Source organism: Artemia franciscana, chromosome 3 (genome assembly GCF_032884065.1).
Source record: "Artemia franciscana chromosome 3, ASM3288406v1, whole genome shotgun sequence".
Lineage (NCBI taxonomy): Eukaryota > Metazoa > Arthropoda > Branchiopoda > Anostraca > Artemiidae > Artemia > Artemia franciscana.
The window spans coordinates 2,405,314-2,477,402 of record NC_088865.1 but is presented as its reverse complement, the minus strand read 5'-3'; the positions used below and the strand labels follow the sequence as shown (position 1 = coordinate 2,477,402).

At 35.1% G+C, this 72,089-nt stretch overlaps 1 protein-coding gene across 1 annotated transcript; it reads left to right on the top strand.

Annotated features, from left to right (window-relative positions):
- The first annotated feature begins 17,259 nt into the window (after positions 1-17,259).
- LOC136024744 (uncharacterized) lies at positions 17,260-71,358 on the top strand. Its single transcript, XM_065700182.1, has 8 exons — positions 17,260-17,473; positions 29,928-30,111; positions 35,893-36,036; positions 39,990-40,154; positions 47,339-47,461; positions 57,408-57,650; positions 61,303-61,621; positions 70,872-71,358. Exons 1-8 carry the CDS (start codon positions 17,264-17,266, stop codon positions 71,116-71,118), a joined length of 1,635 nt encoding a protein of 544 aa, XP_065556254.1. The 5' UTR covers positions 17,260-17,263; the 3' UTR covers positions 71,119-71,358.
- Positions 71,359-72,089: the final 731 nt, after the last annotated feature.

Here is a 72,089-nt window from a genome sequence, read left to right as displayed (position 1 = left end):
GCCTTCGTCTTGAAGCCAGCGACAGTTTTCGGTATACTGACAGTTGATGAAGTTTTATCTTCGTTTTTTAACCAGTAATTGACTCGGATCAGTGAGACTAGGGTGACATTTTCGAGACTATTTCTCATGTCTGTTTTGATCAATTTCAGGAGGCTGAACAAACGTTCAGCTGGAACGTTGCTAAAAGGTAACGAGAATATCAGCGAAATTCACTTCCGCAGTTCCGGGTACTTGATTTCGCCACTGCGAGTCTTCAGACCAAGTATTTTCTTCCAGTATTGTTCAACTGACAGGTCTTCAACTTGGTATCTCCCAAATGAAGCTCAGTGACATCAGTCATTGCCTGTGACCTCCATTCTACGCCCGTTTTCTGGAGGGAACACTTTTCTGTTAGAACAGGAAATCTCACAAATAGTTGCCTTAGAGATCTTGGGTTCAAATTTCTTGCATTCCTTGGTTCAACTAAAGCCAAAATGTCATAAATTTCGTCTTCAAACTTGAACTGGTCTTTGATCTGCTTGATCAGGACTATATAGTAGTTTTGACACGACTGGTAAAAGAGATCAATGTTATCACTTGGCTCTTGAGCATTTATGAGTTCTTGCATGGAATCGGTTGCAGCTATTCCCACATATGTCTGGTTTAAAGGCAGGTACTCACTTGAAAGGTAAGGATCCAGTTCAGTAAACAAGCCAACACTGCGAATATAGTCCAGTTTCATGAAGTTAGACGCAACATCATTCACAAGTTTGCTGACACTAAGCTTCAGGGAGTGAAGAAGTGGGAGTTCGGATTGAAAAACTGTATTGAATTCGTTGGAGAGGCCAAGAGAGTAGTCCATGAATTCAAGGTATGGCTTTGTCAACTTGCTTTGTAATGTCGACAAGATAAGGTCATTTGTTGCAGTTGGGTCTTCAAACGTGGTTTCTACGAAATACTGAATAAGAGCAACCCGTTGCTCAATAAGCCTCTTCACACAGGCCTGAAGGGATAACCAACGGGTCTGTCCCAGAGCAAGAAATCGGTGTGCTTCGCATCGGAAGAACTCCTGAAATCCGGCGAACTTCTATCGCCTGGAAGCGCTTCTGGAAAAGTGGGCATAGATATTTCGCGCCAAGTCTTCGAGTGTCTTGGGAAGTGACAAGTATGCATATGACGAGCATAAGTGAATAAGATGGCATGAGCATTTCACATTCAAGATGTGTGGCACCATGGCTATCATAAGGGTTGAAGCAGATCTGTTGGCTCCAAACATGACGTTAGTTGTATCTGCACAAAATCCAACAATATTTTGCCAGGGAATCGAGTTTTCTTCAATGACTTGCTTCATGCGGTTAGTCAGGCCCTCAGCCGATCCATCACTACACTTAACCATATCCAATACTTCAACATGAAGTTTTAGATCTTTCTCGCTAAAAAATACAACCATGATAGCTAGCTGTTTATCATTAGTACGATCAGCGGTTTCGTCAATTATCTACTACTACTACTACTACTAATAACTCACTGCAGCACCAAGCCGCCTGAGGCCAACACAGCTACGCACGCTCCTCCTCCAACCTAATCTATTTAAAGCCTCCTCTTTTACACCCTCCCAGGAAGTTCCCATTTCCTTTAAATCCTTATTTATGACATCCTCCCAACCCAGACAAGGTCGACCTGCTTTCCGTGTAGCCCCAGACGGTTGGCCAAAAAGGACAATCTTCGGTAATCTGTCATCCTTCATCCGTAGAACGTGGCCTAGCCATCTCAACCTTTCTTTCATTATAGCCCTAGAAAGCGGGATTGAACCACACTTTTCGTACAACCTACTGTTTGAAATACGGTCAGTCAGCCGGGTACCCAGAACAATCCGTAGGCAATTTCTCTGGAAAACATCTAGTAAATTTTCATCTGCTTTTCGGAGTGTCCATGCTTCAGAGCCATATTTGACCACTGTCATCACTGTAGCTTCCAATATTCTAATCTTGGTTTGTAGGCTTATCTTTCTATTCTTCCAAACTTTTTTTAACTGTGAAAAAACACCCTGAGCTTTAGCTATTCTACTTTTAACATCTTCACTGCTCCCACCATCTTTACTAATAATACTACCAAGGTAACTGAAGCTCCCAACCTGATCAATCTTTTTGTTACCTAAGGTCACCTGTTCATCTTCACTTATTCCTAACCTTAGTGACTTAGTCTTCTTAACATTAATTTTCAAGCCTATTTTAGCACCCTGAACTCGTAAAACTCTAAAAATTCATTCATTTTGCTCACACTTCATCTAATATGCTTAAATCATCAGCATAATCTAAGTCCAGGAGCGTTCTTCCTCCCCATTTGATTCCATGGTCTCCAATTGCCTTTCCTGTGCTCCTTAAGACGAAGTCCATCAAAATGATCCATATAAAGGGGGATAGAACACAACCCTGCTTAACTCCTGATTTAATACAAAACCAGTTGCTAACCTCATTTCCTACCTTAACCGCAGCAGTATTATTCTCGTACATAGCGCAAATCACTTTAATGTATTTTTCTGGTATACCATATAACGATAAGACCTTTGTTAACGCTGTTCTATCAACAGAATCGAAAGCTTGCTCATAATCGATAAAACTAAGGACCAAAGGTGTTTGACAACGAAGGGACTTCTCAATTATTAACCTAAGAGTGAAAACATGGTCGACACATCCTCTACCTTTTCTAAAACCGCATTGTTCTTCCCTTAAAACTTTGTCTACAGCATGTCTCAGTCTAAAAAGTATCATATTACTCAGTAATTTGCTACCTACAGAGACCAGACTAATGCCTCGATAATTCCGACATTCACTCTTGTCACCTTTCTTATACAGTGGTTTAATTAAGGTTTTCCTAAAATCATTGGGTACTTCCCCTTTTCAAAAATCATGTTCATAATCTTCAGTAGCTTATTCCTAACCTCAGAGCCACCATATTTAAGGAACTCATTAATCATACTATCAGCACCTGGGGCCTTATTATTTTTTAATCCTTCTAGTACTGTCGCTAATTCTTCCTCACTAAACAAATCTTCCTTCACATCCAAGGTATCACAAACTTTTTCATTTTCATCTATATCTTTTCCTGCAACTGTATCTCGGTTTAGCACATTCTCAAAATGTTCCACCCATCTTTCTTTAACTTTTCCTTATCACTAATTGTGACCCCATTTCTATCTTTAACTGGGACTAGTCCGGATCGGCTACTCCCTTTCAATTTATTAACATGCCAGTATAATATTTTACTATTATGCCGTCTAGCCGCATCTTCCAGATCCTCAGCAATTTTATCCATCGCCTCCATTTCACATCTCCTTAGTTCATATTTAAATGCTTTCTCCACTTTCTTTACATTCCTTTTGTTTTCATACGAACTATCGCTCAGATAATTCTTATACAAACCCCTTCTACTCTCTATTAAACCTAAAGCTTTTTCACTAATATTCCTAGTTGCTGTCTTAGCACTCTTCCCTAGGACACCATCAGCAACTTCACAAATTGTCACAGAGAAAAAAGTGGTTTTGAGCAACTCGACTAACTGGTTCTGTAGCACCAACGAAAAATTCTGTCGCAATATATTTGTAGCTTTCTGATTACCCAATGTGACCCCTACCAGGGCCTGGTCTTTGGGAAATAATTTTCTGAGGAGAGGAATCAAGCTGTCTGCAAGACTTAATGGCAGATTATGTTCTGCCAAAAATATGCAGATGCGCTGTTCAATTTCTTTGGAACGACTGCCTACAGTCAGAAGTTTTTCAATGCTGCCAGACTTCGTCTCGATTCACTGCTTGCTTTTATATGCTGCTTGGTCAGGGCATGCTTCGTCAACTCTGATTTCCCACAATACACATACTTCAAACAGAACTTACAGTATGGTACATAAGTCTTTTTCTTTGACTTGTTTGACACTCTTTTCTCTATCCAATTTTTACACATTGGTAACAGAAGCCACTTGTCAACAAACTTTTGCTCGTATGTTTTCTTTTGGGAATTCCGCCCTGAACCCCACTTTTTTTGGAGGAGTCACCGGGAGGTGAACTTCAGGAACATCATCATCTTCGTCACCCAGTCGTCTTTCGGAACTAGATACAATTTGAAGATTATCTTCCTCTGAATCAGTACACTGGCTTTCAGGCGACATTTGCATGTCAATGATCTCTAGAAAAAGTGTTTTATTAGTGATCAAAACTAGTCTATTTCTATAATTGCTTGTACAAGGGTACACAATAACTAGATCATGCTAAACTAAGCTCATGGGTATTAGGGTGCAATATCCTCAATTAACTTAAATTACCTCATGTATAATTTAAGTTTGCAGTATGGAGTATGGATGGACCGAAAATTTTCAATGGTTGCATTGCACTAGTTTGCAAAAATCAAAACGAAGTTTGCCTAGCTTGATAAATGATAAATAATTATTGATTATGTTGTTTGTTGGTTGGTTTAGAAAATGGTTAACCTTTACTACTGCACGCCAGCAAAAACGTAGGTTTTTCCATTAATGCAGTAGATGTAAATAGTAAAGAGTTAAATTGTCTTTATTAATAAAGTAAGTATCAAAGTAAAGTATCTTCAGATTTGGAACACCACTTTAAATTGAAAAAGAAATTTGTGACCCACTTCTTCACTAGAAGAGCTTTTTTTTATGTCTTCTAACATAGGAGGGACCAACCCAAGCAAAAACAACACAAAAGAAGTTTCTCTGTAAACCTAGCTTAACAAAATACTTTAATTTGCTACTTTCACATTGCTGCAGCCCAAGGCAAAACAGTAGATTTTACATGATTCCAAATGGCAAGTGGACATGAACAAAAGACTAGACTAAATATTATTGTGTGAATCATCAGATTAAAAATAAGGGTACTCACAGCTAGTTTTAACAGAATGCAGGGTCCTTTATAGAGAGTATGGATTGCAACTTTTCTGCAAAAAAGCCACAGTTTGCACCAACACCAGCATCTGTCCCTAAATTTTGACACAGAAGCCACAGTCTGCACATGTTGTATAGGAGGGTGACCTTAGGTCAGTGTTTTTCAGGACCGTACTTGGTAGAAATAAGTCTTTCAACTTCCGTAAATGTCTTGTATACTTTCTTCTATGATTAGATTGTAGCTGGAGCCTTATTTTTTCAGCTAAGGAATGGAGATTGCCATTTTGTGTCAGGATGAAACATCGACGCCTGCCAATTATCAAGTCAAAAACTGTTCTTTCATGGTTTAAATTATATTTTCTTACTTCATAATTAAATTTAAGCCCTTCTGACCTGTTTAAAATTGATGTAGTCACAAAATCAATTAAAATATTCATTTTTTAAGTAGCAGAATTGCTTTTTCTTTTTTACTCCTAAAGAGGTCAGATATGGTTTAACTGGACTGTACAATCATAGAAGGGAATGTATAAAACTGAAAGAAAATTTAAGAATTGAAAAATTATAGTTTCTGACCTTTCACCCATCGACCTAAGGTCACCTCCATGGGGAGCTGGTGCTGCCCAGGCTCCCGGCTAAGGCAGCTGGTGCTTTTTTTGGATAGTCCCCTGTGGATTTGCAGATAGATGACCACGGGAAAAAGAGGTCACCAGCAGATTGAAAGAATCCCTAATGCTAAGTGTATAGGTCGCATGCTCCTATTCTACAATTGCTGCCTAACCAATACTCTTTATGTTGGGCAGTTTACACCCAATCAAAGGCATTGCTTAAAAATAAACTAAATACTAGGCTACCGAAACTAAATTACTAAATACCTAATGAATGAAAATCCAAGGGATTAAAGTCGTCCCTATTCCACGCTTTAGCTTTTTTTTGGAATTTCGCGCTGATCTTTGCAATATAAGCCAGTGTTGCGACATAAGTATTTTCAAGAAGACTGAGCATAATCTGCAATCTATAAGAATTTGTCAACCTTCGTTTGAAAAATTCGAATTTTCCCTGAAGATCCCTAAAAACCCTTACTTTACCACAGATTTCCCTGAATCCCTAGATTCAAAATAAGTGTCCCTAAAAGAAGTGATTTTCCCCTAAAATAGGGTAATCTCCCTAGAAGTGGAAGCCCTGGTGAAGATACAGTTTATTTATTTCAAAGCTAATAATTTTTGAAAGGTTTTACTGATTGTAAAGTTGTTGAAGAAACATTACGATCAAGCTAACCTGAAAGAGTAGAGTACACCAACTTTTAACATTTCTCTCAATCATAAGAATTAGAAAAAACTGTTAAATCCTGCTTTGAAATAAAGGTATTAAAATATAGTGACCTATAGTATAGTGTTGTATTTTAATACTAAACATACTATACAACGATGTTGTTTTTCGGAAATTAGATTTATAAGAGAAGCAACAATCCAACTCTTCGAAGTTATTAAATAAAAAATTAGAAAGTTTTTTGTAACTGACAGTAAGAAGCGACATTAAAACGAACAGAAATTACTCCATATATGAAAGGGGCTGTTCCCCCCTCAACACCCCGCTCTTTAAGCTAAAGCTTGACTCTTCCTCTGAACTCTACTTTTCAAAACAGTAAAGTTACCAGATATCTCATATAATCGTTAAAAGTTACCAGATATACCACATAATCGAGAGAGTGTTCCTTTTATCGTAGATTAAAAGTTTTAGTGCCCTTTTTATTTGACCAAAACTGCTGGAGAGTAGCTATCCCCCGTTTCCACAAAGTTGCCCGACTAAAATTTTGGCATAGTCATTAAGATTTTTTATATAAATTTCAATTTGATGAATATATTAAATGAAGAATAGTTTAAAACACGATGCAAAATAGTGGAATGCTTAATTTCAGTTTTTGGATCAATAAGCGTTTTAATGTACATAAAAGTTATTCAGACTTTGATGTTCAAAGCTTCAAACTCCATACTGTAAGTTTAAAAAGGCAGAAACGAGTAAGTTGTGCAGCATTAGAGAGAAGCGATGAATAAGCGTTCCTTGTCTTTTTTTCAAGATTGTAGGTGACAAGCTTAATAGTTTTTCTTAGTTGATTTTCTGATGGGTATTCCCAGGTAAATGAATCTTTCAGATTCAGGGTTATACTTTTTTTGCGAATTGATGAATTTATGAGAACTTTCTTTAAGGTGTAAATCAACTCTTACAGTTTTATCCGCATTAGCACAAAAGCCAGCCTGCTAATCTGCTGATATTCTTGTGTTAACATTGAGAATGTGCTCTCACAGAGAATGTGCAATTCAGACTCAGCATACAATCAGCTTACATAAATAATGACACGTCAAGACCGTCATAAACAGTTCTCATCCAGAAAATTACTAGAATTTAATGGTTTTTTGTCACCGAGTGGCAACCCTGTCTTTACATGTGCTTAATGGATCTTTTATTTGGTCGACGCATCCTTCTCCCTTTCCTGTTCTTCTCTTTAAACATTCTATGCATCATCTCTAAGTCTTAAAAGTAGCATTATACTAAGTAATTTGCTTCCTACAGAAACCAAGTCATTGCAATATAATTCGTAATCAGTTGGGTACAATTAAAAAAAATGGTAAAAGCACATATATCTTGAAATGCTCCCAGCAAGGTTCTGCGGTCCAGAATAAGTAGCGAGGCTTCACTGGCTTTTAAATCGCCTATTGCCTCTGGTCTTTTCTTCCTTAATGGTTTGACATCACGAGGAAGTTTAACGGCGATTTCCGCCAGACGCTGGTGCTATTAATTTTCTTCAAGATGCAGGTGTTTGTTATAAAGATAAAAGTTGTGTAACTTTTTACATTACTTGAATATGACATAATCTTGCGTGACTTGGATCTTTTGATTTGCTTGAATATTATTTGTGCATCAGAAGAATAAACATCTACATCTTATTTTTTTCAAAAATCGATGATAAAATATTCAAAGGAAGTGTGTTTACATAATAGCATTGTAGTAGCATTGAATGCTGAGAAAGAGAAAATTTCGGAATTTTGAATAGTGCTAATGGCAACACTAGTGGATATGTGTTCATGCTTTGTCATGACGTTAAGGAGTTAAATTTCTTAGGGATACTGAGAAAATTCAAGAGTTATAGAGGTTGATTTGCGAGAGTAACATGACCAGAGTAGTTAGTGTTAAAAGATAACGCAAGCATAAAATTGCTGATTACGAAGGCCAAGTTCTTGCTTATACTGATGCTGCTAGTAACACGATAGCACTTGATCAATCTTATCAGCATCCGCCTAGCGTTAACATTCAACGAAAGGTAAAAGAAGACAGGTGTATGCCTGCAACTTTATCCTACAACATATCTTGTCTAGGTACCAATACTGCAGTCTATGTAAAACTAATGTGGTAATAGACAGAGAGACCACTGGTAAAAGAAAAATGGCACTAGCAGACATTATCGGCTAGGAAATTAAAGATGAATTGATACAAAAATATTCAGATGTTCTTAGCACCAATGATAGCTTACACATTTATTGAACCATGACTCATTCTATTGAAAAGAGGCAAGTTTGTAACACTTGTTGTTGGATATTTTACTAGCGAGAAAAAATCTTCATTATTTTGTTAGCCTATAATCGATACTAAGAGTGTCAGGATTAAAAATGGCGAGATTTGAGATTCAAAACAGCGTACGGATTCTGGTGGCTTTGGAAAAATGTTTGATTCTAGATGATGATTTTCAAGAATTATCTCTTCAAAAGAAAATATTTTCTCAGAGAATGCGTGACGATATAATAAAAAAGATTCTCTATCTTTTGACTATTGTATGAAGCTTTAACATCGTGGCCCCAGATTCATTTACTCAATTTATTGACATAACAATTGAAACGAAACAAAATGATATTGCACATTTACTTTTGAACGCTACTTAGAAATTCCTTAAAGACGGTCATTTTGCACGGCAAACAACAAATAGGATGGAATTAAAAAATCCTGTCTAAACAAATTTATTTGATTTGATATGTTACGTCACTCGATTACTCCTCCTCCTAGAAGACATCCCGTTTATCGATCACTTTGGCGGTGACACAGTCAATATTACAAATGCTTTACATTTTCCCATTGTGTTTGTAGACATTGGGCAGCTGGTCATACACTGCTAATTCTCCTATTGTTGATGACTATAATAGAAGTGTATTATGTATTATGTGTATTATTGAAGATGATTATGGCTCTCACACAATTAGTTTCCTATGTTCCAATTGCCACTGTGATAATGTGATCAATGGAAAATACTTACCCCATTATAATTATAAAAAACCCTAAATATTATTTTAGTTGATTTTTAAGAGACTGGTATCGTCCTGATTTTCAATTTTTTTGGGAGGTAGAACCTGGTCTGAACATTTTATCAAACGCTGGATCTAATATAAGTTTAAAGATCTCCTTTTCAACCTTCTTTTTTGCCTCAGAGCGTTTACTGACTAAGTGGTCAATAAACTTCTTCATGTATGGCTCCTAATCAAATTGTTCTGCTCTATGAATCTTTGTGACCTTGAGACCGTTCGCGAGCCTTTATCGCAGAAGAACGTAGCGCAAACATAATTTTGTGTCTGATGAAGGTCGGCAATGAGCTTTTGTTTTGAAGGTTTCTAATGTATACTCCTTCCTCTACCAAAGAAACGGTCTGTGGACTCGGTGAGTCCCTAGACACCTGTCTGTTTATACAGAGGAAAATAAAATCCCTTACCGAGTCATGAACTTCCACTAGTATTTCATCATCAAACAGTTCGTGGCAACGAACTGTAGTAAGGAGCGACTCGGCTCAATAGTAAACGAAACTCTAAAAAACGGATACATCAAAAGAATCCTAAAAGATACATCAAAAGAATCGAATTTTCATGCTGATTTTAAATATATAAGTATCATCAAATTTAGTCTTTGTCATCAAAAGTTACGAGCCTGAGAAAATTTCCTCATTTTTGAAAATAGGGAGAAACACCCTTTAAAAGTCATAGAATCTTAACGAAAATCACACCATCGCATTCGCAAACCCTATAGCAAATATTTCAAGCAGCTATCTATAAAAATGTAGAATTCCGTTTTTTTGCCACAAGACAAATCATGGGTGCGTGTTTATTTGTTTGTTTTTTTTCTTTTCACCAGGGGTCGTCGTATCGACCAAGTGGTCCTACAATGTCGAAAAAGGGCTCATTCTAACGGAAATGAAAAGTTCTAGTGCCCTTTTTAAGTGACCAAAAAAATTGGAAGGCACCTAGGCCCCCTCCCACGCTCATTTTTTTCCCAAATTCAACGGATCAAAATTTTGAGATAGCCATTTTGTTCCGCATAGTCGAAAACTATAATAACTATGTCTTTGGAAATGACTCTACCCCCACAATCCCCAAGGGGGGGCTGCAAGTTACAAACTTTGACCAGTGTTTACATACAGTAATAGTTATCAGGAAATGTAGAGACGTTTTCAGGGGGACTTTTTTCGGTTTGGGGGTGGGGTTGAGGGAAAGGGGCTATGTGGGAGGATCTTTCCTTGGAGGAATATATCATGGGGGAAGAAAAATTCAATGAAAAGGGCGCAGGATTTTTTAGCATTACTATAAAAAAACAATGAAAAAAAACATGAAAACGTTTTTTCAATTGAAAGAAAGGAGTTGCACTGAAACTTAAAACGAACAGAGATTATTACGCATATGAGGGTTCTTAAAATGCTTTAGTATAAAGAGCGAGGTATTTAGGAGGAGGTAAATACATCGCTCTTTATGATAAAGTATTTTTAGTAATTTTAATTATTTATTCTACGGCCTTTCTGATTCAGGGGTCATTCTTACAGAATTGGGACAAAACTTACGATTTAGTGCAAAGAGCGAAGCATTTACGAGGGTGCTAACCCCTTCGTATACATAATAAAAATATAAGAATATAAAAGTTTGTTACGTAAGTTAATTCTTAAGTTACGTATATTTTTTACTAATAAAAACGTTCGTTAAAAATTAAAAGTTCTAGTTGCCTTTTTAAGTAACCAAAAAATTGGAGGGCAACTAAGCCTCCTTCCCCACCCCTTATTTCTCAAAATCGTCTGATCAAAACTAAGAGAAAGCCATTTAGCCAAAAAAAGAATCTATATGCCAATTTCATTTTAATAAATTATGTGCGGAGACCCAAAATCAAACATACATTAATTCAAAAACGTTCAGAAATTAAATTTAAAAAACTAGTTTTTTTAACTAAAGTAAGGAGCGACATTAAAACTTAAAACGAATAGAAATTACTCTGTATATGAAATGGGTTGTCCCCTCCGCAATCCCTCACTCTTTACACTATAATTTGACTCTTTACCACAATTCGACTTTTTAAAACAATTAAAAACTTTAGCGTAAAGAGCTAGGGATTGCGGAGGGGACAACCATTTTCATATACAGAGTAATTTCTGTTCGTTTTAAGTTTTAATGTCGCTCCTTATTTTCAGTTAAAAAAACTAGTTTTTTTTTTAATTTAATCAATTTTTAAAGACCATCCTTGCAGTCCATTCTCCCCAACAGTGATGATGCCGGAAAAACTTGGATCACAAGGAGTGTCCAGCCATTTGTAATTCCCAACCCGCAAACAGTAGTGAAACATTGCTGACAGTTATAGGGAGTTCATAATAAGGAACACTACGTTTGACCTATCACCGGTGTGTTGTCCAGGTTAAGATCTCAGTGAAAATCATACCCTCCCCACATTGACCTCTCTATAAAATAGTGCTGATCCTTCTCGTTAATCAGACCTAATTTTTCTTTACTAATTTTAAAATTTAATGAATCACCAGATGAGTAGTTGAAAAATAATACCCTAAATCAAGGCCCAAAGCCCTCGTAAATTTTATATGTATTTTTAAAGACAATATCCAACAACGTCGATACATCACTTGCAAGATGCACTTTATATTATTTCTCCCTATTTTTGCACACCCACCCCTTGGTACAAACTTTTTATCGAATTCCTAGTTGGCAGAGGTGCATTGACAATCGTGAAGGGGACCATAAGACCCTTAGATGGGCGACAATATTTCCTTACGTAGGCTCGAGGTGGAGCTTTAGTACTCATACGTTTATATGCCGTTATTTTTCAATAAATAATGCATTTCATCATCTGGAAAGTGCTTCAGTTAACAAAATTAGGTGGGGAGTCATAGAGAATAGTTCATTGTTATATTTAAAATATTCCTTGTTCACCTGTTTTTTATTTACTGTTGGGAAAAATATTGCCCGAGCCCTTCATTTAAAGCATAAATAAGTTAAATTTTCCCGAGCACTCAACGTAAAGAAACAATTTGTTCAGTTAGATAATTCACCGTAAAATTCAGGTAAGAAAAGTAACTCTTTTTTGGCAGTTAACCAGCATGTAATAGCTGATGTTGACCACTTAAAATGGAAGTAGTCATATTTGAATATACAAATTAGACCACCCTCTAAAAAAATCTAAGATTTATTGCAAATATAGTTCTTAAATTTGATCAGAAGAGCATCTTTATTTATGGTTCGTTCGTAATATAAGACCGTTTCGATTTACAAGGAATGATCCTCTACTTAACTGAATAACGCCGGCTGTCTGCTAGAAACTTACCCTTTTTGCGTACGGGGGTTTCATGAAACGTCACGAAGATATCTGACAGTTTTTAATTGTATGCTGGTTAGAATACAGGAAGCGCTTTGAAAACGCATGTGGGTAAAATGTTATCAAAATTTGCCCGGTTAGTCTTCTTCCTAACGGACGCTTATTCCTAAAATTGTTAAATATTAGATATAATGAAACTGATTAAATTATCGTCTCCTTCCTAACGGACGCGTATTCCTAAAATTGTTAAGTATTAGATAGATCCTTGGATTTCCTTAGTTTGAACTGATTAAATTATCAGAGATATGACTACAAATAACAGCGACATTTTAAATTAGTTTTGTCTAAAATAGCCTTATTCGCGTTTCATTTTGTGATTCTTCACGAAACCCCAGTGAACTTTCTAATTACAGTTTCATGATTCTCTTATTTCCATTCTCTTACTTAACAACTCTAAATTTGAAGTACCGACCAACTCATCTCTTTATAATATCTAATACATATTTAGATTGCCAAAATCATAGTCTTTCACACTTAGAGGGTCAATTCATTCACACTTTTAACGGGACTTACGTCCAACTCTACCTATTTAAACGAACCATCGTGCATCTTGACTCCTTCGCAACTCAACTCACGTGCAAATCATCCCCATTTGACTGGATGTCGTTCAACTGGGTCCTCTGCAACTCACTCCCATTTAACTAAATCCTCATTCAAATGGACCCCAGTTTAAATCAACCCATTTTTGACTTAATCATTGTGTAAAATATATAATTCGAAAACTATAATTGATTCAAGTCCTGGAAGACCAAAGATGACATCAAAATTGGAAAATTTTATCATTTAGCACAGTACTTTTACCCCGGCAAAAGGTCAGAATGTGATAATAAATTAGATACTTAATATGTTTAATATTTGGTGAATTGAACGGCTTTTTCCTATATTTCAAGTTTAGGGAGACTAAAAATTAATTTAGAATCGAAAATATTTATCACATAGTACCCCATTTCTACTCTAGGTGTAGTCAGTAGGGATGACAATTTAAATAAAAATTATTATATCAATATAATACATAATTGAAGAAATATATAATTTAAAGGTGGTTTCCTATTGATCAAATTTGTCGAGACTTAAAGTGACATTAAAATTGAAAAAAAAAACCATTTTGTAAACCCATTTACAACCTTAGTGAGGTCAGAGAGGGTGAAAGCACCTTTGTTTACTATTGGCTTACTTTTGGTTTTAACGGTGCTGTACTGCAATTTTGGGCCCATGAATTCAAATACGAAGTAATATGGGGCTGGTCTATCAGTAATAACTTCATAGGCCTGGGACGAAGAGGTAACCTTACATCTATCAATAATTTCTACTGGACGTTTCTTTTTTGTTCCAGGACTAAAGATGTCAAATCTAAACCGAAGATTTTCTTCAAGTTCTCTCTAAAGTCTGTCTTGACATTCTCACTCTTTTTTTTTAACTTCTCATTCTCAGTCCTTAGCCCTGGGAGGGGTTGCAATAAGAACATCAGAAAATTGCCATATTTAACTTCCCTCTTGGATTTGACAAATTAGGTTGTTATTGTAAAAAAAAAAAGCACTTCCACCACAAAAGAAATTCAATTATAATTTTATTCTCGATTACCAAGACTGTGAAATAATTGCAGCTTTGCTTTGATTACAAACATATTGAAAAAAAAACTTGGCTTAACCACATTGAATATTGGGATCGTAATTGTCCAAAGAAATGTCGAGGTAATTTGCTCCATGGCCCTGGCTAAAAACAATAGTGCAGAAAAGTTCAGTGTTTTTGCAAGTGCATCGAGTGGTATAGCAGTCACCCTTACAGCTACTGTGAATTAGTCTAACTAGGCTTTTTGGAATAGGTAGGGAATCGGTCATAATGGGTATATAACCGTTTGATGAAAGATTCTTGCTTCAGCATTGAGACTTCCAGGTTTCAAAGAAACTAGTTTCAAGCCCCAGATTTTGAGAGATTCAGTTTATATTGTTTATCAAATCTCTCTAAATGTTTAAGCAATATTTAAGCGTTCATCTGTAGCTGTTTTCTTAGGGGCATGGTCAAAAAATTGGTAATTATGGCAACTTGGGGTATGAATTGAATAATACATTAGATGAAATTGCTTTTTGTAACGTTTTGTGATGGCATTTGGAATTTCAATATAAAGTAGTTTTTAGTTTTTTATGTTTTTTGCCATCCCCTCGGATCATTTTTTCACTTCTTGGGGTGGCTATTAAGCTTTAGCTTTTGTTTGTTTGTTTTAATAAATTCCTGTCTCTCTCCATGAGGTGTCGACAATAATAGCTGTCCCTTAACTAGGCTTCCCGTGAACAGAGAATCACCTAGCCTCGTGTATAGACAATATTTTCTGTGGTAACTGTTTACACAACCTGAAGTCATCCAAGATGAGTCGATGCTCCAGAAAACATATTGTTTTATAGTGACAGCAAAGAAGTATCACATAACCCAGTTTAACTGGGTTCGGCACAAAAACACTTTGAGACAATATGGATAAACTATTCATTTTCTTCCAGGCTCAGGGGCTGTTTTCTTCATTGCATTCTTCACTGCAGGGTATTTTATGCTGTATGAGATATAAATTTTATGAGCCTCTGGATACATTGTACACAAAACTGTGGTGGACCAGCGTTTTGCATAGAAACATGGTGGTGGAGCATAAAAACATGAAGACTTGCACATTTTGGACACTTAGTTGTGATGTAAAAATCTTGAACAAATTGATCAAAAGCTTATCACTTTTAGGGAGATTTTTTTAGTTTAGGCACATTTTGATAAGGGTTAACTCTAAGACGTGTAAAGTCCACGAAAATAATACGCTTAACTGATTGGTCTCTAGCAATGAACTCTCTGAATTGTAGCTCTGAATTATAAGTTCTAAAATGATTACCATTGGTAATTTTTAGGTTGGCAGCAAAAATTTCTTCTTTTGTTTTTGCCTGGGGATAAATCGAACATCAACTAAGAGCTTCGGTGGACTTACCTTTATTCCAACCGTGTTGTCCATCAATGAGTTTGCAAAAACTTTGACAGATTCATCAAAGTCTATGCTAGCAACTAAACTGTCCTTTTGCTCTGTATTCCACCCGTTTTTAAAAATCTTTGAATAAACTGATTTATTACACATACAGCTTAAGACTTTCGGATAAACAACACGAAACTTTCAAATTTTGCTGGTTTGGCTACCGAGCATTAAACGAGGGAAGGTGAAACGGAACTCTTATATTGTTCGGTTAACGTATCAATGTTTTCAGTACACTGTTTAACCCGGATCAAAAGTGACACAAGTGCATCTTGGATGTTTCCAGAATATTCTCGATTCCCCAAATCATAAATCTGTTCACAAAATTGGTGCAACTTCCATCTTTCTTCCTTATATAATGAAGATCACATGTCAAAATTTTATTTTGTACAGCTGTCCGTCGCTCTTTTACAGCGTTATCATCTCTGAGAATAGTTATTCCATACACTTGTAGCAAAATATCTTCTGCGTAAAAGTTCACTAACCCTGTTTCTTAGCAGATTAATAAGCTAAGATCTTCCATCTTTTGACAAAAAACGAATTTAAGAAAAATCTGAAGACTCCGATTTTACTTTTTGGAATTTTTTGAAAACATTTTCTTCATTCTGATTTGATAAGATAGTCATCAAAGCATTTTCTTCATTGTTCTGTACTACTGCATTCCGTAAAACACCATTAAAAAGCAAACCGTTTCAAACAAAATTCAAAACATGTATATATTCACCAATTTTGTCTGTCTCTATCAATCTGACCACTAAACAACCTTCGCTTATCTACATACGAAAGTAAAACAGTTCAAAACAAGGATGAAACCTCTTAATTGACAGTGAACAGATATGAAATTATTTAACTGGATATTTCTAACACATAAACAGTGTTCATCATCAGCAGTAAAACTCAAATTTTACTAATTAGATAAGTAGATTAGAAGTTATCTACTTATCTACAGAACAAAACAGAACACAAATTTACTACTTATACTGATACTGATATGGGCTTTCAAAGAAATAGTAAAAGACCAAATTATTATTTCAATGAGCTATCAAAATTTGTTTGTATAATTTAAGTAGCAGAAGTTTTTTAAACATTTTAATTCCCAGCCTGTTTGTTTTCGTAGTCAATACGTCCCACACAGTGGAAAAGAGACATTGAACAGATGCAGAAGACGGCAGAGCGCTTGTAATATTTGATAGACACTGTAGCAATGTTTGGAGAGTCCGTTAGAAAATTTAAATTCCTCCTAATATTAGTTTGTTCTCGTCTTCCATGAAAACAACAATTTATTAGTTTTTTTTTGTAATGATTATCAGCTTCAGCATACTTATAACAGAAAGACTAAGAAGTTAAGAAAAAAATACATGAATGCAAGCCAAAAGAAATAAAAAACTCGGTTTTCTTCTCAAATTCTACGTGATGATTCTTATGATTTGTAACTTGCACGTCTAAAAAGCTGTTCGGCGAAAAGTTCAATTTCTTTTAGGGTAACTACTTGTTCTCCTTGCAGTTTCCCACTATATGGAGACCGAAAATACATTCATTAAGCCATTAACTCGAACAAAAGTGACTTCCAAGAATTTAATGAAGGCAATTAGCAATACTATGTTCTGAGTTAAATACAGACTGTGCGGTTTCTTTTTCTAGGTTGTAATTTCGACTGGGCTTATGGAATAATTTGGTCTTTACTGTTTCAGCAACATTGTGCTGTTAACAACGTCGCATTTAATGATTTTAAATTCAGCGCATGCGATTTTGGGTTGGCCTGAAAAATGTAAAATGGTTACTAAGTCTTTGGATTCTAATTTGACGAGGGTCGCCAACATTTTGGACTACCTAAAAAATGAAGAAAAATTCACTGATGTTACTATTGTAGCAGCAGGGTCCAGTGTACCCTGTCATAGAGTTTACTTGTCAGCCATTAGTCCGTTTTTCCAAGTAAGTTCATGATTGCCAAAATTAGGCTTATTGACACAAGCCTATTTAAAAGACAGTTCTAAAATTGGACATACTGTTACTTTTACATTGTTTTGCCATTTGGTATCCATTATAAAATTATTTTCAAGATAAGTTTTCAGAAAGCTTTAAGGCACCTTTAGATTTTTAATTTTCACAACTTGTATGAGGCACAGCCTTAAGAAATCCCTTCTTTCCCCTAAAGGGTATCACACACCCTCTAGATCTGTAGATATGGACACCCTCTCTAAATTCAATGTTGAAGCTGTGCCAATGCTTCTATGGGCTCTTGCTGTCCAACTCAATGCTCCAGTACCTTACCAAAAGAAGATTTTCAGTACACAATTGCTTTGAACCCAATCTGGGTGTTTGTTTAGTTTCATTACAAGCTGTCTAAACTGGACACTATACTGCCAAGCAGCATAGTTTCTATACTAAAGCATGTAGAAATGCTAATTGTAGAAGCATGTCCATTTTGTGTTTCACCCTCCTCCTCCATGGAACAAACTAAAAATGCAGGTAAATTTTTAGTTTTGTTCCAAGTGCTCCAAAGTGTGTATTACTGCATATAGCAAGATTCTGATAATTGCATATTGTTCCTTTTTTGTTATTAGAGAAGTGCACCCATTTTTTAGCTTTCTTAAATTCCCCTCCAACAAGACAAAAAATGCATAAAGTAGGCTTGCTTAAGGGAAACATTACACATAGAGTAAAGCATATAAGCCCTGCAGGCATCAGGGTGAGGTCTGTATTCTCTATTTATTTAACATAGAGTGATAAAACTAGAAAAAAACCTCAAACAGGATTCATTAAATAAATATTGAATACAGACATTACCCCACTGCCTGCAAGGTTCATTGACTAATATGCTTTGCTCTATAGGTAATGTTACCTGAAAGTGAGCCCACTTTACACATTTTTAGTTTTCCCCATGGAGGAGGAAGGTCAAACAGAAATGAATATGCTTCTACAATTAGTATTTCTAACTAGAATCAACATTCACTTTATGCATATCCCTTTGCTAAGTCCCCTCCATGGGAAATGAGTCCTCTAAGTTGTCAAGTAGAACTTGTATCTATTAGTAAAGCCTTGATTCTTAATTATAAGATCTAGACTATTTTGGCTTAACAGAACTTGAAGGCATACCCAACCATAGAAAAATTATATACAGATGGATCTTTCCAGACCTAGAAGCAGGAGCATGTATCCCATCCCTGAATTTGAACATCCATTCTCTTATTCCATTGGGATCTTATATCTTGTCAGCTGAATTATGTGCCATCTGCCTAGCCTTGGATTCACTTATAAAATATAACATGGAATCTGAAAATATACTCTGACTCTAAACCATCATTACTATTGATCCAAAATATTAATAGAATTGCTAATGACAAGGATTTATATAATATTAGAAGACAGCTTCTTAATCTTAAGATCAAAGGAAATGAGGTCTATTTTCAACATGTTCCAAGCCATAAAGGCATCAAATATAATGATATGGCTGATTCTCTAGCAGCAAAGGCTTCCATTTTAATTTCTAGTCCTTCCTCTGACCTCAATTCAATATTATGAGGCAAAGATCCAATGTTAATCACAGTAAATTAATTTTATCTCCATTTCATACAAGATTAAATATGGTTCTATATTACCAGCTGACACCAGGTGCCAAATGGCTAGTTATTTAATTGGAAGCTACATCATGCTCCTTTATGCTGATTCTGCTTTTCAGCAGATGAAACAATCCAGCATATATTATTTGATTGCCAGGCTCAGAGTGAGGAGACTATTGCTCTTAAGCATTTCTGCTCCTTGGCTAAGATTCCAAATACTTATACAGCTATCCTGGATTCTAACCTGCCATGAGAAATTGATCATAAGATATTTAAGGCAGCAATTGATATCTCAAAGAAGAGAAATATTCTTTAGTAATGATTAAAGCTTGAAAAAGTCAATTTTTAAAAGAACTTGATTTATCCATAGTTTTTGATTGTGCAGAAGAGAGCTGGAATGAGTAGGAAGAGCTGTATTGGTACTGGCCGGCATAGTGGCCTTAAACTGCTAGGGACAGATAGCTCAGGTACTCGCACTTCCTGCAATCAATAACAGTGCATTATTGTTCATAATTACATATATTCATTGTTCACAGACTGGAGGAGAATAGTGCTTCCAGTGGCTAGTTTTTCTGAAGAAGAAGTCTAAGAGGTGAAAGGACTTGTTGTTAGTCCATATACCTCCCTACAATTTTTGGAACTGGAACCCTTGCAATGGATGATTGAGGGTGGGTAGGTTTGGAATGTATCTGGCTAGATAGCTGTACATGCTGATTTACACCTGTTGCAGTTCATGTGATTCTGGTGCAGGTATGTTGGTAATTGCCTTTGTTTTCTTTGGTCTGCTTTGATTCCTTCAGTGGTGAATAAGTGCCCAAAATAGGGGATACTTTCTGCATCAAAAATGCACTTTTCTTGATTGAACCTGATCTCTTTTTCTCTGGCTTGCTGCAAGACCATTCTCAGCTTAGCATCATGGTTTTCTTTGTCCTTTACTGTTCCAGTGATGTCATCAATGACAAGACCTATATCCAAGCCTTTGAAAACTTTTTCCATTTTCCTTTAGAACTTGTCCTGTACTGACTTGATTCTGAATGGGTATTGGTTCCATCCATACCTGCCAAGGATGTACTGAATGTGGTTATGAATGATGACTCCTCATTTAGTTCCATGGACCAGTATCCATTTCTGGCATCTAGCTTGAAGAACCTATTGGTTCCTGAACATTGGATGCTACATTGTCAAAATATGGTACTGGGTGGTATGGGTGTTGTACCCACTTATTAAGATCAATGGTGTCTAAGCATATTCTGAGGGATCCATTTGGCTTCTGGACTACTACTATTGAATTTACCCATTCAGTGGGCCTTGATCCATTCTCAATAATGCCATTGACTCCATGTGGTTCAATTCCTCCTTGAGTTTTTCTTGAAGGGCAAAGGGGACCCTTTTTGGTTGTTGTACTGTGGGCACTGCGCCTTCTTTCAGGTGGATCTTGCACTTACCTGGAAGTTTTCCTACTCCTTCAAAAACGTATTTGTTATTTGTCCAGTATTTTGGCTATTTCATGTCTCATCATGGGAGCTGGGCTGTCATGGGCTAAGTTGAGAATGAATTTGATTAGTTTCATGTCTTGACTTGTCTTCCTGCTCAGGATAGGCTTGCAATCAGTATTCTTGACATAGAATGGGTGAAAATAGTTCTCACAATTTTTGTAGCTGATTTACGGCTGTATGATGCCCATAACTTCCAGTTTCTCTTTTGTGTAGCTTGTAAGCACATCTCTGGTCAGTTGAACTTGTGGTTTTGGAACCATGTACCTGTAATTGCTGGTAGTGAGCACATTTGCTTCAGCTCCAGTTTTAATCTTAAAGACCAAGTTAAGATTCTGGTCCACAAGTCTGATAATGGCATCAGGTCCATCCAGATGTTGTGTTTGAAGACTATTCACAGTGTCTAACATGATTTGCTTGCATTGGCTCCTGCCTCTTGTTGGTCAATCACTTTGCTTTTGCACACTTTGGCAAAGGGGTTCAATTTGTTGTACTTTGAGTAAGTTTTTCCCCTGGCTGGGTATTTGTGATTCCTTAAGTAGTTTGGTGCTTTACAGAAGTAGCAATCTTGGTTGTTGTGATTTTGCTTCAGAGCATATATTTCTTGTTTCACCACTGGTGATGGATGTTGTTTGGCTCCTGATATCTGTGCTTGGGTTTCCTGCACTGATTCAATGGAATGGCAAATGTCTATGGTTCTGGCAAGAGTCAATGCTCTGCCCTCAATCAACAATTTTTCCTGGGTTTTGCTGTTTTTGACTCTTAAAACCAGTCTGTTTCATCACTGCAATCATGTCATCATGCAATCATCACTGCAATCATGTCATGCAATCACTGAATCACATTATCACTGCTGCTGCCAAATTCACAATCAATTTGAGTTCAGTCACATATTGTTCAATGTTTTCATTTCCTTGGTCTTGCTTGTGGAAGGTAAGTCTTGTCACTATTGGGTTTGAGATGGGTTCAACATGAGCTCCAAATTTATCAAGGTAGATGGCTGTATTGTTTGTTTCTTCTGCTATTAGTACCCATGGACTGAAGATTCTCCAATTTTCTCCAACCCATATGATCAAGTAAGAGCACTTTGAGATTTTCCTTCCAGCAGTCCTGAAAACATTAGCTTACAGTGTTGTCTGAACCTTTTCCTGGCTGATTTGAGGTTGGGTGATGACCAATCAATGGATGGGTGTGATGTACTGTCCATGCTTATTATCCCACTTCTGACACCATGCAAAATCTCTAGTTGAATTTAATGGTATATTGAAACCCAAGCACCTATAACAAAAAGGCAAGCAAAGCAAGCATATAACATAACACTGCAATAAACACAGATGCAAGCACGCAAGGCAGGATTCTTCAGCATTCATTAATGTGAATATCCAAAATTGTTCACTTTCACTTTTGGGTTTAAACTAGGCAGCTGTTGGAACAAAACAAACATATGATTTTGCTTGTAGTAACATTATATATAGAGCAAAGCAAATTAGTCCATGAGCCCCATGGGTAGCAGGGTGAGGTCTGTATACTGATTGGTTGAATTGTTGGTTGTATACTGATTGGTTGAATTATTATTTGATGTTGACATAAATTGTGGGCAGTCAAGGGAAGAAGCTTTGGTGTTTAAATGTCTGAAGGCAGGATATTTTAGTTTTTCTGAGGTGTTTTTGTTTTTAGTTTTTGAATTGCTCAATATAGCTAGATTCTGATGATTGCATATTGTTTTTATGTCATTATTCATTCATATTGCCTAACCCCAACATTTCCCTTGGCTTCAAAATCCTGCCCACTTTGCATATTTTTAATCTTGACTAAAAAATGAATGCACTTCTCTAATAATGACAAAGAAACAAAATGCTATCATCAGAATCTTGCTATGTGCAGTAATATGCATTTTAGACAGCTTGTGACAAAACTAAACAATTACCCCAATCTGTAGTTCTTGCACAATGAAATATTGCTTCCAAAGTCACTTAGAAAACGAAAAATAAACAATATTCGCTTATTTGCTGATATACAAGTGCCTTGCAAGAAAATTTACTTCCAGTCACTGACCGAGAAGTCAGTGACTCAGTTATCACTGACTGACTTGATGATCTGACTATCGAGAACAGGTTGGGAGCAGTCACATACTATCTTTTATGTTATTATTACATCTCCTTGCCTATGTCTATAGGTAATATGACATGGCTGTTTCATACAGAGATGTTAGTCTGAGCTTGTGTAATTGGTTAGGATATTTAAGATGTTGAAATCCCTTTATGCATTTAGTTGCATGCTGCTGCACTGATTCTAGGATTAATATATCACTCTTATTTGCTGGATTAGCAAAACACATTCTTTATTCCAGTTTTGATATGATCATGCCCTTTAAGAGCTTGGTGATCACAGCTAGAGATCTATTGCAGAATGTGTTTCTTATTAAACCAATAATTTGGTTGACAATGGCTACTATAGACTGTGCATGAAAATTAAACTTGAGCTTATCATCAACCAAAACTCCTAGATCTTTTTTGCCATGACTACATATGAGGCTGTTTTGAACCATTGCTGGATTCCATAAGATTAGCACAGAGGGTTACTTGCTCCCAAATGAATGACTGTATTTCTGGATATTAAATTTTCACCAGGATTTTGCCTACTTTGACCTTTGACTTTTGATGCATCAAGATCAGCCTGGGTGGCTTTGGCACTTTGAGGGTCAGGAAAGGACCAATTATTTTAAAATCATCTGCATACAATAAAATTTTATTCTTAATGATTGAAGGTGCATTGTTGATGAAAATATCAACTAAAGTTGGGCCCTAAACTGGTCTTTGGTACAGGTTTGTTGTGCTTGGGGGGGGGGGGGGTCGTCACTTGTTAAAAAAATATGTTGGTAAAATTGTGGTGCCTTGTGCCATGATTATTCCGACATTTCTAAAATTCTTTGTTCAGTTCAATAAAGACCATGAAAATACTGACATCTCATCTACAGAAATTTTGAACTTGATCAGTAAATACAACAGTTTTACTGACTCCTGCTGTGATTTTACAGATGGTGCCACAACTTTCCATTTGGTTCAAATTTTATCTAATCCTTCTACTAGACCCAGTAATAATATTTCAACAGGAGATCTGTCATCCATGAGTTTTGAGACATGCTTGTATATGTTGATGAGGTGAGTATCAACTGATCAATCGGGACAAAATCTATGTTGATTAGAAGATAGTAGATTATTAGTATTTAAATTAACCATAATGGTTGGATTGACTATTCCTTTGAGTAGTTTTCCAAGTGCTGAGGTATTGCTAATGGGTTGATAATTGTTGGCTTCATTTCTATTGCCCCCTTTGTGTACAGGCATGATGTAATCGTCTTTTAAATCTTGTGGAATATATTTAGTATTAAGGGACTTTTAGAAAAGTAGAGTGAGAGAATGGAACACCACTGCATATATCTTGCATAGTAGCAAGGGGGGGGGGGTACTTCGTCTGGTCCTGTAGATTTATTTGGGTTAATCTTCTTCAATCAGTTCTCTACATCAGATTTGGTTATATTAGTGGATGCCATGCCATTTAGAATTTCATACATTGGGGGATCGGGAATTGGAGTATTATCAGGGAGAGTAAATATCAAGATGAATTGCTTGTTTAATGAATTGGCAATCTTCCTTGGGCCACTGATTTTACTGCCATCCAGTAGAAGTTGTGTAACAGAACGCCTACCAGGGTTACTAGATTATGCATATTTCCTGAATTTCTTGGGTTTAGTTTTTGTTGTGGGTGTTATTAATTCCTCATATTTTTGGTCTTTTTTTGGAAGATTTCGCAGTTGGTTACATGTCTGTTTGTATTTTGTGTAATAATCCTCATGGTTGCAATTCTTTATGTATAGCTTCCAGTATTTCTTTTTTCTGTTCCTAGCCTATTTGATTTCATTTTTAATATATGGGAGGGTTTTTGGTTTTCTTTTCTGATTTACAGAAGAGTGATTTTCAATAGCTCCCAATAATATTCTTTTCATAGTTGACCATGACTTTTTTGCATGCATACATCCAATTCATCAATTTTAATTGTCAATTCATGACAATTTAAACTTTAATTGGTATGTAAATGTTTCTTAAACTGCAATCTATGGCAATATGATCACTTGCTCCATATGGTTGTAGGGGGTCAATGCTCAGAATATATTCTTGGCCCTTTACTAGCAAAAGATTGATATTGCCTTGATGCTTCATTTTATTGTCAATTGATGTACTAACAGCAAGAAGGGACAGCCCAAGGCTGGGGGAACTAGGACTTCTGTACATGCAACCTATATGAAAGGGCCCAAAAGGCAAGAGAACTGATATCCACACTTGTTCAACATATGACTCTTAGCTTGAATTAGTATCTGTGTCTCCTGCCTTAAGAAAGCTTCAAATATATATATATGGCTATTCCTCTTCCTCGTATATTAGACAAGTTGGTGACCAAAGTATAATCAGGAATCTGGATCTGAACATCTCCAAGAGGGGTTTTAGTCCTCTTAGGCTTTATCTTGCAAAAGGCATAAACTTCTGCTTTTTCCGGTGAGAGTGTGAATTTATTTCATATTTTAATGCATTATATTTATCTTTTTTAGGTTTAATTTTCTAAGTTTCTTCCTTGTGATCCAAACATAATTGTTGCATAACTAAATTTCATCTGGTGAGGTGTTATGTATGCATGGAGTCTGACAGGGCAGACACACTGCTGCTGTAGGCAGCACACCATGAACCCTGATAATATAAAAAAAAGAAAATAACAATATATTTAAGAAATTAATAAATGGAAACTTTAACTTTTAAAATTAATTTATAGAAACAGGTTAGCTTTTCTTTTGTAAATTCCTTTTGGAGCCATTAAAAGAATCCTTAAAGTGGTAACTTATTTCTTTCTTTGGTTAAAAATATTTTTTAAACCTACCATTTGATGCTAAGATGATATTTTATATTTTACATGAAGTGTATATACTCTACATTTAAGGCACAAATTAAAAAAATAACAGTATATATGACAGTAATATGAATAACAGTAAATATGAACCTATAAATGAACGTTTCAGCATCATAAGCAAATTGAAAAGAAGTTGAAATTCACTATATAATAATACAAAAGCATCAAAACGTAATTGAAATAAGCATTTTGAAAAGAAGTCTTTCTATGTTCTATCTTGTTTTAACTGTTGGTTTGTTAGTGTCACAAAATAAATGCCTGCCAAGAGCACTCATCAAAAAAAGCACTGTCTTGTTGTCACAAAAAAAAGAAAATTAGAAAGCCAGATTTACTTGTTGAACGAAGGTTATGTAAAAAATTTGAATAAATGGCTAAATATAAAATGAAAACTTGAATATAAAGGTAAAAAGGTAAAGGATACGGCATTAGACTTTACAGTCCCTACCGGCGGCGCTGATCTCCGTTTCTTGGCCCTTCAGTCAGGAAGTGCAATGGGGGGAAGTGCCTTAATATTAATGAAGAATCAATTTCTGTGGAAGATTTGGCTCGTTTTTGTTTAATAGTGTAGGAGCAATCAAAGGATTATCTTATGCCATTGGTACCCGAGCTGGCCTCAAAGAGACGTTGAATACCAACTTCAAGTTGCGGATTACATCCCTGCTGAAAAAACCCAACGTTATACTAGTCAAATAAAACCAATCGTGGTCCACTGACAGAAAATTGGCTTCAAGAATATTGAAATGTTTGTAAGAACCAAAATACCCCCACTGAAGACAGTAAAGCCGTTGCAGCATTAGCTGTTAGACGGCCTACCTGACTAAGTGCCAACTTCTCAGATTGATTCTCGTTCCACTTCTGAAATACAAGTGTGGCGCCAAAATCAAGAAACTTGCATGCCATTCATAAAATTGTATTTTTTTTTTATTGATGGATGTGACCATTATATTGTTCAGAAATTAAAATTTATCCACCTACCCAGCAATTTCCGAGTTCTCATCGATTTATTGAAAAAGTTAGCTAACTTCGGTTTCTTTTTAGGGACAAAACCAGAACCTCTCATTGGGAAATGATCTGAATTGGAATTTGTTCTATTGTAGAATTTGTTTTATGTTATTTATTTATTTTTTCTTCTCTTCTTTATTTCTTTCTTATTTCTATTATTATTTCTATTCATATTTTTATCTATTGTTGTTTTAATATTATTTGTATTCTATTCTTATTTCTTCTATTTTTTTCTTGTTTATTATCTTATTTCTTTGAGGCAATGCGTCAATTTAAGGGCTCAAAATAGAATTTGTAATGGTTAATATTAGTATTTTTGAAAGGAGCATAAAAAGATGCATTGAGTGGTATGTTCTTCCACCTAATAAAATGATAAATAAAAAACAAAAAATTTGCTAAATTTTATCGTCAAACTTATTTTGTAATGTTCAAAATTTTTTGGATTGTAGTGTTTTTGTTTATCGAATAAAAAAACTTGAACTCTCAAAACTCGGAGTCAAAGAAAGATATGATATGTTTGATTTTAATAAAGAGTTGAACAGGTGACACATTACATTTTTGTTGGATCAAACTTGGTAACATTTAACTTTTTAAGATATAGCTGTTTAACAGATAGAAGAAACATGTTATCATACCATGATTACCAACAAAACAAACGGTTTGTCAAACAAGCGGTTATTTGCACATAAACATCTGGTCAAATAAAAATCTGATTGAATATATTAACCAGTGGCGTAATTTCGTCAAATGGCGGGGGGGCAAAAGTTGGAGCCATTTTTCCCAATTAAAGTAAAAATGACGGTGAAAAAGGAAAAATGGCCTGTATATTATCATATAGGTAAAGATGTGAGCTACTAAAAAGCTGACCAGTATATATGGATGCTTGATTTATGCAGACTTATCTTGGATTTGACTTGATTTTTGAAGAAACTTAATTTCAGCAAGGGTACAAACCTGGGTCTTGAGGCGGTGGCGAGGTCTAGGAGGGGCAGTTCACCCTTTGAAAGCTGGTTGCCAAACAGTGTTTGGTAATTATCTCAATGTAAAACTTATTGTATAAAATGTTTAAGTATAATATGAACCATATTATCATAATTATTACCGCAATCAACAAAACAGGTTGCTATCAGAGATAATTGTGAACTAGCTTGTCTAACAAGTGGTTATTTGCACATAAACATCAGGCCATGTCCAGATCTGATTGAACATATTAAAATATCACCCTACTTATCCACTGAAGAAACTTATTTCAGCTTTTGAAGAAGTTTAATTTCAGCTGGGAGGGAGGCAAAGTGGGGTCTCGAGGGGGCGAGGTCTAGGAGTGGCAGTCCAACCTTTGAAAGCTGGTTGCCAAACAGTGTTTGGTAATTATCTCTATGTAAAACTTATTGTATAAAATGTTTAGGTATAATATGAACCACATTATCATAATTATTACCGCAAATCAATAAAACAGGTTGCTATCAGAGATAAGTGTGAACTAGCTTGTCTAACAAGTGGTTATTTGCACATAAACATCAGGCCATGTCCAGATCTGATTGAATATAATTAAAATATCACCCTACTTATCCACTGAGGAAACTTATTTCAGCTTTTGAAGAAGTTTAATTTCAGCTGGGAGGGAGGCAAAGTGGGGTCTCGAGGGGGCGAGGTCTAGGAGTGGCAGTCCAACCTTTGAAAGCTGGTTGCCAAACAGTGTTTGGTAATTATCTCAATGTAAAACTTATTGTATAAAATGTTTAGGTATAATATGAACCATATTATCATAATTATTACCGCAATCAATAAACCAGGTTGCTATCAGAGATAAGTTTGAACTAGCTTGTCTAACAAGTGGTTATTTGCACATAAACATCAGGCCATGTCCAGATCTGATTGAATATAATTAAAATATCACCCTACTTATCCACTGAAGGAACTTATTTCAGCTTTTGAAGAAGTTTAATTTCAGCTGGGAGGGAGGCAAAGTGGGGTCTCGAGGGGGCGAGGTCTAGGAGTGGCAGTCCAACCTTTGAAAGCTGGTTGCCAACCAGTGTTTGGTAATTATCTCAGTGTAAAACTTGTTGTATACTATGCTTAGGCATAAGATAAATTGTATTACAGTGATTATTACCGGATTCTACAAAACAGGTTGCAACCAGAGATAATTGCAAACTAGCTTGTCTAACAAGTGGTTATTTGCACATAAACATCGGGCCATATCTAAATATGATTGAACATATTAAAATATCACCCTGCTAATCCACCATTAGAGAGCAGGCTACCAAAGAGTGCTTGGTAATTGTTATACTTGTTATACTTCATTGTAATAATTGGTAATTGTAAAATGCTTGTTACTTACCGTGTAAGACTTGTTATATGTAATGTTTTGGCCTGACAGACATTATATTATCATAATTATTGCCTTGATCAGCAAAACAGGTTTCAATAAGAGATAGTTGATCATATCTTAATTTGATCGGACATATTAACATATCACCCTACTAATACACCCTGTGATTGCAGGTTGCCATAGTGTTTGGTAATTATCTCAGTGCAAAACTTGTTGTAGCCATAACAATGTTTTGGCATAACAGAAGTGATATTGTCATAATTATTGCCACAATCAACAAAACAGGTTGCAGAGATAAACAAAAATTAGGCTGTACTAGAAATGATTATAGTCACTAAAAGCAAAATGACCATATTTGACAAAAGTGACTATATGCCTACTATTGGTCACCAACAAAATATAAATGTAAGGTTAATTAATATAAATTTTTGATAACTCATTTATGATGTCATAATGATTTATATACTCACAAAGATTTACAAATGATTTTTCAAGCCTCAGCGTCGGCTGTTTTCTTAAGATCATAGGTTCCATTTAAGACATCTCTTCTAGTTTTTTTGCGAGATATAGCATAAAAATCTTGATTTAAGGGGATATGCAACCTAAAACCTAACAACAATATGTCCTTTCTGACAAAAGTGACTATATGCCTTCTATTGCCCAGTAACAAAATAAAATGTAAACTTTGATAACTATTGCTATGAAGTTTATCATGCTGAAATTATCAAAAGGACATTATATCATTGCTATCATATCTAAGGGTCATTTCTAACATTTTCTTACTTCTGAAAAAATTGCTAATTCTAGATGTTAATCTGTTCTCAAAGGAAACATCAGCAGACAAATTTAGATCCTATTGATCAAACATGAGTGAATAAGTAAACACATCACCCTCCTGACCCCGTCTTTGGAATCCTCCCTTTGAGGACAGTTTAGCAAACGGTCTTTGGTAATTATTCCTGAAGAGGGAAAATATCCAATGCAACTTTGAGGTGTTACAGCAATGATGTGTTTTCAGAATTTTTACTTTTCTTTTCTAGAAACTTTTTTCTGATGTTCCAGTATGGGAAAAAGAGGTCTGTATATCCATACCAGATATTGAATTTGAAGATTTGAAGTTGGCATTGGGATTAATTTATCAAGGAGAAATCTGTGTTGACTTTTCCAAGATCACAAAAGTCTTGGAGCTTGCTAAACTTCTTGAATTGCCAATTTGCAAAAAAGGTCTGTACAAAAGTATGAGAACTTACTTTGTTATCTTAAATTACTTGCCTACTTATGCTTAAGGGATATGTTTTTTTATGTTTTTTTTTGTCTTCAGTACCTTAGTTCTCTAAAATTTCTAGCAAATTTAAAGCAATTTAAAGCAAACTTTCAGGGAAACAATCGAAATTAAAAAAATTCTATTCAAGAATAATTCCATAAACAGGGATACAGGCGAATTTGGATTGAACTCAATTTATGATAATTTACTGAGTTCAAATAAAGTAAATATCACCTCACCTAAGAGCTATGACCTCTGTCCACGTAATATGTCAGATAATTCTAATGAACCGGAACCAAAAAGGTCAAGATTGCCTCGGCTGTTGCATTGAAAAAAATAAGAGCAATAAACTATATGTAATTAGTTTATTAGGTATAAATTTTGTTTATTTTTATTCATGTCTTTTAGTTTTACTGCTGATGATGAACACTGTATATGTGTTCGAAATATCCAGTTAAATAATTTTATATCTATTCACTGTCAATAAAAAGGTATCATCCCTATTTTGAACTGTTTTACTTTCGTCATGAAAAGGCAGTGTGGTCTTCGAAGTTATCTACGTAAAATATGGAAATTTTCCTGGACATTTACCTTGGGACAGGGACAAAAAAATTACATTTTTCTCAGATTTTAAATTTTCTTTAAAGAGAGTTTGGTGGATTAGTCTAAGGGGGGGTCCTCAACCCTTGCTGAAAACACAAGACAGATAAAAAAAAAGCTATAAACGACCCTCTGCAAAACGATAAAAGCTTTTATAGACAGTAGCCCTACTTGTAAACCAGCCTAATAAAGAGTATGTTTATAAACTATCTTAAGGGTTTCTTAGAATCAGAAGAATCACTTATCCACCTAATCCTAAGGTATCTGAAGGCAAAGAAACAGTGAAAGAGCAGACGATCAAGGTCAACATGTATCAGAAGAGTTCACTTTTTACTTATGGCAGCGAAAATTTACTATTTTGGATCAATCTATTTTGTCCAAGGCTTTGGGTGAAAGAACTCGTGATATTTTTCTAGCTCAATTTATCCCTATGCAAACTGTATTAATCCTTCAATTTTCAATTTAATTCAATCATATATATTTAAACAAAAACACATAACTACTGTACATAATCTACCAGGAAAGAACAAAAAATGCTTGGCTAGGGCAGAAACTTAACTAAAGAATAATTAAACAATCAACAAACAGAAACAACGAATCGACGGGATTTATCAAAAAAGAAAAAAAAGTGGGGGGGGACGAACAGAAAGAAAAGAAGAAAAGAAAAAGACCGAAAAGAGAAGGACCGTACGATATTCAAATCTAATCAGTATTTCTGTAATGACCCTTTACTGCTCGCTTGAAGGTAATAAGGTTATATGAGTTCCGGATTTCCGAGGGTATTAAATTCAACAAATTCCTTAATGTTAGAATTTCTCCTGGAATATCATGGGATAGCAATCTTGCTTGTTGGATAGTTATTAAGAATAAAAGACCTAAACAAAAAAAAAAAACAGTAAAAGGAAAGTTCATGTCCCTTTGTGCTCCTATGCCTATTTTAGGCAAAACAGTGCAATGTACTGTATTGTAGTAATTTTTTTGGAGGGGGGCGGGTTTTTTTAATGTGTCAAGTATAATGTGCATTATTGTACTAAATTTAATACAGGGGATGGATGGATGTGGCAGCCCCGCAAATTTATGTAATTTTTCTTGCTTCAAATTTGAATATTGCCAGTTATTATCACAGAAACATTTTTGTTACTACCTGTTGAAAATAATTGAGTTTGGTATTTATCTAAAATTTTGATTCAAGTAAGGGGAGAGGTAGATCAAAAGAAACTACGTGTATCTACGTGTGCAGCACCGAGCCGCCTGAGACCAACACAGCTGCGCATGCTCATTCTCAATCCCAATCTATTCAAAGCCTCCCATTTACAACCCTCTCAGGAAGTTTCAATTTCCCTTACGGCCTTCTCCCACCCCACTCAGGGATTCGTTTGGTCTAGATGGGTGGCTGACATGGACAAACTTTGGCAACCAGATGCACAAAACCAAATCTAAAATATATATATTATTTATGTTTGCATTGTTACTTACAGGTTATTGTTACTTGTTGCTTAATGCCGTATACAGGGGGGGGGGATCTAGAGGTTCAATCCCCCCCCAAAAAAAAATTGTCCGACAGGTAAAAACGTAACAAAAATGAGTATAAACAAATTTTTGATTTGAACCACCCTCTATTCTATATAGTGGGTAGCAAAGTAGTTATGACGAAAGTATATACAATGCCAATATTATTCAAAATTTATATTACCACTTTTATGAAAAATTTATGATTTTTCAAAATTTATGATTTACCACTCCCGCAAAAAAAAAAAATTATCTGAACATAGTACCTAGTACATATTAGTCCTTGATTAGTGACCGGACATTCTAGTAACAATTTCTAAGAAATAGTTGAGTTAAAATCAACTATGTGTAGGAAGACAACGTTCACAACAAATAGTTTCCCACTGTATACAGATCCAGAATGGCTCCAGTGGGCCACTGGGCCACTAAGTGATGGTGGTAATTCAAGGAAATTAAGACAGGAGGAATGTGTTTATCAAGATCTAGGGGGTAGATTTGTCGTTTTAAACAAAAAATGCCAAAAAATACAATTTTCAATAAAAATTCTCCAAAAAAGGGTATTTTTCGAAATGTAAGGTGGGACACAGTCCCACACCCCTTCGCCATCGACGCCACTGCCTCTAAGGACATTAGTTTACAATCATTCTAAAAAAACTCTCGATGAAGAAGACTGGTAATGTGATAAGAATGGAAACCCAAGTTTATACCTGTGTAAAAGAAAAACAACTATTGTCATCTAGCATTACCCAAAGGGGCAAATCTGTCGTCTTTTCAAAAACAAAACAAACAAGAAAGGCATTTTCAATGGAAACGCTTACAAAAAGGTATTCTTCAAATTATAAAGCCGTGACAGAGCCCCCCTCCATCTTCTCCATCGACTCCACTGTTTCTAACGACATTTAGTTAACCACCATTCTCAAGAAACTCTGATGAAAAAGAAAAAAGATGAAAAAGACTGGTAATGTTATAAGAATAGAAACGTGAGTTTATGCCTGCGTAAAAACAAGCAACTAATACCATCTAGCATTACGCAAAGCGACTTATTTGTCGTTTTGAAAAAATACCAAAAAAGGCATTTCCAATGGAAATACTCACAAAAAGATATTTTTCGAAATATAAAGGAGGACAGAGCCCTTCCCCTTCTTCATCGACGCCACTGTTTCTAAGGATATTTAGTTTAACACCATTCTCAAGAAATTATTGATGAAAAAGACTGGTAATGTGATAAGAATGGAAACCCGTATTTATGCATAGTAATGTAAAAACAAACAACTAATGCCATCTATTACTGCCCAAAGGGGCAAATTTGTCGTTTAAAAAAAAATACCAAAAAAGGCATTTTTCAAGGGAAATTCTCGCGAAAAGGTATTCTTCAAAATATAAAGGGGGGATAGAGCTTCTCCCCTTCTCCATCGACGCCACTGTTTCTAAGGACATTTAGTTTACCAACATTTGTCTGGAAACCCTCTACCATTATCAATTCGAGAGTGCCCTGATAAGGTTTAGCTTTTTAATGTATTAAAGAAAGACGTTGCGACTTAACAGTATCAGGTTGTTTCTGTTTTTCTCGTTTTATTTTGGGAACATGTAGCCGTTTGAATTATTAAAAATGTAGTCTGCATCATGGTTTTTCCTTTTCTTTGTAACAAGTAATGCGCTTAATTATGCCATAAGGGGTTTGTATTTCCGTTGATTAACAGTTTTTATTTCTTGTTGTGAATAAAAAGTTACTCTACTCCATGGAGGAGTACTTCGAACCAATCTTGTATTAAGAAAGTGATGTTTATGTAACAGAATATCATTAAAATTGTGAGTTTTTATGTTTTTCACTCTATTCCCAGGGTGTGCTTATCACAGAATGTCAAGTCTTGCTTTTTAATTGCTGCAGTCACTTTACAAAGGAAGTTGTTTTCTGCATTTACTTCCTTGTGAGATATATAGAGCGCGTCTTAGTATGTTATATTCATGCTATACATGCACACAGTTTCCAGCCTTAGACCAGGTTTTAGGGAATTCTGGGGAAGGGAGGGGGGCAAAGAAGTATATTTATAAAGTAACAATTTCAGATTTGCTTGTGAGGAGTACTTTGAGCCAATCTTGGATTAAAAGACTGATATTTGTATGTAACTATACGTTTCATTAAAATTGTGGCTTACAGTTCCATTATATGTTGATTTACCTCAGTTTTTTGTGTTTACTGCAGAATCTGGCAGTCTTGTTTTTACAGTCTCAGCAGTCATTTATAAAAAAGTAAATTATATCCTACATTCATTTCCTTTTTGGAACTAGAGAACACATTTTAGTGTTTGATCTATTCTGTAAATGCACGCAGTTTTCAGCCTTTAGTTCAGTATTAGGGGACACATTTTAGTATGACACATTTAGTATGAGAGAACATATTTTAGTGTGAGATCAATAGCATATATATATGTAATTCCTGACCTTGGCGTGGGCGTTAGAGGATTGTTATGAAGAAGGGGATGAAGAAGTTCAATTCTTGGGTGAATATTTTGTACTATTCTTGAAAGTTACCCTATAGACCAATCTTTCGGTCGAACTGGTACAAGCAAAGCGTCTTGGGCCTATTAACCGCTTTACTTTTGTAATAGTTTTTCTTTTAGTATTAATAAATTGATTGATTGAACTGGTCATCCCTTTTAAAATTTTTTAGCTTAATATACTAAGAGCTTGCGTGTTATTTAAAAATTTTACGCATTCTTCCATGATAAATTGCAATTGTTTCTTGGTCATGTATGTTCAATGTCATTTAGATCGTGCTTTAAATTTTTATGTTTTGCTTTAAATACTGCAGATGTGTGACATAAATTGCCTCCTGTGCATAATGTAGTTAACACAGTTTGGAGTTACTCCTCTTTTTACAATTTATATTAAAATAGTGACGAAGACCACACTGCCTTTCCATAACAAACAAATACAAAGTAGACACAATAGGGAAAATCTTTTCAAGACAGTGGAATCAGTTATATTTCGGCCCTATGTTCAAGGGCCGTCTTCAGCACAATACGAGAACGAGAGAGAAAATATGTATATATAAATAAACTTACATGTAGAAAATATATACATATTTTCTCTCTCGTTCTCGTATTGTGCTGAAGACGGCCCTTGGACGTAGGGCCGAAATATTCACAGAACTGATTTCCACTGTCTTGAAAAGATTTCCCCTATTGTTTCTATTTCGTATTTGTTTACAATTTATATTTTTTTATTCCTTGCATTTTTGAATTTTATTCCTATGTTTAAGGGGTTATTCTAAGCAAGCGAAAGCGTAAAGAGGATTAAGTGTTTTGTTGTATCGTTTTTTTTTTTGTTTTTTTTTTTAATAAACCCCGTATGACTACTACTACTGTATATATGTGACGAACATCTGATTATGCTGGCTACGTTTAGTACTTAATCTCTCTCAGTACTTAGCCTGCAAAGTTAGTTCCACTATGGGGCGAACTTACCTGGCTACATATTTGGCAACATCTCAATTTTTATCTTCTTTCGTTACAAAATTAGTTATGATGTAGGGGGTGAACTTTCTGAGCAGTCTATGGAATCTATAGTAATTGTTATCGTTATTATTTTTTTTACTAATTAATAACTTTAATTGTTTATTTTTGTTTTAGAAAGTAGAAGTTTTTTGCCATCAAACGCAGGCTCTTCTAACCGAAAAGAATCGCCAGTCTTCAACCGCAGATCAAACGACGTAACTCCAGTTGCATATTGCTCCACTTATGAAGATTTCAATTCACAGACTGCCCAAGATACAGGTTTGGTTTACATATTAGATTAACAAGAAAAAAAGAACCTAAAAAAAATGAAAAGAAACAAACAAGATAAAAATCCGCAGCGTTTATTATAACTTATAACTGTTTAGTAGTTGTTAAGAAGACCTAATCACGAGATCTATTCCAGTACTTAGGCTAAGACTAAGTCCGGGCGCACTAGGCCTGGGCTTCGGGAAGCACAATGCCAGAGGGTGAAATAAATCATCAATGAGTGATCTTTTTCTTAACAGAAACTGGATTCATATGATTTATTGTCAAAAAGCCAGGTGTATTCAGCCACCGCGCTGCCTATTCACAGAAAAGTGAATTCCGTGACCACTTACAAACTGTCAAATGTCTCCCAAGAATGGCAGCTGAGATTTCAGTATCACCTCTCTCTTCCATTACTTTTGGCTCATCAGTTGCGTTCTGTTCAGTGATTCCACTATCTCCGAATTATCGAGTATATCCCTAAAAATCTGTATCAGAAATGCCTAACTATCCACAAGCAACCGGTTTTTGTCTCAAGTGGATGAGGACGAAGAAATGGACAAAATGATGACACATTTGAAGAAAAAGCTCAAGATGAGACACAAGGGAGGTCAGCAGATGGCACTTTGAATACCATTACTCTCTATTAATCCAGATTTAACACTTTACAACATCAATAACAAATTAAAAGAAATGAGAGACGAAAAATGAAAGAGAGAAGGGTGGTATTAAAAATAGGAAGGACAACGCAATCATATAAAGAAATGGAGTAAAAAGAGAGAAAGATGGCGTTATAAAGAGAGAGAGGAGATGTGTGTAAAAAAGAAAAAATGATCAGAAAGAATGGTAGTTTTAAAATATAAAGGAGAAGAGGACTTTGTAAAAAAGGAAATGAAAAGAAAGACGGGTAATGCTGAAAAGAGGGAGAAGAAGGCGACTGCATGAAGAAATGAAATGAAAAGAGGGAAAAGGTTGAAAGATAAATGGGTAGTGTCACAACCATGGGGAAGAAGGCAACTGCATGTACAGAATAATCAATTGTTGAAAAATTGGAGAATATTCTTTAAGCAAAGCAGACAATGGAAGACTGTTGCTTGTTAAAACATCATAGTTCAACTTACCAGAATTAAGGGATATTGTAATGTCAGAATTATACCATTTATCCTATTCCTTTTACATTACTAATTACATTATTGAGTAATAAATGTATTAAAGAAATATAATAAAATATTATAATTTTGAGGGGGGGGGGCAAAAATTGGTCTCCAGCAACCAGAAGAACGCATTTTTTTTTTAGTGTGCAATAATTCATTTCTTTTTCTTAACAATAACTGGATTGATGTTGGACTGGAAAAGATCACTCATTGTGATTTATTGTGCCCCCTGGCATTTTGCTGCACTAAGCCCAGGCCCATCCTGGCCTGACTACTGGAATAGATCTCTCGATTAGCTGTTTTTAATGACTATTAAACAGTTATAGGTTTAGAATAAACGCTGGGGAGTTTTTAACTTCTGTTTTGACTTGTTTGTTTCTTTTCTTTCTTTAGGTTTTTTTTCTCGTTAATAGTTTATGCCTTTTGGAAAAAAAAAATAGTAAAAGACGTCAATGACTTAAAATACAAAAGAAATAGTTTATGAAAGCTGTTAAGTGCTTAATTTAATTTTGCTAAGTGTCTCGTCAAGTTCATGTCGCATTTTGCTGTTTTCTTAGTACGAGTGTACAAACAGATGAAATGGAAAAAGAAAAAGGTAAATGAATAGAATTGGAAAGATAGAGAAGAGGGTGATTGCATAAAGAAGGTACAAAATAATCAGTTGTTCGAAAATAGAAGAATAGGGCTATGTACCAAGCAGACAGTAGAAGACAATTACTACTTGAAATATTAATTATTTACCAGAATTTTGTAGTATTTATTACATTATCGAATGCATTATAACAATAATAATAATTTATTGTTACCCTCTGCATATAACACAAATGCGCTAAAGAAGAGTATAAAAAATGAAAAGAAAAACAAAAAGGGCACAGAAAAAAAAGAAGAAAAGAACACGCACAAATCTTGACTAATTTCAGACACTTTAGAACCCTTTTTTTACTAAAAATAAAATATCCTCCAATCAGCTACCAAAGGGTTCTCCTTATGATATTACGTAATTCTTATGAAGTGCTGTGGGAAGTGCAGGTACTTAAGCTGCCTGTCCCAGTAGTCCCCTATTTGGTCCCTAATTTGGTCCATCTTTCTTACTCATAAGAAATTCCCTTTCGCAGCAGCATGTTGACCTTAAATAAATCTATTAAGCTTCATTACATTCATTTATTAAAATGTCACTTTTAATTTTGAGCTGTGGTCAATTCTGGCTGTGGTCTAATACTAGCCCACAGCCAGGAATTGCTCAACCGCGTTTATTTCATATTTCATGCCACGGGTTTGACTTATTTTTGTCCGTTTTAAATAACGATCTATTGACCAGATAAACTCTAGATTTTTGTGCACATGCGCTAAAATATGGCAACATATTCTGGCTCGTTCATATATTTAATAATTTTTTTTTATAATAACCGTTAATTTCGGCTTTTTTTCAGAGGGTTTATAACAATGAAGGATAGGTATGGAATACCATCCAGAAACTAAAGACTCTAAAACTGAATTTCTTTTTAGCCCAGTTCTTAATTAGCCTTTTTGATAGATGGTTGGTTTATTTGCTAGGCCTTTTTGATAGATGCTATGTTGCTAGCCCAGTTGGAACACCAAACTTCATTTGTTTGATGGTTAGGAATCAATAAATGAATTGAAAGAATCATAAATTGTCAATAGGGATGTCAATGTCATAAAATTGTCAATAGTCACTTCTTTGTTTCTTTTCTTTTTTTAGGTTCTTTTAGGTTCTGATGGCCTTGGAATTAGCCATCAGCATTTTGAACACCTCAGTGGATTCCAACTGTGAAATAATATACGGAGTTTTTATTTTTGCCACTTGTTTGAAGCCGTCTCAAATTGCAAGAATTCGTGGTATTTGATCTCAAGACACTATATCAACAGTCATTTGCAAACCCAAATGACTTAGAAAACCTAAACCCAAATGACTTAGAAAACAGGGCCCCATGGATCTCAAGAGTTACTGAACTAATTGCTGCTGCTACTGCTACAGTAGGTAAAATTAATTTTATACGAAATAAAGAGTCAGCAAACTACTGTGACATTAAGACCACGGAGAAAAACTAAACTTGGTCAGACTGGCATCTGAAAAGATTTGCACCAATGTTTGTTCCAAAGCTTGGAAGAATAGGAAGATAAGTCTTCAAACAAAGACTAGAATATTGAAAGCTACAGTGATGATGGTTGTCAAATATTGCGCCGAAGCATGGGCGCTTTGAAAAGCGGATGAAGATTTGCTAGATGTTTTCCAGAGAAATTGCCTGTGGATTGTTCTGGGTACCCGGGTGACCGACCGTATTTCAAACAGTAGGCTGTACGAAAAATGCGTTTCAATCCTGCTTTCTACTGCTATAATGAAAGAAAAGTTGAGATGGCTTGGGTACGTTCTGCAGATGAAGAATGACACATTGTCGTAAATTGTCCTTTTTGGTCAGCCGTTTAGGGCGAAATAGAAAGCAGGTCGTCCTCGTCTAGAGTGGGAGATGTCATAAAGAAAGATTTAACGGAAATGGGAAATTTCTGGGAGGGTGTAAAGAGGGAGGGTTTGAATAGATTGGGATGGAGGAGAAGTGTGTGTAGCTCTTTTGGCCTCAGGTGGCTTGGTGCTGCGGTGAGTTGTTAGTAGTCGTTTTATTTCTTTTTTCGCTTCGGATACTCAGCTAATAAAATGAGGGTCTTTGCCTTTAGCTCCGTTCTGCTTCTAGACTTTTCTTAGTGCTTCATCTTATAGACCAGATACAATTTTTACCCTTGCCATTTCCCTTACTCTTTTATTTAGTCCCTGAATTCTTTTCTCTTCTGTTTTAGGGGCTAAAAGGAGAACACCTACCAATACTGACCCGCTTGAGGCTACTGAAATCCCTGTCATATTGCCTTGGGATGAATCTGTTGTCAGCATGTCTCCATTTGATGACGAAAGTCAAGTAAAGTCCGAATCTTCTAGCTCTGGTCTGGAAATTATTGATGATGAAGGTTTGTGATTATGAATACGGGCTTGAATGCGGAGGGGTCCCACCTCTTAAGGAGTCTCTTAGAACCCTGAGAATTTTTGGGAGGATGTGTAGCATGTAGAAGTTCGGACTCTTCTAATGCAAGATATCCTCTTTAATACTAAAAAAATATAAATAAAAAGTTTAAGAAGTAGATATTAACTATTAATATTAAATTATTAAAATAAATATTAACAAATAAATGTGACATTTTTGATACCAAATATTATGGCAACTTTTTGAATGACTTGTATCAGCAGAAGCATAGGCAGAATATTGAAAATTTCCTACATCATACTGCTAAAATAAAAATGGCTGAATTGAGTCGATTTTGTGATTAATAAAATATCAAAATTCATAAAAATAAAAGCTCAATGCGCGTGCCTACCTCCTCCCAATTATACTTAATATTTAAAAGTATTTTAATTATTACTGTTTTGATATTTTTTTTTTGCCAATTGCTCGAAATTTGAAGGCTCATCCTGATTTTATCTTCAAACGAGAGTCAAAAATTGATTATATGAGCCAAACTTCTGCAATCGATCCAAGATCGTTTTGATGTGGCAACTGTGTCGGTCTTTTGCAAATCCGCGCATTCTCCTCCTTTGCAAATTATCGAAGCTCGTTCCTGAAAGAGCAATTACCTTAGGGGCAAACAGTCAAGACACAGCCTGGTAGGACTACCTTGAGCATACACCCTGTCGGGAATACCTAAAAATGACCTCGTATGTATGCAAGATGTTTTTTTTTATTTATTTATTCTTTTCATGGGTATATTTAATTTTGCTGAAAGACTTCTTAAGTTGTTTTTTTTTTTCAAAGTTGTCTAGACTTCAAAGATTTTTAAGAAATCCATTTTTTTTCGAAAATTGGAAATGTTGTATGTATTAAAGCATAAAACAAATGTTTTAGAGAATCTAGAAGTTTTTAATTAATTTTTGCTATTTTAACCTTTATTTCTGTGTACTTACTTTTATTTCTGTTTTTTCCGACTATTGACTTTTTATTTCTGTTTTTTCTATTTTCTAATCTTTTTCTTTTTGTTTTTTTTTTTTTTTTAATTTTTGTACCTAAAAATGAGCTTCGTCTTAAATAATAATAATAATAATAATTTATTTCTTACCCACTTACAAAAGGGAAAAAGTGGAGTACAAGGAGAAAAACAAAGAACTACAAATAAGACAAAGAACACAAAAAAACAAAAACAAATAACACAAATACAAGAAAAAAAAATCCGTCGCCCCCTGAAATAGCCTCACAGGAGAGGTAATCCCTGGAAATCCCTCGCCTGAACCATTCAAGCGAAGGCACATCATATATATTAAAGCTGAAAATAAATCAGGAAATTTTCAGGACTAGCGGCATATCATCATTGTTGATGGAGTCAGGAAGATTGTAATAAAATAATAGATAAAATTAAAATGTTATACTAAAAACAGTTGCTAATACTATTTAAAGACCCGATTAGGACTTCTAGGGATCCTCAGACTATTTCTTAGGGATTTCTTAGAATTTAACAAATAAGTTTCAGTATTAATATATCCATTATTATTTTACTTTCCATTCTTATGGATTAAAAAAAGATATAAAGATTTAAAATAATGTAGTTACCTATATAAATCTTAAATTTATTTTTCCGTGGCATTTGTTGAAATTAGAAGGCCTAAAATTAGTAGCCCTTTTAGGGCTTTCTTCTCAAAAAAAAATATAAAGATTTAAAATAATATAGATACCTATATAAAAAAAGACAGATATAAGAATATTTGTACTCTAGTGAAATATAAACAGTTAAAGATTTAAAGTAGTTAAGGTTGCTTAAATGAATTTGAATGTTAGTTTTGCGTGAAACGTTGTGTTGAAATCTTCAGACGGTCTAAGATAAACACAAGCGAGGCTCGGCAAAAAAGAAAAACACACACCCCATTTTTTTTATTAGATTTACTAATGTATTAGCAATATATTAGTGTGTCTACTACTACAGCTACTACTACTGCTACTAAAGCCAAGGCTACTATTATTAATTGTACTGCTACCACTATTGCTACTGCTACTAAAGCTAAGAAGTTAAGTCTAATGAAATTAAATTAAGAACTTTGTTTAAATTAAGAATTGGAATAAGATTAATCAAATAGTTCGAGGTTACGAACTGTTAGTAAGAAGCAATGCTGCCCAATAGTAACCGAAACTCTAAGAAAGAGAGTTGTGATAACAATAGATATATCAACAGAATCAAATTTTGATGCTTATTCAAAATATGAATAAGCATCCCCTCTCTGCAATTGAATTTTCTCTAGTTTTGTCAAAATTTATACGGATCTGTCAACCCCTCCTTTTTAGCTTGGATATAGTTGAATTTTGTATACTCCCATTGTATAAATAAATTACATAAACGGGTGATTGGGAACAGCCAAACGTGTATATATACAATACTTGATAGTGCTGTGGTAAGAACACTTATATGTAGTAGCTTTGGATAGAATCTTAAATAAGATGAAGTTCTGTCCTAAAATACTTTTTTTGTCTTTTCAAATTGAACTTGATACCACTGCAACCAGGACAATTTTTATCACTCCTAATCTTTCAATATATGTGTAAAGGGAGACTTGATAGGAGTATTAAATAAGAGGAGTAGGAAATAGTTTGATTTGCCTAATTGAGGCACACTTACTCCCGTCGTTTACCCGTGCCATTTAACCAAACACTTGGAAAATTATAGGCTCTATGACTATCTACCTTAGTTTTACTGCCCTAGGAATGACGCATGGACGGATGATAGAGAGACTTATCTGTTAACAAATGAATTAACACCATTTTTATACATTCCTAATAAGGGGGTTTAATGCCAGAATTGCCACTCACTCAACTGGACTATCTGTCTTGGCTTTTTCTACAATTAGCCATGACTTGATGCCCACAACTATTCCATTTAAATTCAAAAATCAACGTAAGAACGCTTATATGTGGAACTTTGTTGGAATCTTAGATAAGACGAATTTTTGTCTTTCGAAATGGATTAAAAAGTAGGAAATATTTTATTTTTTTGCGATAATCTATGGATATGAGTGAAAACGAGGTTCGCAAAATGGATTGGGCTTTTTACATAACTATTTTACATAACTTGATCTATTTAACTCGTTTTACTCAACTCACCAACTTTTTTTCATTTATGTAACTTATAACCTTGACCAGTTTGATAGCTATATTATGTATAGCCCAATCTGCTTTTTTACCCTGTTTTTCACTTACATTCATAGATTCTCAACAACAAAAACTGATTTTCTACGTTTTAGCCCATTTTGAAAGCAAGTTTTAAAGAAATATATATATTTTATTAATCATTAAAAATATTTTATTTTATTTAATATTTTTTAATATATATATTATTATTATTATTATATATATATATTATTATTATAATATTATATATATTATATTATATATGTAATATATTTTAATTAAAATTATTAAACATTTATTTTATTTATTTAAATAAATGATGCTACTCAGCATCATGCTGAGTAGATACATAACTTGACTATATGTACATGACTATATATAAATACATATGTACATTGACTATATATATGTACATTGACTATATATAAATAAATGTATGTACAATACTATGGTATTTTTTTCCAAAGCGAGTCGGTGAAGCAAATGAATATATAATTATGCTATAATTATATTAACTATAATAACTATAATTGACTGTATGTACAATACTATGTTTTTTTTTGTTTCAAAGTGGGTCGGTGAAGCAAATAAATTTATAATTATAATAACTATAATTTACGATGTACAATACTATGGTGTTTATGTTTCAAAGTGGGTCTATGAAGCAAATAAATCTATGATTATAATAACTATAACTTACCGAGTGTACAATACTATGGTGTTTTTGTTTCAAAGTTGGTTTGGTGAAGAAAATAAATCTGTAATTATAATTATAATAACTATAATTTATGATGTCCAATATTATGGTGTTTATGTTTCAAAGTGGGTCGATGAAGCAAATAAATCTATAACTAGACCTACGTTGCCTGGGCAACGTGAAGTGTTGCGGCAACCTTTGTCCGGCTTCTCCGATAAAAGTGTTGCGAGAGCAACACTTTGGTTTTGTTTCTTCGCTATCGGTTAAATTCTGAAGTTGTCAAAACTATCAAAGCATTCAAAACGGCATATTCAAAGCAGAACACAATCAGTAATCACATGATCAAGTTCTTCAGCGTTGAAAAAACAACAGCAAAAGAATATCGGAAGAAGGGACTAAATTGAGTTTGCAGCCAGTTGAACTTTATCCTTTTCAATCGTAGACATCGTGACCGATGGAAACTTGGAACATTATCTTATATAATCTAGTTGGTATTATAAAGCTATTCGTGACTTTTCAGGATCAAATACCATAGATGTGCACCAATTTGCACAAATTTTTAGCCTCTGATGAACCTCCTCTAGCAACCGATTCTTACTTACAAGTCCCTCTCCCGTGATATACATCCAAGTTCACCGGAAACAAATAATGGGTACACCAACTAGCAAAAGCTGCAAACCCCTTGTCGCTGAAGTCATTGTAGCCTAACAGCCGATTATTACTTACAACTCCCCTACATGTCTTACAATCGGGAACCAAGTTGTTCTTACCATCAATTACACCAGAAACAGATAATAGGTACACCAATCAGCAAAGTTGCAAACCCCTCATTGCCAAAGATGATTATAAGCTAATAATCGACTGTTGCTTGGAAGTCCCCTACATATCTCACAATTGGTATCGGCCTATTTTTGGTTCAAGTGTGTACCTTACCACTGAAGTTGTCAACCCCTTGAAACTTTCAAACTGGTATATGTCATGAAGGAATTTTTTTAACAGAAAATGGCTCATCAAGGTCTATCGATTGTCATTGAAAAAAAATTCTATCTGTCTTAGTTCAAAAGTTGACTTTTTTGCCGGAGGCCAACTTTCTAACACCACCACTTAGAAAGGAGCAAAGGATAAGCTCTAATTTCTTTAGCAATGAGAGAACTTTTAAAGTTTAAGAGGTATATCTGATACCATTTCTCTATTGCAATCCCAAGTAGAAAAAAAAAGAATGGTAAAGTTAGCTGAAATCACGAACAGAAATGGCTAGAAACAATAGATGGCAGCACTTTCGGACCCGTGGGAAAATCGCACTTTTTTGTTTCTGTAAATTTTTCTATTTATCACTCAAAGAAGATATATTGGCTGTGGGGCCGGGGAACTACCGCATATATTTAACACTTATAGATTTTAGTCCATCTTCAATTTGAAACTGGTGCCTGCCTGCTTGCCTGCTAGAACGGAGCTTTCCACTCGAAAGCAGAAACATGGTTTGATGAAACGAAAGCTTGGCTGCACAACTTCAGATACTCCTCTCTGACATAGGCTATATAACTCCACTTCACTTCGCACACTATAGGCTCTGGCTCGAGGACAAGCAAAAACCATCCTTTTTGGCCCCAGGCAAGAGTTCTACGGAGCTTTCCAAAATGTAATGTCATATTCATCAATCCGGCCTGAGGTCCACACTTTCCGTAAAAACCGCACAGGTTAGACCCTTACCAGTTTCCAGGAATAAGCTGAGATCGGCGGCATAGGAAAAAAAAAAAAAAAACCGGGACAAAACCAAAGTGTTGCTCTCGCAACACAATTATAATAACTATAACTTACCGTATGTACAATACTATGGTGTTTTTGTTTCGAAGTGGGCTTGGTGAAAAAAATAAATCTGTAATTATAATTATAATAACTATAATTAACTGTATATTATGTTTTTTGTTTCAAAGTGGGTCGATAAAGTAAATAAATCTGATAGTGAAGTGTAAATCAAGAGCTATTGCTATAAATGAATAAAGAGCTAATGGCTATAATTAAATTGCTATAAGAAAATATAAGTATATATAATAATTATATAAATTTTAAACAATTTTATATACGAATTTAATACTATTTTATAATTTAATATAATTTTTTTTTATGAATTATACTTTAGCATACATAAATGTATAATAATTAAATTGCTATAGGTAAATAAAGAGCTAATAGTGAGTATTAACAATTGACAACAAAACTCTTAAAAAACGGAAATACGGAACTAAAACACAAATGGCAATGTAGACAAAAAATAATCACTTTGCATGCTGATACATAAGTAATATTTAGAATAAAAACTTGCTTATTGAAAAGTACTTACTTTAATAAATTCAATTGAAGATTTAAATACCCTTCTTCTGTCGCCTATATTAGCACAATATTCACCGCCTGCACCTTCGTGAAATTAAACCGCATTTAAAGTCAATAATTAGTTGACATTTAGTTATATTGACATTGTCATTGAATTTAATTGTGACATTGTATTTATTTGTGACATTGTATTTAATTGATATTTAGTACTACTCCAGACTACATTTACTCATACCCGAAACTTGGGACATCACAACAAATTTTGATAGTCAGTAGTTCCGCACAGGTGGATCAATACTCTTGAAAATTATTGAGACTACCGACGCACAAATACTACCCTTTGCCTGAAATATGTTTCTACGTTTTTCTGATTAACGTTCGTGTCATGTACAAGTTTTATCGCTTTCAACAAATTAGATCACAGTTTAATTTAACAATACTTTACATTTAGTTTAGTGACTACTCCAGACTGCACAAAAATTTTTCTGATTTGCGATGCAATACCGCAAGTACTGGTATCGATATCGTGATATCGATACCATGTAGTATCGATAATATTGGTAATTGATCGTTAGATCGATACTTCTGAAAATCATTGACACTATTGATGCACAAATATTACCCTTCGCCTGAAACATGTTTTTACGTTTGTCAAAAACCGTCTTGTCATTTAGCAATGTCACCAAGAAAATTCGTTGCATTCGCTTCCGGAATGCGACCACCTCCAAGGTATGATCAATACCCTAATTTGCTCGGGGGCTTGGACTTTTCCACGGGTGCAGAATCTGTACGGGCAGCATTTGATTAAGGTGTTTTTTTTTGTATCCTTGTAAGGGTGGTAAAAACTGACATTGTCCATGAGTCGAAAAACCTACTTGCGCGTTTTCTCGGGGGAGGGGGTGTCATTGTCTTCCTTGCGTACACTCATGGCAGATGTATATTAATGGATCCATTGTTTACAGTCATGGAGGATAGTGGGACTATGCCAAACATTAAATCATTAAAACTCTCAATAATCAACCATGATGGAAACATTGATGGAGGTGTTGTTACGGTTGGAAATTATATGGAACTAAAGAACAAAGGTATGGTAATTTTTTTGCTGTCTTATTTGCGTTTAAAACATTCTTGTTAGCACAGGGTTTCGACTAAGCCTACGAGTTGTAAATTGTGTAACAAACACAAATGAATGGATAAACCTTGGGAAATTATTTCAAATTGAGAAGTTGAATTGAAGTTTTTTAATTTTACCTCGCTCAGTGCAAGGGGCTCTGAGGTTCATTAGGGTCCTCTGGGGTAGTTCTGTTAATGGTGTAAAATAGAATTTGACATCACTACGATGCTCTGGGATAGTCTTGTAAAAGGTATAACTTTATTATTATCATGTAATTCTCATGTTATTGTAAGTGTCATGTTATTATTCTTATGTTCTATGTTATGGATTTTTTCAACTTATAATGCCATCTAAGAGTGTGTTAATTATCCTAAGTTTTGACATACTGGAATAACAGTCTCCTAGCCTGATAAAATAGTGGTTTGGCCTTGAAAATAAGCTGTTTTCCTTTCCTATTGCTGTTGACCTAAAGTTTTAAATTGAAAATATTGAGGATTTTTAGAAATTACAAGAGAATCGTTCGAAATTCTTTGTATCAGAATAAAATTTTTAACGATTGTTTTATATGGGTTCACTCCTTACTTTACAACAGTTTGTTACGACGAACTGTTTCACACAAACGCCTTGCATTTGGAATCTTGTTTTCATCTTAACTTCATGCAAAAAGCTTCATTAGCTACTAAAAACAAGGTCGTAAACATATATCATGAATATACTTCAGTTGATTATATTTCAGGTTTATAGGTGCTTAATTATTCAAAATAAGGCCTTCGACATATATCACGAATGATGGTACTACCTTTCATACTATAAATACAGATTTAAGTGGGAGCATTGTTTAGCCAAAACATGGGTATATACCAATTCTAAGAAAAACTTTAGGTAGAAGTTGATAGGCACTTCAGTATTTTTTTAAACCTGGTCTATAGGTTTGTGTTTTGAACCGCAATGCTGTTTTTAATGCTGCAAGTGCCATAAAAATTGGAATTTATCCAAAATGTTGGTGCGTCTCAGCTTTGTCAAAAATTTTGTCGAACCGTCGATTTACTTATAAGCTTTTCTTTAATTTTCTTTAAGATAATAATAGTTATGATTTATTTCTCCCCACTATACAATTTAAGAAGTGGAATATCAAACAAAAAGCGAAAGAAAACAAATACGAAGTGAAAATAAATTAAGCTGAAATCGCTGAAAATTTGTCGCGCTATGTCGACTACCCGGATAAATGAGCAATTAACACTCCGTGTTGCGTCAGAATATGAACCTCATGATTCCGGCTAGGCTATTTTCATTGTTTCTAGCTATTTATTTTGTTTGTTTGTTGTTTATTTTTTGTTGGTTTTTATAGTCGTTCGGTTGGAATAAAAATTGTTCAAATGAATTGAATGAGCACATCTTTAAGCGTGAGGCCTTTTGTTCTCACAAGACAACTTAAAAAGGCTGAACTTTCGTTAAGAAGTAATGATGCCAAGGTTATTTTAAAAAAAGAATGGATTTTTTAACCAAAACTTTTATTGAATCGCTTCGAAAGTATCCTAACTCATTATATTTGGGGAGGAATTGCATTGCTGCCAGAAAAAAACATTCCTACAATCTATGACTTATGAATGGTTTGCAGGATGGATCTAAGCGATAAGAAATATATTTGCACAATTAGAGTGTATCCATCTAAACAAATGAAAAAAGAGGTGTTTAGAGGCTGCTAAGCCTCTAACAGAGTTCAAAGTGTCAACATCTAAATTGGATATTGCATGGACATTATTAATTCAGTAAGTTTTATGCGAAGAAACTCAAAATTTCGCAATAGGGATTATAGTGACGCATAATCTCTACTATACTTATTGACCTACATAAAGGATTCTATTGCATTATAAGCTTAATGAAGCGCTAAAGGCGATTTTATTTTTTTTGGGCCTTGCTTATTTAAGCCCAGACCTAAGGAGTGAGAAATGTCAATATTTATTTGTCCTGGTTGTGGTCGATCTTGTGGCAAGGGGATTACCCTGCAATGCACAAAATGTCTCGAGATGTTTCACCCACAGTGTGCAGGCATTTCCCCAATTGAGCGTAAAGAAAAACCGAAATGGATTTGCTTAATCTGTTCAAATAACGATGAAGTACATGAATCTTGCATCTCTAACAATAATCCCTGTATATCCCCGATAATCAGCAGTCAAAAATCCATTCCCGCTAATACTAATTCTGTAGCTGAAAATTCATGCAGTCGAAGCGTGGACCTGTCAATCCAGTCTATTTCGAGACCAAATAAACATTCCATTGAGATAATTGCAAGTGACAATATATCTGACGTCACAAGCCAGCCAGTCAATGCATGCGAGTTTGATAAGACTTTTGTGTCAGAGACAGGAATTTCGCATGTCGTAGTAAATTCGATATTATTCTTCGCTCTTGATTCGTTGAAAGCAGGAATAAGTGTTGATGAAATATCTAACGCAATGGCAGGATTCTATCGTTTAGAGGAGTTGAATGTAGCAAAAACGCTGCTCGCATGTCTGTGTCGTAAAGCTGGTAGATTGCAAGAAAGGAGAGGAAAAACAGCTGAAAAGACTACTGCCTCGGACATAATGCGTGTTATCATAGAACTTGATTCGAAACAGTTCATATGGCCTGTAATCGTCCCACGGAGCTTTAATGAATGTCCAGTATTAAAGCCTGACATCAGCGTCCGGCTTGATAAACTTGTTTATGACTATTCCCGAAAGCTTGAAAAAACACTTTCTTCTATTGAGCGTATCGAATCTAATTTAGAGAAAAAAATAACGCCTGGCAATGATCTTGATCTCAATACCCCCACTGTGCCCCACCATGAATGGCCGCCTCTCCCACTAAAGACTGTCCCATTAGAGACCATAGTGATAAAAAACCCACCCACTCTCCTACTGAAGGATCCTGTCTGCCGCAAGAAAGAATTTGATAAGACAGGGTGTGCAAATATTCGTTATGTTAAAGCGACTAAGGATAGTGTTGTGGCATCGGTACCATGTCAAGATGTATCGAAGCTCAGTTGTGATCTAAAGGTTAATATTTCTGAAAGCATAATAACTTCCAAGCCTCAGCGATTTTTTTGGAATTATCAGGAGTGTGGACATTGCTTTTGATGTTAGTGGCTACGCATTGGACTTTCCGGGTATAATCGAGTTTAATCGGCTAGGAAAATCGCAAACTGTAAGAGTTATTTTTCAAACAGAAGAATACCTGCATTTTTACATCAAACATGGCATCAAATTCGGTTATGAGATTTTCCGAGTGGAACGTGATCGTATTCAGCCTAGGCGTTGTTTTAAATGTCAAAGTTTTAACCATGTTCAAAACCAGTGTAAATCTGAATGTTTCAAATGTGCCCGATGTAGCGGTAATCACATTTCGACTAAAGACTCCCCATGTCAAGCGCCAGTTAAATGCGCCAGTTGTGGCTCGAATGATCATCCAGTTTACAGCTTTAGGTGTCCGATTTTAAAGAAATTTTGTAAATGAATGTATTACTTTGTATTACGTCCTTTAATTCAAATGGTGTGTTAGGGAAATTACCTGTACTTCATAGTTTTTTGAATGAAAAATCATCGTTATTATGTCTTCAGGAACACCACCTCCTTGATCATTCGTTGAATCTGCTTTCTAGTCTGTCTACTGAGCATGACATTTTTGCTGTTCCCGCTACACCGACTGGTGGACGTCCCTCCGGTGGTTTAGCTACTATTATACCCAAGTCTCTTAATGCAGCTATTCTAGCAATTGATACAAATTTTTTAGCTTGTAGTTTTTCAAACGTAGTTTTAATTAATTGTTATTTTCCGACTGATTACCATGATGATATTTCTTTCGATGCGTTTACTCAATGCTGTTTTAATCTTAGTCGTTTTGTCTCTAGTTTACAGTCAAATTTGCGTACTTATATTTTAGGTGATTTTAACTGTGATCCAAATATAGCAAATGAAAGGGGTACAATTTTATCTTCTTGTCTTCCTAATTTTTCTGTTTTACCGAAGTCCCAGGATTTTACTTATATTCATTGGAGTGGTAGTACAACTAATATTGATCATGTTTTTTCTTCTAACCCAAGTGATCCTTTGCCTGTGGATACTGTAATCGAAGATTTCCCCGTTAGTGACCACATGCCGCTTCAGTTCCTTATACCCCCTTTGGCTTCTCGTCCTTCCCCAGTTCGTTTTTCTGGTAATAAGCTTCCTAAATTTTTTGATCGGGTTGATTGGAATCCAAATTTTAGACCTCTTTACCAAGAAAGAGTTGGGACTTTAATTGATAAAGTCTATATCCCTGATAGTTTGGATTCAATGGATAGTAATCCCTCTTTGACTATTAATTGTCTTTATTTTGAATTAATCCATTGCTTAAAGTATGGTGCTGCGGCAGTTTTTCCTACTAATAGGATAAGATTGGGCGCGCAAAAACCTTTTTGGAGCCTCAATCCTTTTTTGGTAAATTCTAATAAGGCGGCTAAACAAGCGTATTGGGAATGGCGGGCCCTCGGTAAGCCAAGAGACTCGCATCCAGTTTTTTTGCTAATGAAAAAGAGAAAGGCTGAATTCCAAGCAGAGCTCCGTCGTCATAATAACCTGGTCATAGAAGAAGCTTCTTCAAACATTGATAACGACAAGGACAAGAATCTCCTTTGGAATGTTCTCCGAGGCAATAAGCGGATTAACATGCCTGATACTAATTCCACACCATCGCTAAAAGAGTGGGAAAATTATTTTTCTAAGTTGTCGACTTCGTACGATTCTAACAGTGTTGTGTTGCAATTAGATGGAAGGTTGAAGAATTTTTCAACTGATTACAGGATTTCTGAGGATATGTTACGTGGAGCAATCAAAACGTTAAAGGCGCAGTCGGCTAAGGATCATGATGGCTTATTTGCTAATCACCTCAAACTTGCTCCTTCTTCTTTTCTTGTTACTCTGCTGGCATTTTTCAACCTTTTACTTACTACTGGTTTAGTACCATCGTCATTCTATATTGGCATAGTTACGCCTATTCCTAAGAGCGTGAAAAAAGACTTGTCATCTTGTAGTTCCTGGAGGCCAATTACTAGGGGTTCTATGATTGGGAAAGTGTTTGAGTTGTGTTTGAAGGATCTTCTTGAAATTCTTGACACTGGTTCTAATCAAGTTGGTTTCAAGAGAGGTTTGGGATGTGACCATGCCCATGCATCTTTCAGCAAAGTTATTGAAGAAGCGAGAATCTCTGGTCAACCGCTATACGCCCTCTTGATTGATATCAAAGGGGCCTTTGATAACATTTCTCATGCATCCGCTCTGCTCACTTTAATCCATGCTGGATTGCCCCTAGCTGTCATACGAGTCCTTCGCTCTTGGTATTCTGGTTTAAAGATCCGTATCTGTCCGAGTTCGTCTTCATCTCAGTCCAAATTAATTCAAGTGGGTAGAGGAATTAGACAAGGAGGAATTATTTCTCCTTATATATTCAATTCTTGTTTAGCTACTGCCCTTAATTCTCTTTCCTGCTCGTTTGTTTCATTATCTCGAAATCTGTCTTACATTGCATATGCTGATGACATTATCCTTCTAAGCCGGTCCAAGTCTAGTCTTGTTTCTAATTTTAATATTTTAATTAATTGTTTAAAAGGTTTGGGCCTTTCTATCAGTTTTGAAAAATGTCAATTTTTTGTTGTAAATTGTTTAGAGGATAATGCCAGGGCGACTCTCGATTGCGGCAATGGTGTTATTTTTCAGTCGTCGCCAATAGTCACCTATTTGGGATTACCTTATGCTGCTTCGAAAAGAGATTTCAAACCAGTCCTGGTTCAGCATGTTCAGATGAAACTACGCAAGGCATTTGGTCTTTTAATTCGTTTTCGGGGTCTTTACCGTCGGGACGTCCTTGGTCGTATGTATAGCGCTGTTGCTCTGCCTCACGTATTGTTCCCCGCCCATTAAAGTTGCCTATTTTAAATTTTGTAAATTTTTACTTGGTTTCCCCCTTTCTTTTAGTATCACTGAGATTGTTTTAAGGCGGCAAGTTGCTTACAATACATACATAATTTTATTATCACACGAATCATTTAATGAACCACATTGGACACGGACCACAAGGACCAAACAAGACATAAGTAGTCGTGGGCTGTCCAGGATTGTAATTTGAGCCAATTACTGAAAGTTTTATTCCCCTAGATGTACAGCTTTATTTGAAAAATCAAAGGAAATCAGTCCGTCAAGCAATTATCTACTCAAAGTACTTAAGGGAATACGATGCTTTAAAATTATTCTATGAACCTCAGCGTCGACTGACCGTCCCAAAGACAAAGGACTAACTAGCGAATTTTCCCTAGGTATTAGCCACCATCGAGAACTAGTGAGTATCTGTGGGTCTTCTATAAAATTTGATTAAAAACACAATGATATTTGACGTCCCCTGTGTCGGCAAGGTTTATAATCAAAGCGGATAGCACAACAGGAAACTCCCAAAGCTGCCAAATGGCCTAAATAATATTTTCTTTTACCTGATTTTTAGCTTTTCCCTACCAGGCAGGGTTGAAAATTTTTACGCTCTGCCCTTTTCTGAACTTTAAAACAAAATTACTGCTCTTTTTAATCAAAAAACTAAAATTTACACTTTCTAATGATATTATTTTCATTAAAAGTAAGCATTTTTGTCTCCAGTAAAAAGCGACAGAAGTTCACTGATTTTCTAAGATTTCTAAGGTGTTCGCTTTTAGTTTTCTGTTGTTTATGTGTATCTCTTATTCGAGCTCTACGAGTTATGGCCAGACCGCCCAATCAGTTCTAGATAGTTTGGCCACACAATCTAAAGAAATTTATAAGAGACGAGATAGGGTGATCCTTTAAGGTATTAAAATTCCTTTAAAAAAAGTTTAAGGTCAGGGTCTAAGGCACTGCCAAGATATCTACCCCTTGTTGTGATGTACTTAACGGAGTTAAAAAAAAATCTGTCTTGAATGTCGTTTTTTTTTTGAAATTATGCTTAGGCTGATTCTCAACGGGCCGACAAATTGACCACCGACTGTGTTTGACTGTATTTTGGTGGGACATAAGTAGCTGCGCACGCCCCTACATCCCAATTCGTTCAAAGATGTCCTCTTTACACTCTCCCAGGAAGAGCCCAATTCCCCTAAATCTTTCCTTACGACATTCTCCCACCCTAACCGAGGACGGGCCTGCTTTCTGTTTAGACCTAGACTGTTAGTCGAAAAAGACAATCTTTGTCAATATCTCATCCTTCATCCGTAGAACGTGCCCTAGCCCTCTCAAACTCTCTCAGTACTAGCCCTAGAAAGTGGGATTGAGCCCTAGCCCTAGCCCTCTCTCAGCCCTAGAAAGTGGGATTGAACGACAGTTTTCGTACAGTCAATCAGTCGGGTACCTAAAACAATCCATAGGCAATTTCTCTGCAAAAAATCTAGCAAATTTTCCTTTGCTTTTCGGAGCGCCCATGTTTCAGAGCAATATTTGACCACTGTCATCAGTGAAGCTTCAAATATTCTAATCTTGGTTCGCAGACTTATCTTCCTGTTCTTCCAACCTTTTTTTAACTTTGAAAAAAAACCTGGGACTTGGTATGTAGGTTTAATGATGGAAACGGCTTTTTGTTGAACGAAAGAAACTGACTATATGTCACTAAACAAGGAAAACTGAGGTTGACTGAACTAATGTAAACCCAATCTGTAGCAGATATGAATCACAAAGATCTCGCTAACATTTATTTTGTGATGATTTCATTATTAAAATATACTAGAAAATAATAAAAAAAATCCTCCAGTTGTTTTTTTTTTTTGCTTATCTGAATTGCAGTAAATTTTGAATAAATAGAAATTGAATATTGCTCGGGGCATGAGAATTTTCAAAATTATTCAAGTGTTATGCGACCCAAATTGGTTGGGAATCAACGTTTTAGAGTAAGTTACAGACTATTTTTCTTTAGCAAAAATAAAGCAAGTCTGAAGTTTATAAATGAAAATTAAGAGTTGCTACGAAAAAGGGAGAGGGCTTTCCTGTAATTACATGGTGAAAAGTGTGCTTCAGTTTCATTGGTTTATGTCTGTGACGTGTTTTTGTAAAGCAAAACTTTATTTTTTAATTTGTTGAGCGATAAATAACTCCATCCTTTTTAGATTCTGATTGGCTCTTCAGTGTGAGTTTCGTTGTTCTTTTGATTGCTAATTTCTAGTGCTTCCTTTAGTGAATTTCTCAATTCATTTTGTGACAGATAAAACCACATATTTAGCTCGTGACTGGTTCTTTGTTTGAGATCAAGCAGGTCACCATTCGATATATCCTTTAGGAAAAAACAAATGCGTGATTGAAATTATTGTATGACCGCGTGGTAACTTGTCCTGCATATATAGTGTGCAATGAAACTTGTTGAGTTACATTTTCTTTAATTGTTGGCTTGTATTGTATGTTGTTGTGACATGTTTATGTCACAATATGTTTATGTTTGTATTGTGACATTTTTCCTGTCTCAACCAGACACATAGGAATTGATCCTCAAACGATGGTAGAAACGAGTTGCCGAATCTTTGGAAAACATGGAGAATTATAATAAACATCATCTATATTGTGATAGATTGGGGTACGATGAAAATAATTCTCCGGGGAGCTTTTGTAGCAAAACGAGGGGCCCAGGGTGTCAACTCTTGGAAATTTACAGGGGCTGGAGAAATGGTTTTTTTGGTTTTTTATGTTGAAAATACGAAAAGATATTTCTCAAAATCTAAGGATAGGGAGTATGTTAGATTTTTCAATTTTGTTTTACAAGAATATGAATAAAAACATAAAATCTATAAAACCAAAAAATTCAAAACTGAAGAGGCGATTGCCCTCCCCCTCCCCCTGTCCCCTTTAAAGAATAGGCTATATCGAAAAAAAGTATACTCACTATAATTTCAAATATAGTTTTCGTTCAATATCACCTCTTTGTGGAATTTCCCAGTGGGTAGGTCCTCGGACAGTTCTGAGCAAAATCTTCATCCCCTATCATTCCCTCTGCTGCATTCAGGTATAGTGGTTTCTAGTCTGGTTTCATCTCTTTGTGGGAGCTCTCCTGGAAAGGGAGAGGGTTCTCAGATAGTTCTCAGTAAGATGCTTATCCTTTACCCTCCAATAAAGTGCTTATCATTCACCCTCCTGGTTTCAAGCATATTTTCAAGGGGTCTCGTTCAGTTGTATCTCTTTGTGGGAGCTCTCCGTGAAGGGGAGGGGGTTCTCAGTAAAGTGCTTATCCCCATATCATTCCCTCTCCTGGTTTCAGGTATAGTTTCCAAGGGTCTCGTTTAGTTGTATTTAGGGCTCTCAGACAGTTCTCAGTAAAGTGCTTATCCCCATATCATTCCCCCTCCTGGTTTCAAGTATAGTTTCAAGGGGTCTCGTTCAGTTTTATCTCTTTGTGGGAGCTCTCAGTGAAGGGGAGGGGGCTCTCAGACAGTTTTTAGTAAAGTGCTTATCCCCATGTCATTCCCTCTCCTGGTTTCAGGTATAGTTTCCAGGGGTCTCGTTTAGTTTATCTCTTTTTGGTAGCTCTCAGTGAAGGGGAGGGGGTTCTCAGACAGTTCTTAGTAAAATGCTTATCCCCATATCATTCCCTCTCTTGGTTTGAAGCATTGTTTCAAGGGTCTCGTTCAGTTGTATCTCTTTGCGGAAGCTCTCAGTGAAGAGGAGGGGGTTCTCAGACAGTTCTTACTAAAATGTTTATCCCCTTAAATTGCAGCCTTTCCTCGTTTTAAGTTTGGTTTCAAGGGGTTTTGTTCAGTTTTATCTCTTTATGGGAGCTCTCGGTGAAAGGGAGGGGGTGCTCAGACAGTTCTTAGTAAAGTGCTTATCCCCTTGTCATTCCCTTTCTTGGTTTAAGGTTAAGTGGGTACTTTTTTTCTTATTTGTACCTATTTCCTTTGTCTCTTATAGTTCAAGAGAAGTTTGAAACTCCTGACAATGTTTATATTTATATGACGGATGGAGTAAAACCGTTAATGATGATTGGTGACGAATTTGGGTTCTCAGTTTTGAAGTCCGGTGATTCTGTGTGTGTCTCAGAATTTCAGTGTTTTGACATCTCAACCAGTTTGCATCAACTAGTATCAATTGTGGACACGTACCCTGCTGCTGATTCAATATCAGGTGATGTGAAGGATCCTACAACGTCGTCACGTGAGCTTTTTATATGATTTTTTAAATACTAGGAAAATTAAAATATTGTTGTCTGTTGGGCCTATCTTTTGTCTGTTAAAAGCTAAAAACCAACATTTTTTAAGACTTACTTTTGGCTGTGTCAAAATTTAAAGTTCTTAGGCGCGTATCCCTCTTTTTCCGTGTTGCCACGTTGAACCGTAAAAGTAAGTAAGTTAGCAAATTGGTCAAATTTGACAGCGCTTTTCCTCTGCAAAAATTAGGGGTAAAAATCAGTGTAACTAAAACTTTCATTAGTGCCTTTGCAATTAGCTTGGGGATTTGCATGGGTTAGGCTAGATAACATTGGCTGTTTTTTTTTTGTTTTTTAGAAGAAAAATGTCCTTCCTTCTCAAACAGTCCCAGACAGAAGAAAAGAATCATAAAGTCCAGTCGAATTTACTGCAAATGAAGTACGGTTAGCTCAACTACCCGAACTTGTTCGGGTAGTTAACTCAACTACCCGATGAGTATGGAAACATGATTGATGAGGAATCTGTGTTACCTTAGTGTGGATTGATCTTTTTTAACCTGAAGGAAAATTGTCAAAAGATTAAGGAGCTACATCGCCACCGTCTTGCTATAGGGTTGTACTCAAATTTGTTTACATAATTTTGTGACATAATGCCCAAACCGTTTGCTAAGCGATTCTATTATGGAGAGTCGGTAGGGCAATATAGATCAAGCGGATCAAAGTGTGATTTTCTAAACCTGGCCTTGCTGTGCTGTCCAAGCAAGGGATATTTTACAAACTATAATTATGAAACAAAGTCATAATATTATAGTTATAATATATAGCCATAATATATAAGTATGAAAGTCATAAAGTTATGAATTATGAAATAAAGTCATATAATAATTTAAGCTATTTGAATTAGTAGAAATGGAAAATATTTGTGCCACTTGCAGTGCAGTGAATGCTAAATTTTTATTGCATTGAACAAGAGATAAAAGAACCACCTTTGCTAAGAAGAAATGAAAGGCTTATTTGTGCGCATTTTTGAAGTTAATAACTTTTTAATTAATACTTATTAAATTTATTAATCTTTATCGAAAGATTACATTTTTCGTATTAAATTTATTAATCTTTAATTAGTTGAATAGTTTATTTAACTATTTTCTTTTAATTATAATTAATTTAAAGTTTTTTTCGTTTTTTGAATATTTTTTGATCTGCAGACAACATAGAATTAATTTTTCATGATTTATAATATCGATAAAACGGAAAAATCCGACTTTTACTACCTTAAGAACTTACTTTTAGAAAATTTAAAAACGGTTTTATTTTAGTACAGCTGTTTCAAAATCGTCAAAGATCTCAGGTCCATGTTTCAAAGTTTCTTTTCTAACAATCTGTAAAACCTCGATGATTTTCGGCAGAAAGTTTGTAGGTTGATCTCAGCGTGAGAGCCATCCACTGATTTTCTGCCGAAAATAATTTCAGAATCTGCTTTTTTCAGGGAGATTGGGAATTTGTAAGATCTCCTTAAAAATCAGTTGAAATGGAATTACTGTCTCGTGTCAATTCTTAAAAAGGCTAACCAAGGTTGTATCAACAAACGGTACAATCTATTCCTAACTATATGAATATGCTGACTTTCTCTAAAGATGATAGCAACTTTTATCTTTTGTATGCAATGTAGTTTGTACGGAGAATCTGGATCAATCCCGCTTTCTAGGCCTACAATGGAAGATAGGTAGTGAAGGCTAGGGCACTTTCTGCGGATGAAGAATGGCAGATTGCCGAAGATTGTCCTTTTTGGCCAACCGTCTAAGGCTAAACAGAAAGCAGGTCGTCCTCGTCTGATGTGGTAGGATGTTATTAAGAAAGATTTAAAGGGAATGGGGACTTTCTCGGAGGGTGTAAAGAGGGGGGATTTGAATAGATTGGGATGGAGGAAGAGTGGGCGTAGCTGTGTGGGCCTCAGGCGGCTTGATGCTGCGGTGAGTTATTAATAGTAGTACTTCTTTGTTTTCACTAGCTTCTTCGCGCTCCCTTCCCGAATTTTTTCTGCTAAGAGTAAGTCAATGCATATATATGCAAACGATCAATGTGAAAAATTTACACTGCACTTGCCAACACTTTAAAATCTGAGCATTTGTTTGAGTTTTTATTTCAAATAACTTTCAAAATGATGTCTTCAGTTACGAATTTGGGTTCACATAAAGAGGTTTAACTCGATTTAAAATCGAGTTTTCAAACATAAGTTTACAGAAAAGCAAGGGTCCAAACGATTTTTCAGTTACTAATTTGGGTTCACAAAAAGAGTCTTAACTCGATGTAAAATCGAGTTAAAAAAAATAAGTTTACAGACAAGCGCGCAAAGAACATAACATAATGTTTACAGACAACAAAGCGCCTTGTCCAAGCATAAGTTTACAGACAAGCAAGCGTCCAAACGATTTTTTCAGTTACGAATTTGGGTTCACAAAAAGAGTTTTAACTCGATGTAAAATCGAGTTTCCAAACATAAGTTTACAGACAAGCAAGCGCTCAAACGCATAGCTGGTTATGGTTGCCTGAAGAAAGCATCTAGCAAAGAGTGCTTGAAAAACATATATGTTTGTCACTCCATATTCATGTGGGGTTGCTTCTGTAAGGGGGCTTTCTCGTCAAGTCTAAATGCACCTTAGTGCTGAAGAAAATGAGATATAAGAAAAATACCAAAAATGGAATGATTCGATTTGAAGGGGGTTGTTGTCGAAGCGTGAAGTTACATTTTCTTACTTTCCTGAAATATCAGTTCAGGAAATAACTTTCCTGAAATGAGTCCTAAAAGAAGATGTGTTTCAGCTTATTGAAAACAACGTAAAAAACGCTGCTTTGTCTTAAAACTGTGTAATATTTAAAATTCTTTTAGTATCTCAAAATATTTGTTATTCTAAAATCTTTAAAATAATGAAAAGGAAATTTTTGCCATGATATGATTAATAGACTACCTCGCCAAACGGCAACATCTTCGCTAAACATTTGACGAAATGCGAGATATGAATTAAGTTTTTTTTCGCTTTTGTACATGTTGTGATGCTAAAGTATGAGCGTTATTATGGCATGCAGTATTTTAACTTTTTTGAATTTAATATTGAATATATCAACTGCTTTTTTTTATGTTTCTCTTGGTACTTTTTCTTTGTACGTCAAGTAATACGAGGCAAAAAATTGTCGTCCGTGTTAATGCTTTGCAGTTTTTTTTAATAAGAAGGATTTGAAATTTAATTTGAGTGATAAAAACCAGTGTGTGTGTTTTTGGATTTTCTAAATTAAATTTGCTGTTTTTTAGTTCAATTTTTTTTAATTGTATTTTTCATTTATATTTTCAAATCTAATTAAAATAAATCATTTAGCTAAAATGAATCTAATTAAGATTTTAATATAATTGTTATTTAATTTAAATTACCATTCGTATTACTTTTTATTGGGCTTACGAAAAGAAAAATATATCCGTGTGTTAGATTTGAGGAAGGTCCTGATAAATAATTTGATTTTAGTTTTATGGTGATTTGAACCTATACGCCTTGGGTCGAGTCTTTGGCCTTTGCCTCTCGTTCCCCCAAAAACCTAGGTAATGGCTCGTGGGTCCAATGATATTTTTTTTATAAAAAAAAATACTTCAAGGTGCTTGTTTTTTTTCAGGTGCTAAGTATAAATTTAAAGTTTCAAATTTTCCTGATATATCCCGAGCCTTAAAAGGAGACACTTTTCATCGAAGTGAAAAACAACGTATAGCTAGTATTGTATATTATAAGCTTTTGCACTTCAACAAAGTGGAAAAAGGAGCCCGTCGACTTGACGACTCTGATATAGTAGCCATTTGTAAGGAACTAGTGACTGAATATCCTTCGTTACTCGACCGATCTGAAGATGGAAAAGTGATTGGCCAAGGATATGAGACAATGATGGAGGCAATGTTTAATAGAAGGGATACTCCCATTCGACCTAAGGAAAAGCCGAGGTTTGTCTATATATATATATATATATATATATATATATATATATATATATATATATATATATATATATATATATATATATATATATATATATATATATATATATATATATATATATATATATATATATATATATATATATACATATATATATATATATATATATATATATATATATATATATATATATATATATATATATATATATATATATATATATATATATATATATATATATATATATATATATATATAAAAACAGCTATTAACCTTTTTTCTAGCTTATCTGCAGCAGTGTTATTTTCTAACATAGCACTAATCGCTTTAATGTATTTGTCTGGTATACCACACAAGGTTAAGAACTATGCTAAAGCTCTTTTGTCAACAGTATCGTTGATATAGCACGTATATAGCGTTATTCGCTTTAGTGTTTTTATGTGGTATACCATACAAGGATAGGACTTTCGTCAAAGCTCTTCTATCAGTTGGATCAAAACTTGCTCATAATCTATAAAAAAGAAGACTAAAGGCGTTTGATTAATTAGGCACTTCTTAATTATTAATCTAAGAGTAAAAACTTGATCGACGCATCTTCTACCCTTTCTAAAACACGCTATTTTTTTCTCTTAAACTGGTTCTACAGCGTCTCTACCCTTTCTACGCATCTTCTACCCTTTCTAAAACACACTGTTATTCTCTTAAACTGGTTCTACAGCGTCTCTACCTTTTCTACGCATGTTCTACCCTTTCTAAAACGCACTGTTTTTCTCTTAAACTGGTTCTACAGTGTCTCTACCCTTTCTGCCCTTTCTACGCGTCTTCTACCCTTTCTAAAACGCACTGTTTTTCTCTTAAACTGGTTCTACAGCGTCTCTACCCTTTCTACGCATCTTCTACCCTTTCTAAAACACACTGTTTTTCTCTTAAACTGGTTCTACAGCGTCTTTACCTTTTCTACGCATCTTCTACCTTTTCTAAAACGCACTGTTTTTCTCTTAAACTGGTTCTACAGTGTCTCTATCCTTTCTACCCTTTCTACGCATCTTCTACCCTTTCTAAAACGCACTGTTTTTCTCTTAAACTGGTTCTACAGCATCTCTACCCTTTCTACGCATCTTCAACCCTTTCTAAAACACACTGTATTTCTCTTAAACTGGTTCTACAGCGTCTCTACCCTTTCTACCCTTTCTGCCCTTTCTACGCATCTTCTACCCTTTCTAAAACGCACTATTTTTCTCTTAAACTGGTTCTACAGCATCTCTACCCTTTCTACGCATCTTCTACCCTTTCTAAAACACACTGTATTTCTCTTAAACTGGTTCTACAGCGTCTCTACCCTTTCTACGCATCTTTAACCCTTTCTAAAACACATCGTTTTTTTTTCTTAAACTGGTTCTACAACGTCTCTACCCTTTCTACGCATCTTTTACCGTTTCTAAAACGCACTGTTTTTCTCTTAAACTGGTTCTACAGCATCTCTACCCTTTCTACGCATCTTCTACCCTTTCTAAAACACACTGTATTTCTCTTAAACTGGTTCTACAGCGTCTCTACCCTTTCTACGCATCTTTAACCCTTTCTAAAACACATCGTTTTTTTTTTTTAAACTGGTTCTACAACGTCTCTACCCTTTCTACACATGTTCTACCCTTTCTAAAACGTACTGTTTTTCTCTTAAACTGGTTCTACAGCATCTCTACCCTTTCTACGCATCTTCTACCCTTTCTAAAACGCACTGTTTTTCTCTTAAACTGGTTCTACAGCATCTCTACCCTTTCTACGCGTCTTCTACCCTTTCTAAAACACACTGTATTTCTCTTAAACTGGTTCTACAGCGTCTCTACCCTTTCTACGCATCTTTAACCCTTTCTAAAACACATCGTTTTTTTTTCTTAAACTGGTTCTACAACGTCTCTACCCTTTCTACACATGTTCTACCCTTTCTAAAGCGCACTGTTTTTCTCTTAAACTGGTTCTACAGCGTCTCTACCCTTTCTACGCATCTTCTACCCTTTCTAAACCGCACTGTTTTTCTCTTAAACTGGTTTTACAGCGTCTCTACCCTTCCTACGCATCTTTTACCCTTTCTAAAACGCACTGTTTTTCTCTTAAACTGGTTCTACAGCGTCTCTACCCTTTCTACGCTTCTTCTACCCTTTCTAAAACACACTGTTTTTCTCTTAAACTGGTTCTACAGTGTCCCTACCCTTTCTACCCTTTATGAGCATCTTCTACCCTTTCTAAAACGCACTGCTCTTCTCTTAAACTGGTTCTACATCGTCTCTACCCTTTCTACCCTTCATACGCATCTTCTACTCTTTCTAAAACACACTCTTTTTCTCTTAAACTGGCTCTACAGCATCTCTACCCTTTCTACGCATCTTCTACCCTTTCTAAAACGCACTGTTTTTCTCTTTGCGTTTCCAAAACATAACCGGCCTGGATCCGCTCTCTTTGGGGGGGTTAGGGGGTGGGCTTGAGTGCTTTGGCGAGGTTGGTGCTTCTGGACGTGCTAGGACAATGGAAATTGGTAAGCTTGTCAGGGAGCTGCACAAATTGACTTGATAAAGTCATTTTCCCCGATTCAACCATCTGAGGGGCTGAAGGGAGAGGAAAAATTAAGGTATTTTTAACTTACGAGTGGGTGATCGGATCTTAATGAATTTTTATATTTAGAAGAACCTCGTGACTCACAGCTCTTATTTAAGCCTCTGATTTTCCTTTTAAAGCAATCTATTGATTTTTAAAATTTTGCTAGAGCTCATACTATCTGAGCTCTTGGCTCTTCCAACCTCGTCACAAGTGCCATATGAGCTCTTAGCTCTTGTTTAAGCTACGTCTATCTTTTTTTGGAATTAAATTACGACCTTATGCTATAAAATATGTGTATATATATATATATATATACTAGCTGTTGGGGTGGCGCTTCGCGCCACCCCAACACCTAGTTGGTGGGGGCGCTTCGCGCCCCCCCCAAGCCACCACGCGCGCGTGAGTCGTTACGCGCCATATTAGTTACGCGCCATTGTAGTTGTGTCCCTATGTCCCACCTGTGAATATAGATATATATATATATATATATATATATATATATATATATATATATATATATATATATATATATATATATATATATATATATATATGTGTGTTTTTAACTACGTAAAACTTGCGAATATACAACATTCTTTGCTGTCCCATTGTCTGTGCATATAAATAGATTGTCAGGTTTACCGACTCTTGAACATGCAACATATAATGGTCCATGGGAAAACAATCCGTATTCAGATCTATACCTCATGATTCTAATGATTGCCCTTGAGCTTTGTTGATGGTGATTGCTAATCGACCATTCCCTGAGTCGCCATCGTCATTTATATATCCCCCTGTGCACCCCGGCGTCCCCTTTGTAGTTATGTCCCTGTGTCCCGGTCGTCATTTATATTCCCTGTGTCCCGGTCGTCATTTGTGTCCCGGTGTTCCAGTCTGTGATTTCTCTTTGAGTGTCCCGGGCGTCATTTATATTCCTTGTGTCCCGGTGTCCCGGTCGTCATTTATATCCCCCTGTGCCCCCCGGCGTCCCCATTGTAGTTGTGTCCCTGTGTCCCGGTCGTCATTTATATTCCCTGTGTCCCGGTCGTCATTTATATTCCCTGTGTCCCGGTCGTCATTTGTATCCCGGTGTCCCGGTCTGTATATACATTCGTTTTTTAGTTTTGTTTTTCTCCTTTATTTTTTTCCTTTTTTCTTTTTTTTCTTTTTTAGTTTATTTAGATTTTTAGATTTTTTAGTTTTTTTATTAGTTTTTAGTTTTTTTGTAGTTTTTACCATTTTTTTAGTTTTTTTAGTTTTTTTTTACTTATGTCCTGGTCGTCATTTATACTCCCTATGTCCCGGTCGTCATTTGTGTCTCGGTGCTTTGTTGATTGCTAATTTATATTATATTTATATTTATATTTTTTATATTCATTAATATTTTTTTAGTTTTCTTTTTCTCTTAATTTTCAGTTTTTTCCTTTTTTTAGTTTTTTCTTTTTTAGTTTTTAGTTTTTTTTTGTTTTTTACGTTTTTTTAGTTTTTTTAGTTTTTTTAGTTTTTTAGCTTTTTTAGTTTTTTTATTAGTTTTTAGTTTTTTTTAGTTTTTGCCTTTTTTTAGTTTTTTCAGTTTTTTTAGTTTTTAGTTTTTTACCTTTTTTTAGTTTTTTTTAGTTTTTTAGCTTTTTTAGTTTTTTTTTCTTTTTAGTTTTTTTTTGTAGTTTTTACCTTTTTTAGTTTTTTTTCTTCTTTTGTATTAGTGTGAAATAATTCAGACGTCATATGCGGACAAACACGACGTCACTCGACAGACAGACAGACAGACATAACCCACAAACAACTTATTTTTATATATATTTATTCATATTTTTTTAGTTTTCTTTTTCTCTTTTATTTTTCAGTTTTTTCCTTTTTTTTAGTTTTTTTCTTTTTTAGTTTTTAGTTTTTTTTAGTTTTTTACCTTTTTTTAGTTTTTTTTAGTTTTTTTAGTTTTTTAGCTTTTTTAGTTTTTTTATTAGTTTTTATTTTTTTTTGTAGTTTTTGCCTTTTTTTATTTTTTTCAGTTTTTTTTTAGTTATTAGATTTTTACCTTTTTTTAGTTTTTTTTAGTTTTTTAGCTTTTTTGGTTTTTTTTTCTTTTTAGTTTTTTTTTGTAGTTTTTACCTTTTTTAGTTTTTTTCTTCTTTTGTATTAGTGTGAAATAATTCAGACGTCATATGCGGACAAACATGACGTCACCTGATCCACAGATCCACAGATCCACACACAGACAACTTGTTTTTATATATATAGATATATATATATATATATATATATATATATATATATATATATATATAGGTAGTAAATGATATATAATGTAATATATATAATATATATATAGGTAGGAAATGAGGTTAGCAACTGGTTTTGTATTAAATCAGGAGTTAAGCAGGGTTGTGTTCTATCCCCCTTTATATGGATCATTTTGATGGACTTCGTCTTAAGGAGCACAGGAAAGGCAATTGGAGACCATGGAATCAAATGGGGAGGAAGAACGCTCCTGGACTTAGATTATGCTGATGATTTAAGCATATTAGATGAAAGTGTGAGCAAAATGAATGAATTTTTAGAGGTTTTACGAGTTCAGGGTGCTAAAATAGGCTTGAAAATTAATGTTAAGAAGACTAAGTCACTAAGGTTAGGAATAAGTGAAGATGAACAGGTGACCTTAGGTAACGAAAAGATTGATCAGGTTGGGAGCTTCAGTTACCTTGGTAGTATTATTAGTAAAGATGGTGGGAGCAGTGAAGATGTTAAAAGTAGAATAGCTAAAGCTCAGGGTGTTTTTTCACAGTTAAAAAAAGTTTGGAAGAATAGAAAGATAAGCCTACAAACCAAGATTAGAATATTGGAAGCTACAGTGATGACAGTGGTCAAATATGGCTCTGAAGCATGGACACTCCGAAAAGCAGATGAAAATTTACTAGATGTTTTCCAGAGAAATTGCCTACGGATTGTTCTGGGTACCCGGCTGACTGACCGTATTTCAAACAGTAGGTTGTACGAAAAGTGTGGTTCAATCCCGCTTTCTGGGGCTATAATGAAAGAAAGGTTGAGATGGCTAGGCCACGTTCTACGGATGAAGGATGACAGATTACCGAAGATTGTCCTTTTTGGCCAACCGTCTGGGGCTACACGGAAAGCAGGTCGTCCTTGTCTGGGTTGGGAGGATGTCATAAATAAGGATTTAAAGGAAATGGGAACTTCCTGGGAGGGTGTAAAGAGGGAGGCTTTAAATAGATTAGGTTGGAGGAGGAGCGTGCGTAGCTGTGTTGGCCTCAGGCGGCTTGGTGCTGCAGTGAGTTATTAGTAGTAGTAGTAGTAGTATATATATATATATATATATATATATATATATATATATATATATATATATATATATATGTATGTATATATATATATTGTACATATATGGATATATTTGCTTGTCTAATGTTTCGCCAGGTGCGCCAATTCACGGAAATTCAGGTTTGGGGAGGGAAAGTTTGAATATTTTTTTTAATGAAGATTTCCAAAAAATTGAATCTTTCCGACACAGGGAGAGGTGGCCCTCCCCTACCCCTCAAATACAAGGTGGGAACGGGTTGCTCCAGATAACTATACTGATATTCCATGATAATATTCATACTGATAAACCATGTCAGTTTTATGAGTTGACCATGTCAGTAATATATATAAATTGAAGGAAAACAAATTCAAGTTAATAAAAGAAAAAAAAACAATTGACAGAAAAATATTCCTCAGTACCCCTTTTTTAGAATCTATGGTGTGCTTTCAGGTGTTTAAAGCCATCAGTATTAGAAAATTTACAACCCCATCCCCTTATAACTCTGGGAATTTCTAACTTTATGGTCAACGGTTTATTCTTGACAATCCAATAATTCGTAGTAATTAATTCATATTTCATGCCTCTCTGAAATATGGGCCTCTCTGTGCCACTGACCTCCCTGTCACTATTCTTCATACTTAAAGTTTTCATGTTTTTGTGATTTATTTTCTATTCATGCAATGTTGAGGAGAAACTCCAATAGCTATTACCTATAACTAGGTTTAACTTTACTGTTATTACCGGACTAAACTAGTTGCTCAATTCTAATTCGTTTGTAACTGTCATCTCTACTGATAACCTGTGAATGCTGTGAAAATTTGAACGACAGCATCTTTGAACCCCCCCCCCCCTTCCTCCACCTTTGAGGTTGCAAAAATACATAATAATAAGTGCTCTTCTTCTATTCAAGTGTCAAAGATGATCTTTTCCATGTAAGAACCGCTCCCCCCCCCCAGTCAGATTACCTTGGTGCAGGCCCCATCCTCGCAAAAATTTCAGAAAAAATAGACTATAGGGAAATCATAAATTGATTAATAGGGAATCATTTCTGGAATGAGAAAAAAAGAGTAAATGAACAATTCAAAGCCAACCCAAACCCAAAAATTACGTCACTGAAGTATGTGGGTATAGGCCCCAATGACTTAATAAATTTTACTATCGATTTTCTTAATTTTATCCGAGTGCCAGAAGTATGTGGGTATGTGGGTAAAGGCCTCAAGTTATTTTACCTCCTGTAAGATTTTGAAATAAAATTTTCGCTTGTACTTTCACATACATATGTTATTGTCTTTTCCATCGAAACTCAATATTTTTTCTTTTCACTTTACTTTTTTTACTTTCACTTTTTATCCCTTTTTGCTTGTTTCTACTTTTAATGTTCGCTTTTTGATAATGAAATCGCTATTATGGAGTGTGATTTATATTTTTGAATTTTTATGCTCGTTTCTATATCTTATATTATTTTTTTTATAGACATAAAAAGCGAAAAAACAACCCCCTCCTTTCCTTATAGAGTTTGCTGTGTCTTATGAGGAGGTGGTTCATCCACAGTCTTTAGTCATCGTGTCTGTTTTGCATCATGAGCTAAAGCTTTGAATTTAATTACTTCAGTAAAGTAATGTCACTATATATGCCTTGCTTGAGTTAGCGCTGATATTTTGACATAGCCAACATTCGACCAATTTTTTTTGTCAAAATTGACAAATTTTCAAACAACATTTGATGTTGTTATTTTGACAATCTTTGAAAAATAAACAAATGGGGTTTATTTGTGCCTTTTTGACAAAATGAAAGGCCAATTGAACGCTTCTTTTTGCGACAATTTCCAAAAACTCAAAAAATTGTTATAATGAGCCTAATAACACTTCTTGACATAAAATGAGGTATTTAGAACAGATCTCAAAATGTGTTTTTTTACCTTTTTTAATGATAATCTGTATTTGATTTTAATCTCGTTGCAATGTACATGTCTTGTATTGTTTGTATTGCAATATATTGCAGTTAAAGCATTTGTCTGACTTTAGGGTAAGCAAAACCCCTGCAGAATTTGGTCTCTATCGACAGAATACATATAATAGATTATTGTTTCAACTTTTCCCTCAAAAAATAAAGTAGACATACCGTCAAAAGCCAGAGTTCAAAATTCTGTCAAAGGTCGATAAATTAGAAGCCCTTTTGTAATTCCACGTGTCAAGATCAGTACTTATATATTTGATTAAGAACATAAATTATGTTGCTCTCCCTGGTGCTAAAAGAGATGACTGCTCACGTTTTCCTGGTTATGGTCCTGGAAGACACTTTTTCAAACTATGGGGGTCCCTGCGACGACTATTACGACAAAATCAACGTCGGTAGGTATGTCGACTGTGGTCTACAGAGCTGGCAGTGAAACCTATAGAGTATTGGTAGCTTATACGAGTGAAAACTGGCGTTAGTGTCGGTAAAAATCATCAGCGCCATCAAGCGTTTGGCTAGGCTTAGCATTTTTTCAAGCCATTTAATCGTTATTTAGCAAGCAACCGAGTTCAGACACCTATTACGCGAATTAAATTAATTATTTTTATTATTACTCTGAGAAAAATTGCATGTGTTGCAAAAAGTTAGATGGCGCTGAGGGTTTTTTGCGGCTTTAATGCTAGCTCCCACCCATGTAAGTTACCCTTACTCTTTGGTGGAACCTGCATATGAGGGGAATAGGGGATAATTCTTCCTGAAGGTTCGTCACAAAGACCCTACAATGGATTTTTTTTAAGCCCTTTCATCAAAAACCTTATTGTAGTTCCTTTCGTGGCACTGTTGAAATAACGTGGTGTAAAATGTAACCATGAAGACATAGGGGGCTAATCCTCCCGCAAAGTTTTGCCTGAAATTTCTATAGACTTGGATAATATTTAATAACTTACTTTTATATATAGATTTTACTTTTAATTACTTTTGACAAAAGTAATTATAATGTACGTTTTAATAGTAAATAACATTTAATGATTATAACTATAAATGATTTTTAATATTTATAACTATTTATGTAGTATTTAATATTTTATTCAATATATTTTAACTGTTTAACAATTAACTATGGAATCAGCTATTTTACTCTTAAAGAATGATGTGTATCCTCCCCTTACGATAGGCATGAAACCTTTAATGTCATTAAAAAAAAACGCTCTAATTTAGCTTTTTCAAGGAAAAACCAGAAGCTTAGTTGTAGCTCACAGTGTTCATATAGGTGTATCGGGTATATTCGAATGAAGTTCTAGTCAAATTTGGACTGGAGGGGGCTAGAATTAGACTTGAAGGCACCCGTGCGTAATGAATTTGTTATTCTAAAACAATGTTCTTTCTTTTAGGGAAAAATTTAAAGCCTCGTTGCAATTCATGACATCACAGAAAAATAAAGAAGTATTGTCTTACTGTGGCTATCTATACAACCTTCATCAAATTTATGCTGACGGGAGGTCAAGATGGAGGTGTAGAGAAAGGACAATTTGTAGTGCCACGATTGTGATCAATAGAGAGGAACAAACTGTATATAAAGAGCCAAACCACTCCCATTCACCAAATTTGAGACTATCGAAACGCATGCTCAGCTTGTGAAATAAGTGTAAAAATCAGAGGGACATTAAAAGACCTCGCATGCTCCTTCGAAATCATGTTTATAATCTGAGTTCCAAATGTTATCCTGTTATCCTAAGAAAAACTCATGAAATTTCCAGTGATTTTTCATTCATTGGTCAATCCTGGTGTTTGTGGATGGTTCCTATTAAATAGGAACTTAAAATAAACATCTTTTCCATGTTGTAAATATTTCTAAAAATTAAATTCTCATAAACAATAGAGCCTGAATCGTGTTTTAAGAGAAATAGTAGCGATAGACGGACACGAATAAAGACGTCTTGAATTAACAATTGAGGACCTTAAGCCTAGTTCTCCTATACTACGTTTTGCTGAAGACCTGCAACGACTATATGGATTGTAAACAATTTTGTCCAGCCTTTATGAAGAAAAACGTAAATAGACATGCGCTAAATTTTTCCAATGCATGTGAAAAAGTATTTTCAGTAATCAAATGAAAGGCTGATATTTCAATTGTAAATTACAACTTCTTCGGTGGAAGTTCAGCGAAAGTGGATTGAATCTTATATTCTACAAGACTGTTGATTTTTTCCACAACATGTAATTTTCCAAGTGTTTGAGGTTGTTTTGCAAAATCATTGCATTGTTTGAGATGCGCTTTTCTGCAAGTCGTAGCATATGAAAACTCAGGGTGATGCGCCTCTTACCCTATATTTTTACGAAAAAAGATGAATTTTGTAATAACTCATTGGAGTTTTATGCCGTTTTTGGATAATTCCACAAAAATAAGAACTTAAAAAGCGATTCAAAATGCAAAGTTAGCAGGATAGGGTGCAACACAGCGTTGCCAACGCTTAGTTATAAGCTGCGCCAGTTTTCTGATTGCAGGAGATCTGCAGGAGAAAGTTGTCATGACAAGAAGAAAATTCTCGATGAGGTAAAACTTGAGCAGATTCCTGAGTAAGAAGGGAGCAAGTGAAAGCAAAATGTAC

Coding starts and splice junctions, on each gene's coding strand:
- LOC136024744 (XM_065700182.1), top strand. CDS start 17,264: ATGATTTTAAATTCAGCGCATGCGATTTTGGGTTGGCCTGAAAAATGT. Junction 40,155..47,338: donor GGAAATTATTGATGATGAAG/GTTTGTGATTAT, acceptor CATTGTTTACAG/TCATGGAGGATAGTGGGACT. Junction 61,622..70,871: donor CGACCTAAGGAAAAGCCGAG/GTTTGTCTATAT, acceptor TCTTTCTTTTAG/GGAAAAATTTAAAGCCTCGT.